The 71185-nt window shown below is 49.5% G+C and overlaps 1 protein-coding gene across 2 annotated transcripts; it reads left to right on the forward strand.

Moving 5' to 3' along the window:
- The first annotated feature begins 14520 nt into the window (after positions 1 to 14520).
- SLC25A48 (solute carrier family 25 member 48) lies at positions 14521 to 57878 on the forward strand. 2 transcript variants are annotated; one of them, XM_082650093.1, is made up of 8 exons: positions 14521 to 14737; positions 19161 to 19204; positions 22647 to 22718; positions 24702 to 24960; positions 40451 to 40708; positions 43240 to 43373; positions 53404 to 53533; positions 56700 to 57878. In XM_082650093.1, the coding sequence occupies exons 1-7, from the start codon at positions 14692 to 14694 to the stop codon at positions 53524 to 53526; spliced, it is 936 nt and encodes a 311-aa protein (XP_082506219.1). In that variant the 5' UTR covers positions 14521 to 14691; the 3' UTR covers positions 53527 to 53533; positions 56700 to 57878. The 2 variants fall into 2 exon arrangements, with proteins under 2 accessions (XP_082506219.1, XP_082506220.1); XM_082650094.1 differs by lacking the exon at positions 53404 to 53533.
- Positions 57879 to 71185: the final 13307 nt, after the last annotated feature.

Raw genomic sequence — 71185 nt, forward strand, 5'->3', positions numbered from 1 at the left:
CTCAGGGCTCAGAGGGAGCACCTGCTCCTTGCCTCTCTCCTGGCTTCTGGTGGCTGCTGGCTCTCCTTGGCATTTCTTGGCTTGTGGCAACATCTCTTCAGTCTCTGCCTCCATTGTCACGTGACATTCTCCCTGTGTCTGTGTCCAAATTTCCCTCCTCTTATAAGGACACCAGTCATTGGATTTAGGGTCCACTCTAATCCAGGATGACCTCATCTTAACTGGGTTCCATCTGCAAAGAGCCTATTTCCAAATAAGGTCTCATTCACAGGTACCAGGGGTTAGGACCTCATTTCCTGTGGGGGACACGGTTCAACCCACGATACCGTGTAAGTCACAGTGAGAAGACCACAGGCTTCAGAGCAGGGCAGACTCGGGCTCAAACCCCAGCACTGCTGCTAGTCTCTCCTGTCTCTTTGGCACAACCGAGCTGGAAAGGCAAGTCTCTCCTCACAGGCCTCTTTAGGATTCCCGGAGAGAGAGGACTGCACAGCGCAGTGCCCATGGGGTGTCTGGGGAGTGGTAGAAACTCAGCAAAGGTGGCGTGAGCGAGACACGTGGAACTCAGAAGAGGGCCTGGTACCCACTCTCCAGGAAGTTGCAGTCAGCAGGACAGCAGGCATTTAGCAAGGGTTAAGACTTACGATGGGGACCGTGGGCTCAAGCTGCCCACAGGAGCGTGTGCCACCACGTGGCCTGTGGCGAGGGAGGGGCACTCAGGCCCAGAGTCCCCATCAAGCATCAAGAAGGCCTCGGCCAGACCACAGTAGGTCCTTCCTATTGGGAGGGTCCTCCAATAGGGGCCCAGAGGCCACACATATACCCCATGGACCCCACCATGTACTCGTGGCCCTGACAGGCAAAGGTGGAGCATGGGCTGGCTTTTCACTGACAGGTGCTCTGGGTCCCTATGTTCCCTCAGGGCCTGGGAAGTAATTCCTCGTTCTCCACCCCACCCTCCCCACAAGAAATGGCTTCTCCCTCCTGTCGACATTGAGTCTGGCAAAGACTTTGTTCCTGGCCAAGCCCAGTTCAGTACTCTTTCTTTCTTCCTCTTTCCTTCCCTCCAACCTTCCTTTCATTTCTTCCAATATCTGGTATCTACTGTACGCCAGGGCTCTTCTAGGCTCCAGGGATATGGAAGACAGATGGGCTTTGCCTTGGTGGACTTTATAAATTGTAGGATGAAAGGCATTAATCAAGTAATCATGCAGACAAATGTTTCACAGCAGAGGACTGGGTGCCTTGAATGAGAGGAATCAGGATGGGGGGAGTCAATGGTAGAGTGATGCAACCAGACCAGGGGACTACAGGAAGAGACCTTAAGCCAAGAGCTGGAGAAGTTGTCAACTAGGAAGAAGGAGAGGGGAGAGATTCCAAGCAGGAGCATTAGCAAGTGCAAAGGCCCTGTGGCAAGAGGATGCTTGGCAAGTAAGAAGCACCTAGAGAAGGTCTATGTGGCTGAACTGGACAGAGGGAAGGGCATATGAGAGGCACTGAGAGCAGACTAGACTGATCATTTGTTGGAAAAGCATAGGCTGAGTGCCTACAATGAGCCAGGAACACCAGACAAAGACCACCGCACACACGGAGCAGGCAGACCACTGACTAAGAGAAATGCTTCAGTGCAGAAGTGAAGGGCGAAGTGATCCGGAGTCACGTGGGGGAGGCAGGGGCTGGGAAGGCTCCTCTGAGCTGAGAGTCTAAGAGAGTCTTTAGAGCACAGGCTCTAAAGCGGGACCTGCTTGGTGTGACTGACGAAGGGCAAGAAGGCTGGTGTGTCCCGCGGGCACCTTGCAGGTGAGGCTTGTGGGTAAGCCGACCCTGGATGGGAGCCACCCTGGGTTGTAACGAGGACAGCCACATTTGGAAAACCCCTCTGGCCTCCAATGTAGGCAGGAGCTGGGGTGGGAGCTGGAGAGGCTGGGGGAGTTGGGTGCAGTGACAGATGGAACTCCCTTCTCTTCCCAGACGTCCCAGAAGAGCTGCGAGGCTGAGCCCAGAGTCTTGCCCTCTCAGAGCCTCCTGCAGGAGGACGACCCAGAGCCCCCGTCCCAGCAACTGCAGGCCGCCGGTTCAAGGGGCAGTGAGCCCCGCAGCAACCTTGACCTCTCCCGTGGGCCCCTGGTGGCCTTGGAGTACCTGCCCTTCTTTCGCACCTACGGGCAGCTCCTGGCTGAGGAGGAGCTGGCCCCGCGGCCCGAGGTTTGCAGGGACCGAGGAGGAGACCAGAGTATCAGAGAGGAGGACTCAGAACCACCCAGTGGCTTCTTCCCTTACTACCGCTCCAAGGAGGAGCGTTTTCCCAGCCTGGCCCTTCCTGGCAGGTGGTGTGCAGGCTCCCGTGACCCGCCCGCCAGGAGGGAGCTGCAGGCTTGCTGCTGCTGCAGGACGACAGTCAGCAGCAGGTGTTCTGTGAGTTGGGGAGGCCACAGAGGGTGCAGGGTGCAGGGTGCACTGTCCCAGGGCCCCACACCCCAGGAGGCTTGACCAGGCCCCCGAGGTCGGCTGGGGCTCCTGGAGCAGCGTGTTGTTAGATAAGGGCACAGAGCCTGGAGGCAGGCTGCCTCAATCCCAGCTCGGCCACTTGCTCAGAGAATGTGTTTTAAGCCTCATGACCCTCAGTTTCCTTATAAAAGACAGAAAGTAATAGTAGCTACTATTTGTTTAGTCCTTAGGCTCCCAGACAAATGATTCGTGTGTGTCATTTCACTTTTCCTAGTAATAGTCCGATGAGGTAGGTCTTGTTATTTATTCCCATTTTATGGAATGAGCCCTGGAGAAGTTAAGCGACTTGGCCAAAGACACTGCTAGCAAGAGCAGTCCTGGGATTTGACCCAAAGCCCGTGCCCTCCAGAGTTCCTAAAGCCACTCCAGCCCCACAAAGCCGGCAACTTGCCCTGTGACTGCAGGATGGAGGAGGTGGGATGCGTGGGTTCTAATCCCAGCTGGGAGCCCTGGGAGGGCTGAGTGACGTCACATCGCCGAGTGCTTCCCTTCTGTAGAAGGTACGGCCCTGGCTTCTTCCCCTATGCTACTGTGGAGTGGAGGCAGAGGCCAGTCCTGGGAGCCTGGCTGACCATCTTGTCTCCTGCTGACCCAGGCTGGCCCGGCAGGCCCAGACCTCATCTCTGGGCTCTCTCGCTCACCGACTAGCTGCCCCACCCTGCTGGCCTCAGCAGGGCACTCCTGTGACAGCGGCTTGGATGCGCCTGTCTCCAGCGACGTCGCCTTCGGGGGCCAGGCCCTGTGTGCTCCAGGATTCGTGCCTTACTACAGAAGCCCTGAGGAGTGTCTGCGCACGAGCCCTGGGCCTCCCGCCTGTCCACTTTGGGGCCAGGAGTCCACAGGGAAGCTGCCCGGGCCTGGTGCAGCCTCACTGCGCCGGAACAGGTGCTGGGGGCGGCAGGGACGACCGAAGAACGGCCCCCAGCACCTGATGATTAGCACACAGGCTGTGAAATGGCTGGCGGTGAGGTTACCAGAGCTCAGTTCGCCCTGGACCTGGAGCTGGCCTGGGACTGCAGCCTTCAGGCCTTCATTTTCCCCCCGGCGGGAGGACTCCAAGCCCCGGCAGGCTCCCCTGTTGGGCTGGAAAGAAGACCCTGCACCCTGCTAGCCAGTGGCTCTACCCTGGGGTGTGACTCAGCAGAGGGGAGACCTCAGCCTGTACCCTACGTTCAGCCCCACCCCCGGGAAGTGACCCTCCCACCCCAGCTGCTTCCACTCAGCTATCCTAGCTGGGAAACCTGCCCAGTGGAGAGCAGCTGCCCCAAAAGTGCCTCCACTAAGCAGAAGGGGCAGGGCTGGCTGGACACCTGGGAGGCGCAGAGACCAGAGACGAGTTTGTAAATAAATCATTTGACTACAAGGGTTGGCGTTGGTGCACTAATTTGATGCTTTGAAGTAATACCTGTGGCTTCCGTGTATTGAGCATTTACTATGGACTAGGCACCTCACAGAGACCGTCTCCATAATCCTTAGGGGCATACGCTTGTGTCATCGCCATTCTACAGTTGAAAAAACAGGCTCAGAGAGGTTAAGTAACATGCCCGAGCTCACACAGCTCACCAACAGAGGAGCTGGGAGTCACACCCATGTCTGTCTGACCGGGGGTGGGGTGGGGGGGCTGAGTGCTTGAGCACTTCCCCACATGCCCCTCCTCCGTGAGTCTTTACACGGCAAGGACAGAGCCAGCTGCTGCCTGCCAGGCTCCCTTGGACCCACCCCCAGCTCTCCTTTCCTCACTGCCCCTCTGCCTTTCCTTCCCCAGCTTCCTCCTCTTTGGAGCAGCAGGCAGGACACAGCGACACAGCACACATCTACCGAGGCCCTGCCTTCTTGGACTTCGCGGATGTGCTGTCTGGTGCCCCAACTCCAGGTTCCCCCCACGCACCACAGCAGAGGGCCCTGAGGCTGAAGCAGATGGGATGAGGACACATGGGTGTGTCCGCCCACCCCACCCATTCCTGGGACTGAGCACACGGACGTCAGCTTCTGTTTGACGCTGTCCTTGAGTGCCCAGTCATACACGTCATGTCCCACCTTCACAGCCAGTCTGTCCCGCGGCGCTGATTCCATGACCCACACGCCCCTGATGGCTGATTCCTGTTCCTACACCAGGGCAATGCCTGCACCTCCTCCCCACTCTTCCTGAGGATGAGGAAGTTGAGGAGGAGGGGAAATAAATCAGTCGGTCACACTTCAGGTACGTGGAAGAATTTCTTCTAAAAAAATCCACTTTTTGATATTTCCTGCGACTTCCCTTTGGGCTGGGGGACTTGGGGTTGGGAGTATGATGGATGAAATCTAGGTGCCCTTGCTAGAAGACTCCTTGGCTTTGCTCTTGGAGTGGGGGAATTGGCCTGGTCCCTTGTGTGTTCCTCAGGGCCGAGTCTGGGCTGGGTCTGTGCTGGCTGGCATCCTTGAGCCCTCCCTGCCCTCAAACAGTTGGGAGGTGTCTGGGTGTGAGTTAGAAACCAGGGCGGGGAGCCACTCTTTCTTCGTGTTCTCCGAGCTGGGTCCCAGGTACAGCTCCCTCAGTCCGTGTGTGGGGCTGGTAGAGAGCACAGGTAGGGCTGGGAGCCCTGCAGCCAAGTGCCAGGGCTGAAGAGACCCTGGAGCTTTTCAAGACTGAGAGCTCTCTTGAGGGAGTGGTTTGCAGGAAGGATCTGGGGCAGAGAGGTCCTGGGTAAGCGGATGGGCTTCTCTGCAAGAGCAATTTGCTTCTCATCCACTCAGCTGGCACTGGCCAGGAGCTGCTCTGTGCCGACTCAGACATGAGCACACGTGAGGACGCAGAGGCCGGAACAATGGTGAGAGTTAACTTCTGTTGAGTGTTTACTGTGCACCAACCACAGTGCTGAGCACTGTACATGATTTAACGCACTGATTTTGACTTTGGTTAGGTACAGTTAGCAGCCCCATTTTACAGAGGAGGATGTCCAGGCACAGGGAGATTAAACGGCCAACCAAAGAATACAGAGATGGAAAGCTTTAGAGCTAGGATCTAAACACTATCTAGCTCTGGAGTCCATGCTCTTCACTGTTATGCTTGTATTAGATGTCTATTTCCTTGTAATAAATTATCTCAAAACTTGGGGGCTTAACATAACAATGAACACAATTTCTCACAGCATTAAGGTTCAGGAATCTGGGAGCAGCTTGGCTGGGTGATTGTGGCTTGAGATCGCTCGTGAAGCTGCAGTTAAGGTGTTGGCCAGGGCTGCACTCATCTGAAGGCTTGACTGGGCCTGGAGGATCTGCTTCCTCCCTCACATGGCTGGCAAATCGGTGCCGGTTCCTGGCAGGAGGCCTCAGCTCCTCACCTCGTGGGCCCCTCCACAAGGCTGCTTGAGCAGCCGCGCAACATGGTAACTGGCTTCCCCAGAGCAAGTGATCCCAGAGACCAAGACAGAAGCTGTAATGCCTATTAACAGCTGAGCCTCAGAAGTCACCTATTTCTACCTCTGTCGTATTCTGTTGGCCACACAGGTGAGCTCTAATTCAGTATAGAAAGAGACCCCACAAGGGCATGAATGGTGAGAAGCATTGGGGACCGTCCTGGAAGATGGGCTACCATATGCTCTAATATAAGGTATAGTGCCAAATTCTGGGGATTCGTGGGGAGAGAGGGCTCATTCACCAAAGCAGGCCCTGGAGTCGGGGTGCGGCATCAGAGGGAAGTGGCATTAACACTGTTCTTGGGAGGGATGTGCTAAGATAACAGGGCTGTATCCCCAGAACCCAGCATTAGGCCTAGTTCACGGGAGATACTCAAGCGTTCATGGTTGGATGAATGGATGAGGCATCAATAAGGGCAGAAAAGGGGGCACATTCTGGTTTTATGGGGCCTAAACTTAGGGGAGGAGTGGAGGAAGGGGGATGGAAGCCTCCTTGGTCATTCTGAGGCAACTTCGGAGGCTGCATGCAAGAGGAAAAAGGTGGAGCTCCTCAGGAGAAGGTGGAGAGGGGGCTGGAAGAAGTGACAGGCAGGGGCAGAGCCAGAGCTCGGCTGCTCTGCTGGGAGACCCGGCTGCAGCAGAACCGTGTAAGGCATGAGGCAGTGGGCAATCTCCCTTCTGCACGCCCCTCCCCAAGTGGACTGGTACCTCATTTAAGGCTGGTTCTCCTCAGCCTTCTCCCTGGCTACAGATTTGTCACTTAGGAAATCTCTACTTTGGAGAAAATTGAATCCACATGGTTTTGACATTTTGTTCTTTTAAGTTTTTGCTTTGTACTTGCATCAAAAATGAGATGTCCTTGGAGTCCTTTAAATCACCCCTCTCTTAAAAACAGGAAGTTCCTCTTTGCCATGTTCATACTGACCCTGGAGCAGAGAGCAGTGGTTTGGGGTGGGTTCCAAGCTGAGAGTTTTGTCACCCTGTCTCTTTCTTTGAGGTGTGGGGTCTTAAATCTGGCCTTTCTTTTAATAGATGGAGAAACTGAGGTCGGGAAGGAAGAGTGCATCCAGAGACACAGAGCAAGTGGGAGGACCTGTGCCATCTCTGCGGACGGAACGTGTTGCTGGTTCTCGTGCCCACGCCCCACCCTCACCCAGAGGCTGATGAGTGTGCTGTGCGTGTGCTGGGTGAGGGGAGCGAAGGGACACCACAGCCCTTCTGAGAGGCTGGACCAGCACAGGCCTCAGCCTCCCCAGGCAAGCCCGCCAGGTTCCCACAGAAAGCAAGGCTGTTGTGCAAGGAGCCCAGGCCTGCCTCGGGGTGGGCCAGGGAGGTCTGTCCAGGTGAGATGCAGCTAGCCCCCAGGTGGGTCCTCCGTCCACTCACAGGAGGACTGCGGACCGCCGATAGACAGCAGATGCCACCGCCCACAGAGGCACCTGGCCAGCCAGGGCCCTGGAGCTCAGACTCCAAGCCTTCAGCCTCCTCTCCCACAGCAGGCGAGCTCTTTTGGCTCCCCTGCTCTCTCCTGCCTGGGGTCACTCCGCTCTGCCCTCTGCCTGTGATGTGATGGATGCCCTCTCTACTGCCTCCGCAGGCCAAAATCCAGATCGTCTTTTTAGGACCAGCTCCTTCCTGAGACTTCAGAGTCTGGCTCCTTTTCTTTTTAGCTCAGGCATGAGAGGAGGTTTCCTGGTCTCCCTCAGAGTTCTGCCCCTGAAGTTTGAGCCGGCTGGTGGAGGAGACTCGCCACACAGCGGCAGAGATGGGGCCGCCATTCCCAACACAGACTCCTCTCTCACCATCCGAGTCACCAGCTCTCTGCACCCCAGGCAGTTCAGCACACAGCAGTGCTCAGCAGGGGCCGCCGGATGTGACCTCAAGAGCTGCAGTGGAGTCCCCCGGCCATCGCCCACCTCACGCCCCTCTTCTCCTGCGGAAATCCCTCAATCCCAGATTTCCTGGTCCCCGACTTGCCCGGCCTCCGCTTGTCCTCAGCACAAGCCCGCTTATGCCCATCAGCTGAGAAGGAAAGGGCAGGCTTGCCTTGTTCTCAGATGTGCACAGAGCCGTCTCAGCCCACAGGACCCTGGCAGGGAGGCAAGGACTGAGGGCAGCCCGGGGCGCTCCCCTTGATTCCTGAGACATCTGCTCCAGCAACTCTAAGAATGTGAGCGTAGTTGGCAAAGGTTAATACCATCTCCCTGATGGTGGAGAAGCTGAGTCAGAGAAGTTAGGACATTTATGCACAGGGGCCAGGGCAGGGAGGGGGCAGGGCTTTGGGGAAAGTCACCTCCACTTTCTGAGGCTTGACCAGGAGGCAGCACCTCGGTTATGCGCTGGGTCCTGGAGTCAAACAAAAGGTGTGAAGCCTTAATCCTCCACTCACGGAGGTTTTGTGTGGTTTTGGAGAAATTGCTTAACTAATCTGAACTTCATTCTTCTCACCTGCAAAGTGGGGAATTGCCTCACAGAATTTGATGAGCTAGTGTAGGAGGAACATATAGCACTGGCCCAGCTTGGAGCCCTGAGGTGGAAAAGAACCTGGTAAATCTGAGGCCTGGATGAGTCAAGGCAGGTGAAGAGATGGAGGTGTCACCTGTCCTTACTGGGGCCTCTCCCTCCAAGTACAGAGTCAGCTCCCAGGAAGCCTCAGATGGGTCCACATCAAGCCCCTCAGAGGTCCGCTCTGGCACCCTCAGACTCCTCCTGAGCCTCCCGTGTCAGCGCATCTTCCGTTGCCCAAGTGTATACTGGCTCTGACTCTGCCAGCCCAGTGCCAGGGAAACTGGGCCAGGAACCTCTCCCCCTACTGCAGCCAAGCCTGTCCTTTCCTCCTGGGAGTTCCAAGTGCTGTGCAGCAGCGCCCTCTGCTGACAGATCTTAAGAAGACGCCCACAGCCGGCATCTCCATGGCCCAGAATTTTAGACTTCTCTGGACACTGAGGAGGCCCGTCTCTACTCTACAAAAAGCAGAGGGGAAATTGAGCCCTGGACTTGCCCAAGGTGCCCAGTGAGCAGCAGCACCAGAAGCAGAGCCCAGGCAGCCCAGCCTCCCAGCCTCCCAGCAGCTGCTTTGCCCCCTCACTTCACAGCCACTCGCCTCTGTTACTTGACTTGGAGCATCAAATTGAAGGGGCACTGGACCAAATACAGAACATGCTCTGAACAGACTCTGTCAAAGAACTGTCAGTAAAAGAAGGAATCCTGCCCCAAATGAGAAACTCCAGTGGCACCTTCAAAATCACTCATCAGAGTCAGGGAAGCGACCCCAGAGCTCCCATTGTCTGAGGCCAGCACAGGAGTGATGCAGCAGGTACAAACACCCAAAGAAGAAAGACAAGACATGCATGTGTCCCACTTCATTCATTCATTCGCACTCAATCATTAGTCATTACCGTTCATCTGCTCTGCAGCAGAGGCTTAGAATGCAGCAGCAGTGGACAAGGCGGACAGCTCCTACCCTCCTGGGCCTCCCAGGCATTGCACAAAGACTGACCAACACGGTGAGGGCTGGAAGGAGAAGCAGGGAGCCTCGAGAGGGGCAATGAGAGAGCCCTCTCTGCAGAGGATGTTTCAGCTTAGTCCTGAGGGAGGTAGAGCTGGCCTTGAAGATGGCAAGAGGAGGGAGCTGCAAGCAGAGGGAGCGATTAGTGCAAAGGCCCTGAGCTGGAAAAGCATCTGGAACTTTTGAGGGCCTGCAAGGAGCCGGGCTTCTGTGACATGCCAAGAAAGACCCTGGTCTCTTCTGCTCTGCCTTGTATCTAGACTCCTTCTTTGACTGCCAGCAGTCAGCAGGCCCTTCAGACTTGGTCTCCATGGCCTCCCCTTTTAAGGCCCGCTGAGCAGTGATGTCCACCGGGCCTCTGCCAGGCTCTGCAGGTCCAGAGGAGAATAAGGCAGTGCCCTCTTCTCAGTGTGTCCACAGTCCTGACGGGAAGGCAGACTATAATCCGTAGAGCGTGACGGCAGTGCTATGCATATGCCTGGAATGTTCTGGAAATACAGTTGAAAGATAGCAGATCCAGCATGGAGTGGGCCGTGCTTCAAGGAAGGCCTATCAGGAGAAGCTGAGCTGAGTTTCAAAGGAGTAAGGTGTGAGGGTTAGCCAGAGAAGAAGTGGGGAAAAGGGCGTTCCCGGCAAGGGAACATGTGGGCGGGCACACATGTGAAAAGCATGTGGGGCGTGCAGCACATACTACGCAGCTGGGGCTTTGGCCCGAGGGGAGGGCTGGGGTGGTAGGAGGTGAGAAGTGGAAAGGCAGCCGGACCCAGGCCCACAGACCCTCACATGCCAAGCTAAGGAAGTGGAACTAGACTCAAGGCCGTGGGGAGTCATTGGAGGTCTGTCAGCCGGAGAGCAGGAACAGATTCAAGGTCTCAGAAGCTCACTGTGGCAGCTGCTGGAGGGACAGAGGATCGGGGCAGAGGGACCCAGGGGCTTCTGTCCACCATGATCCAGACAGGCAGAGGCACAGGGCTGGGCTGAGCCACACTGGGAGACGTCAGAGAGGGATGGATGTTGGGGCCAGGGAGGAGATGGACCCTGGACTTCACAGCTGATGGAATGAGGCCTTGGGGGAGAGAGCTGAATCGAGGGTGATGCCCAGCGTCTGGTTTGGGTGGCCAGCTGGGTGGGGCACTGGAGGGATAGTTAGAGAGTTAGTTAAACAGAGAGTCCATAAAAGGATGTGCTGAGTTAGAGATGACATGGGGCCATCTACTCCTCAAGTAGAGGAGTTGAGGAGAGGAGAGACAGGTAGGAGATGAGGTGTCGAGGTTGTGATCTGAGAGGTGATGGGTGTGGCTGGGAGAGGGTCCAGGTGAGGGCCCTGAGAGTCCCCAAACAGAACGAGGGGCAGGAAGTGAGTACTGCGGACAGAGAGAAGGAGGGAGAGCGCAGTAGTCAGGGAGAAAGGCCGCCCCACCGGGTGAGGGCAAGCTTCCAGAAGACAGAGGAGAGCAGGGAGCAGGGCCGGGTCTCTGCCGTGGGGTGTCAGTTGGGAGCACCTGGCCCAGGTGTAGCAGGTGGGGGACCTGGGCTTGGCCAAGGAGGTGGAGCCTTGGGGCTGGAGAGACTCAGGGTGCAGCCAGGAGGCTGCAGGCCGGGAGTCGGGGGCCGGGGGGAGTGGGGGGCCTTCCCTGACTGCTGACTGACACTTGACTCCCCTCAGTGCTCTCACAGCCGCCCCCATGTGGCATCTCAGGCAAACGGTCCCCTCTCTGCCAGAGCCCTTCCCAAGAGCAGAGACTGACACAGAGTAGGTGCTTGGGAAGCTGTTTACCTGAAAGGGCAAATGAGAAATGGGAAATGCGCCACTCATCATCAAAGACTGTCAGCATCGCCCATCTGCCGATCCCCACTGCGGTGGAAGATGCTCTGGGGGTTATCTTTGGGGAAGGAGCTGAAGGAGAAAGGAAATTGGGTTTCCTTCTGACCCTAGCAACCGAGGGAGTTGATCTCCTGTGCCTCAGTTGCTTTACCTGCTCTCTCCCAAGGGCGGAATACAAGTGTGCATGGCAGCACTACAAATGCTGCTCCAAAGCGGGGAAGCCAGGAACAAGTAGCGGCTCAGAGCCCTCCCCAGAGCCAGCGTTCTGCTGGGTCTAGGATCCTCTGGCCAGGCCGTTGGCTGCCACGAGACCAGACCTGGGTCCTCCCCCTACCTCCCTTGTAGGTGTGCCTGCTGGGCAGATCTGTGGCCCACATTTGGGAACGGAGCACAGAGGTGCCTTCTGGAAAGGAGCCCACACCCTCCGCTCTGCTGCAGCTCATTAGCAGTTCAAGCAGCCGCTTTCTGGGCCCGGGAGGCTGTCCCAGGGCTCCGGAGCCTCTGCCTGCCAACTCAAGGCTTTCTTACTTGGTGCCAACACAGGACTGAGGGAACGACAGTCCGCCTGGCACCCTCTAGGTGGTCCTCCAAAAGAGCAGGCAGGCCTTGATGAACTGGCAGACTCTCCACCTGTGGACTGGCTTCAAGGTGAGTTCACACAATGACCACTCTCTGGAGACCTTTCATTTCTCATAACTGTCCTGGCACACGTCCCAAGCATGGCAGGGCACAGCACGGTGAGGGGGGAGAGGTGCTGCTGGTAGCCCCACTCCTCTCAGCCCTTTTCGGATCAAGCCTCAGTGGCAAACTTTGTCTTGCTTTGGAAGAAGGAGCCCTGGGCAGCTTCCACACCATGATGGTCTTGATGATGTGACATAAATGTGCCAGTGGGAGAGGCCCTTTCCTTCAGACATTACCCCTCACCATTTTTTGCAATCCCAGGTGCTAAGGCTGGGCCTCTGCTGGAAACTAGCAGGACACTGAGGTACACCAGTCCTCCTCCTTCTTGGAGGGAGGCCAGGGAGCTCTCACTGGACCAAAAGCACCTCCACGTAGCCAGGTCACATTTCCCAGCAAGCATGGACCTCCAGCTGGGACCTGGCTGGGTGCAGGGCTGCCTACAGAGAGGAAGTCTGAGAGGGAGGTGACCGCCCCTCTGCCTTCCTTCCAGGCTGGCTCAGGCTGAGCCTGGGCCTGGAGGGAGCTGGGCCCCTGCAGAGTCAGACCCTGGCCTTCCAGGTCTTGCCTGCTCTGGGGCCAGGGCCTAGGATGTGGCTGGAATGTCAATAAGCAACACTGCCTGGGGGTGAGACAGGGAAGAGAGAGCCCGTGGCTGTTGGGGGTCAGCACAGGCTCAGGGAGACATGGGCACACCGTGAAGCACCATTTCAGGACAAGGGGCGGGATAGGAAAGTGGAGGGCGGGCTGAGAAGTGTGTGGAGAGAGGTCCAGAGCAAGGCTGTCCCTAGAATTCCTCCACCAGCTCACAGCTGGGGGGCATGAGACCCCCTGACTGGTTAGGGTTTCATGAAACCTCCCTGAGTCTCCTACGAGCCGCCTCGTCTCTATTTTACAGGTGTACACAGTTAGGGTTCTACCAGAGAAACAGAAGCAGAGGGAGATTCTATGTTACATAATTGTAGGGTCCGGCTGGGCAAGTGTGACATCTGGAGGGCAGGCTGGCAGGCTGGAAATGCTCATCCCACAGGTGGCATTTCTTTCTCAGGGAAACGTCCATTTTGCTCTAAAGGCTTTCGGCTGACTGGACGAAGCTGACCCAGATTATCAAGGATGAGCTCCCACACTTAAAATCAGTTGGTCGTCACCTCCACAGAATCCCCTCCCGGCAAGACCTGGATGAGCGTTTGATCAAATCACTGGGTAGTGTCACGCAGCCAAGTTGACACATAAAAGTGACCATCGCCAGGATGACCCCCAGTGCCTGCTCACAGCTGCTGTGAGGGGGAGTGAGGAAGTAAGACTTGGCACAGACTCTGGCTTGAAAACATCCTCAGGGCAAGGCAGCTCTGGCTCCCTGTGCTTGTCTGGGGCGTGCGGGGAGTGCGTTTGCAGGCTGGTCGGAAGTGTTCGAGCCAAGGAGGCTGAGCTGGGTTTGGGTCTGCTTGTCTGCAGGGGGTGGGGACTGGCTCAGAGAGCCCTGGGGGCTTTGTGGGTGGGGCATCAGCGGCTTCGGGGAGCTTCAAGGCAGGCACTTCCAGAGGCACAGCGTGCTGCCTGGCCACCCAGACCTCACGCCCAGGCAGCTCTCAGAGGAAATTTCCAGGCTAGCCTCATCCCTCCTGAAAGCCTGGCCAGGGGCAGGCTGAGAGTTTTCAGGGCTCTGGAAATTCCCACCTGGCCCGGGGTGCTCTCAGCAGGGGGCTGGGTGCCCTCAGCCGGGGGTGCTGCAGGACCTTCAAGTCTGGGTGGGGTCTCCCCTGGGCTCTCCACCGTGGCAGCTGGATCTCCTGGGAAAAAGCTCAAATCTGTCCTCACACAGCTAAGCCTACAACTCAGGTGCGACAAGTTTCGTCTCCTAATCTGGACCAGTTTTCTAAAAGATTAAAATCTATTGTCATACAATCATTTCCCTAGGAATGAGGATAATAATAACACCCATCTCACAGGGCTGCTGTGAGGGGTAAGCCCAGGTACAGTGAAGGGGGCCCGATGTCAGTGCCCAGGAAATGTGGCACATTATTAAGAGCGAGTACTTAGCGCTGATTTGGAGACTGCCCCTGGGCTAGGTGCTTTCCACACATTATTTCAGTAATTCAGGAATAGATAGGGTTTTGAAACCTGGGGGCTAGAGAAAGGTGTGGAGTGCAGGCGGAAGAAGAGCCCCTGACCACTAAAGTTGTTATGGAAGATTGTGTGTCCTTTGTATTTTATAGAGAAACTGTCCATGGCTTTCAATCAGCTCAAAGAATTAAGAACTTCTGGTTTAGTTGATAGTTGGACATTCAATTATAATTATTTCAGCTCTGTTTTCGCTAAAAAGAGGATGTGTCCACCCAGCTAAATAATCCTATCACAGAGAGACCTTGGTGTTTGTAATCAAATACTTCTGGACTTCGGATAAAGCCTTCCTCTGTACCTCTTGTCATGAACTTTGAGAAATGTCCCTGAAATCATTTCCAGTGTCTCGGAGGAGATGTGAAGAACTACCATAACTACCGGTGGACACTCCCTCGCCCGGCCCGCGCGCTGCGCCTTTAAGGTCTACTGGGGGCGTGATGTCAGCTGCCCGCGGGCACTTGGAGCGCGAGCCCGGCGGCCCGCGCGCTTCGGCGATTCCGAGCCATTCCGAACCCGTTGTGGAGAAGGACCTGCCTGCCGGTAGCTCCGTTTCCCTGACTTCGCCCGTCCGGCGCGCTCGCCCGTGGGCCATGACCAGCAGACCCTGAACGGGCACCGACCCGGCTCCGGGAACGCGAGGCTCCGCGGCCCCGGCCATGGGCAACTTCCAGCTGGAAGACTTTGTGGCGGGCTGGATCGGAGGTGAGCGCATCCCCGGATGGGAGGGACCCCCAGAGGTGAGTGCGCTGACGGGACAGCCCGGCCCGAGAGGAAGAGAGCGAGTCAGCCGGGAGTTGCGCAGGCGGAGTTTCCACGCCGTGCCGGGTCAGGGAGCTCCGCGCCCGGGCGCTGCCCACACGCGCCCTGGGTGCTCGCTGCCCACCGCCCGGCTGGTCTTGCCGCTCCTCGCCTGCTGCCGCGACCCCGGGGGAGATTCATCCCGAGCCTGCGATTTGCCTCAAAGTTTGGGTCCGCGGAACTTGATCCTGTAATGATTAAACCAATGGTCAAAGCGAACAGCCAATGGAACGTCCCGGCGCGTACACACCCTTCGGCGCCCTGGTGCGCACTTGAGTCTGGGGACTCTGGGCTCACAGGAACTCGTGTGTGAGGGTGGCGTTTGACCGCCGCCCGCCCCCGCGCGCGGGATGCGGAGCCCGGCCTGGCGCTCAGGCCGGCCCTTGTGGCGTCCGGCTGCGGGGAGCGGAGCGCAGAGCTGGGAGCCCAGCACCGGCTGCAGGTGTCCGCTGCCAGATAGGAGGAACCCTTCACGTTTTCAGCCACAGCCAACTGTCATGCCTCTCCTCGGGCACTGTTGGGTCCGCCGGTCCCTTCCTACCACTCCTGGAGACGCTCTCTGCTGAGCCTGGGGTGTGTTTGCTTGGGCAATAGTCGCATCCATTGCCTTGCTTCTCCATTATTCTCTTTCCAATAGGTCTGTCCCTCCTCTTTGCTCAGCTATTGGGGGGGGGAGGGGGTGAGGGACTTTGCTTATTGTCAGATATAGCCTTTCTTTTGGCTCCATCTAAGAGCTGTTGGCGAATGCAGTCCCTCCCCAATGTAAAATCCTGAGACGCTCGCTCAGGTAGAGGCTATGGCTAGCATGTTTGTGCCCCACTAAGTGTTCTAGGTATGGAGACCAGGAGATTTGTAGGAAAGGAAAAAAAAACAAAAAAAGCAACTAACCAGCTAGGATCCCGGGTGGTTCCCCTTCTGGTGGCACCCTCCCACCTCCTAGCAGGAGTCCATGTCTGTCCCCCACAGGTGACAGGTGGCTGCAGGGCCCCTGCTTCTCACCCTCCCAAGCAAAGGTGATTCCTCTCCCTGGGGGCAGTTCCGTTGCACAGGCTCCCTTGGGTAGGGCTGAGACCTGCCTCTCCTAACTTTGCCAGTCAGGGGACTGTGCCCAGGGACCTACCAGGCACATCCAGACCCTCTTCGGACAACCTTTCAGCCGTCCAGAGGGAGAGGCTTTCCCCGGCTGCCCTTTAAATAGTCAGACCAACTTCAGTAGGGCTGCCAGGGGCTTGGTTTGAGAAATGTCCTGGAGGGTAAGACTGTCAGAGCAGCTCAAAATCTCTGATGACACAGAGACCCTCCCCAACTCACACAGCAAGTAGTGGGTTGTCCTTTATTCTGAGATTGCCCTTACTTTGTTGATGTCAACATGGTTTTGTTTGTTTTTGTTTTCGCTTCCATGAAATGAACACGAATGTAGTAGCAGTGAATGCTTCATAAGTGTCAGGTGCTGTTTAAATGCTACATGGATACTTCTAAAGCAACTTTATTGAGGTTATTTTACATATCATAAAATCCACTCATTTCAAGTGTACAATTTAGGGATTTTTAGTAATTTTACCAAGTGTTGCAACCATTACCATAAACTAGTTTTAAAACATTTCATCCCCCAGTAAGATCCCTCATGCCCATTTACAATTAAACCCCATCCCCTCCCTCTCTCTCTGGGCAACCACTTTCAGGCTCTATAAATTAGTGTTTTCTGGACACTTTATATAAACAGAATCATACAATATGTGGTCTCATGTCTACGTATATTTCTTTATAGCTCTAATGAGGTAGCTACTGTCATTACATCCCCATTTGACAGATGAGGAAATGGATACTCAGAGAAATTCAATGACTTTCCCCAAACCATACATCTAGGATGAACACGAGGATTCCAACCCAGACAGTCTGGTACCAGGGCCATGTTAAGCCCTGCACTCATCTATAGCTGTTTTCTCTCTCAGTGACCTGTCATGATAAACTTTCACCATTACATCCTTCACATTTTGCTTGAAATTTTACTGGTCTGTAATATCCCAAGGTCTGGAAACCACTGACCTGATAATTCTGTTTCTTATCTTGTATCCCTGCTTTCAGATGGGTGGACTAATGAGTGTGCAGGGAGATAATGGCCCAAGGCTGGGTCTGGGGCTGCTGCCCTGGGCTGAGGGATACAGCCAGAGCCTGAGGACCAGAGCTCCTTCCTTCCCCTGCAGGAAGGGGTTCCTGTAGAGTGAATGGCCCGGCTTTCCGCCGCCCACCATCTTTCTGCCTCTGCCCCGTTCTGTGGGAAGGAGGGGTTGAGAGGGGCCTGGAGGTTCTAGACCAAGGGAACATTTGTTCCGGAATAGCTGGTTTCTCTACCCTGTAGATATCTAATGTTCCAGGACCCCTGATCTGCCCTACCTGGTGCAGTCACTCCTGCTGGCAGAGACACTGCTTCCTCATCAGCATGATGGGGAATGGGTCTCAGAAGGATGGCTCCTGCTTCAATCTCACAATCATTGCCTTCTGCGGTACGGCCTCAGGGCAATCTTGCTTGCCTCCAAAATCATTCTGGCCTTGTGAAGGTGTGTGTGGATGGGCATTTTTCATTGAAAAGATCCGGAGTATCCATCACCTTTCCAAAGAGGCCTTCTTAAAAAAAAAATCAATAGGGATGGCAGCCCCTCTGAGCATCCTGTAAGTGCCAAGCTCTGCTGGCCCTTTACCTTTTCTACTTCAGTTCATTCTTAAAATGGAACCGTGAGGTAGGTGCTAATGTTATTCCCACTACACATGCTAAAAGGGAGGCGTAGAAAAGCTAAATAACCTGCAGGTACCTGAAAAGTTTCTGGGTTTTCTCTTCATACCCTCCCTCTTTTTTTTTGAGGTGAGATTCACATAACAAAATGAATCATTTGAAAGTATACAATTCAGTGACATTTAGTACATTCACGGTGTTGTGCAACCATCTATCTAGTTCCAAAACATTTTTCTCACGCCCAAAGAAGTTTCTGGACCCATTAAGCAGGTACCCCCATTTCCCCTCCTCCAAACCCTGGCGATCACTAACCTGCTCTCTGTCTCTATGGAGTTACCTATCCTGGATAATTCCTATAAATGGAATCACACAGGATGTGACCTTTTGTGTCTGGCCTCTTTCACTTTGCACAATGTTTTCCACGTTCATCCACACTGCAGCACGTATCAGTACTTCATTCCTATTTATGTCTAGGAATATTCCATCGTATGGATACACCACATTTTATTTAGCCATTCATCCAGCAGTGGACATTGGGCTGTTTTTACCTTTTGGCTTTTTTGCATAGTGCTGCTATAAACATGTGTGAACACGTACTTGTTTGAGTGCCTGTTTTCAGTTCTTTTAGGTATATTTCTAACAGTGGAATCCCTAGGTTATAGGGTAATCCTATGTTTAACTTTGTAATAAGCCAAACCGTTTTCTACGGCAGCTGCACCATTTTACATTTCCACCAGCAATATATACGAGTTCCAATTTCTCTATATCATCACGAATACTTGTTATTTTCCTTTCCTTTTCTTTTTTTTTTTTATTATAGCCATCCTAGTGGGTGTGAAGCAGAATCTCACTGTGCTTTTGACTTGCATTTCCCTAATGACCAATAATGTTGAGCATCTTCTCATGTACTTGGCCATTTGTATATCTTCTTTGGAAAAATGTCTATTCAAGTCCTTTGCCCTTAAAAAAGTTTTTTTTTTTCTTTTTAGTTGTTAGAGTTCTTTACATATTCTGGATATTTGACCCTTATCAAATGTTCGATTTGCAAATATTCCCCCCCCTGTAGGTTTCTTTACCTTCCTGAGAGTGTTCTTTTATGCACAAACGTTTTTAATTTTTATGACATCCAGTTTATCCAATTTTTCTTATGTTGCTTGTACTTTTGTTGTCATATGTAAGAATCTGTTGCAAATCTCCATTCGTGGAGATTTCCCCCTATATTTTAGCGTATGATTTCTGTAGTTGCAGTGCTTCCATTCAGGTCTTTGGTTTCTTTTAACTTTTGTATATAGTATGAGGTAGAGGTCTATTTATTCTTTTGCATGTGGGTACCCAGTTATCCCAGCACCTTTACCTCCCTTTTATTAGGGTACTTGTTTCCTGAGGCAGGGCCCAGGTTTTACTCCATTTTCTTGCCTTCCTCCATGCGTGAGCCTGTGCCTAACACACTGGGTGGGGGTTGTCCCCTCTGGTGACTGGGCATTGACTGAATAAGTGAATGTAAGTGTCTGAGTCCTCTGTTCTGTCCTAAGAACCAGCCAGTACAAGCGAGGAGTCCAGGGACTGAGTAACCAGGACATCCTCTTTGATCCACAGGTGCAGCGAGCGTCATCGTCGGCCACCCTCTGGACACAGTCAAGGTACGGTAGCCATGTTGCCATTACCTTTTGGAAAGGGGCCTGGAGTGAGTCTGACTCCGGGAATGTGCCTGCTGTTTCTGACCCCCAGAAAGCCACCAGCGCAGGGCAGGCTCTCTGTGCCAGTCCACGGGGGCGGAGCGCTAGGAGGCCCAGTTGGAATGCTCCCCCGTCCTTGCTGGGCAGTGATTTTGTTTTTGTGAAGCTCCATTTCTGCCTCCAGGCTCTCATGAGCTGCAGGGGAGGGATGGGGCACTGTGAGTGCTCTCCTGCAAGCCTCTATGGAGCGAAGGAACCAGAATCTGGGCCCATAATCTAAGGTTGGGCCATTGGAAAAGATACTCCAGGCACAGAGAACGGCACAGGCAAAGACAGTGAGGTGGGGACACCACCGGGGGGGCCATGCTTTGGAAGGGCCAACACGGCCACTTCTGCTGATGCATCAGGTTTCTGAAAGCAGCTACGGATCAGAATCCAGGACTGGTAGGTCGGCACTCAGTCCTTGGAGGCCTTGACCTTCAGGTTAGGACTCTAGACTTAGGTTGGGAATGGGAAGCCGTTATAACTTGACGGAGCCAGCAAAGCCACCTGGCATTGGGGTCATCCACGCTTCTTGTTCTACACGTGTGGAAACTGGCCCAGAAAGGGGAAGGGTGTCACCTCAGGTCATACAACAAATCGAAGCATTGAGGAGTGAGATGTTACAAAGGGACATTCTTTGGGTCCACCCCTACCCCTGCCACCTGTCCCCATGGTGACCAGCACTCACAGCTGTACCCTGAGAACGTGGCTGCAAATGGCGCCTCCTCACCCTGACTTCCACATTTGTATCTAACGCTGTGCCAGGATCGTGCGCAAAGAGGACCTGCCAGGCCCTTCTCCAGTGGTCACTGTGGTCCCCTTTCTCCCCATCTTCCTCCCTGCGTGGCCGTGGGCCCCTCCTCAGTCAGAGCCCAGGCCTGCTCTCTTCCTGATGGGGAGGTCAGCCTATGTGTCTAAATAGTTAAAGGTACTTCCCGGCCCCTCACACAGGCCCAGCCTTCTGCTCATACCTCAGATGCATCTTGGATGCTTTCTCTGTGCAGGCACTGTGGGGCTGGCAGGGCAGCAGTGGTGGACAAAGCAAGTCCAGTCCTTCCCCGGCAGGCCTAACAGCCACATTTCTGACCCAGGCAACCAGTGTCTCTCCCTGGTAGAGCATCCTTCCCTCACCTGCAGCTTGGTTAGGGGAGGGTAGAGCTTGTTGGAACCCCCATCCTCATCCCCTGCCCCTGGCACAGGAAAGCCTGGCCACCCTTTGCCCGGCCACATGTCACCTGTAAAGACCAGGACTCTCCTTCTTTTCTCCACTCTGCCCCCTGAGCCTCTGCAGGGAACCTTTCCTGATACATAAAATCTTGTCTCTGTTCAGCCTGAGAACCTCTCTGCTGAGGGTCCCAGCCTAAAGATGCTGGCTTACATGGCTGGCCTGTGGGTCCAGCCCGGGGCTGTGGCCTGGGGCCCTTGTTTCTCTCCAGAACATCCTCCTTCATTCTGGCTGGCATTTTCTCTAGAGTTCCTGTTCACTGAGAAAGGTCTGGGCAATAGCCTCAGAGTCAGAATAACCTGGAGTACAGCTCCAGCCTCCCGCATACTCTCCTGTGCCTAGGGCAGAGCTCTTAACCTCCCCAAGCCTCGGTTTCCTCGTCTGTAAAATGGGCAAAGAGCACCCCCCTGGTGGGGCTGTCATGAGGATTGTCAAGTGGCAGTGAGGATAGAGCAGTGAGCGATCCCCTCCTGTCCTGAAGAATACACACATTAGAGTGTGGGGAGGCAGATGAGTGACTTGTTCCTGGTTCCCAGGCTCGCCCCTGGGAGAGCCAATCTAGAAGGATCTGGGCTGCTGACCTGGGTCAAAGACTCATTCCCTGCCTGCAGCTGCCTCACCACAGGTGGGAGAGCCAGCACTGGCTACTTGGTGGCAGTAGAGCTGGGGTCAGGATTCACTGCTGGCTCCAGGCACAGCTGGTGCATTTAAAGTTTATGTTTGATGCAATGTGACCAGGGTTTTCTACTCAGGGCTCAGCTCTCTATAGCCCAGCTAGAGCACTATAAGAGAATACATTTGCATTGTTTTAAGCCACTGAATTTATCATAATTTGTTACAGCAGCAATCGGAAACATATACAGGGAATCAGCTTTCTTCATCTGTGAAGTGGGGATAGTATCCATGCCTCAGAGCATTTGTGGGATTCTGTGAGAAAAGTTCCATAAGATTTCCAGTGTTTGCCCAAGTATGCAGTTGGTGCATACGAAATGCTAGCTCCTGTTGCAATTGGAGTCCTTAGAGGCTTGAGCTGTGCTGCTGGCCTCGGTGGCAGCTTCCTCAAGAGCTGACAGACTTTTGCTCTGGTCTAGACCCAGAGTGAGGTGTGCCCTGGGCTCTTCTGTGGCTTTTCTCAGACCCTCTGCCTGTCTATGGATGCCCCCAGTCACCAGAGCCAGCCTCCATTAGAGGATGCCACAGTTTCACCTTCCGGCCCCTCGGTTAGCCAGTGCAAAGGGCCGAGTGCCACAGCCACGCTCGGCTCCGGGGACGAGAGGGAAATACAAGACGGCCCTGCCCCAGAGGGGGAACCCAAATAAACCCTAAGTAAACAGGCAAACAGATCACATCATTGCAGCATGTAAGCTCAGACCCAAGAGATGAGCAGAAGCTGGAGAAAGAGCCTTCCAGGGGAGGAAAGCAGGTGGAACGTTCTGGAAGTGAGAAGCAACGGATGCTCCAGGGTCCAGGAACGTGCCGTGTGGCAGACCCAACGGGTGCGGAGGAAATGACATGCGGGTGGTGAAAGCCACGCTTCTGGGTGCTGGTTAAGGGTGGAATTTATTCTGAGTTTGGTGGGAGGCCACTGGAGAGCTTGAAACAGCAGTGACAAACATTCATCGTTGTTTGGAAAAGATTAGTCTGACTGTTGTGTAGACACAGGCAGAGGAGTTGGGGTGGGGGAAGCAGGAGGCCAGCGAGGGGCCCAGCCCATCATCAGGGTGAGAGATGCAGGGGTTCTGGAGATGAGAAGAGCAGGTTGCTCCTGGGAGTATTTAGGAGGGCAGACTGACGGACAGCAGGTGGGCCAGAGCCACGGGTTAGCTTTTTGTACTCAAGATGCAGCAGCATCATGTGTCCCCACACAAGCATTGTTTTTGCACACCAAACTGGCCTTTGTTCTTCTCTCAGACCGAGGGGACTCCTGCTGCATTCAGCAAGGTGAGAACGGGACTTGGTGCAGGGAGAGGATGCAAGGCCAGCCAGGCCGGGACTGAAGTCCAGGCCTCCTTCCTGACGGGGTCACTGGGGCAGGGCCTTCCCTTCTCTGGGCTTCAGTGCTGGGAGCCCAGCGCCGTGAGGGAGGTGGGGATGTAACCTGTCTCCGGCTGGCCCTCACGCCCTTGCCTTTCTCCGCAGGCTCGCCTGCAGGCCGGCACTGGCTACGGGAGCACCCTTAGCTGCATCCGCACTGTGTACAGGAGGGAGAGTGTAAGTGCTCCCGGGGTGGGGTCTCCTCCTGGGGACCGAGGTCACAGCCCCTCACACCGGCACGCCCAGCAGGAGGCCTGTTTATTCCGCTCATCACCTTCGGCTCAATTTTCTCTCTTCATCTCACACCATCCTCAAATATTATGTGTTACCTAAACTTAACCCTGCCCCCAAGTGGGATGTTATTGAGGAAAAAAACTGGTTTGGCGTCACCTCTCTGGAGAAATTCGGAGGCATTTAGAACCACAATGTGGAAAATTCCTACAAAAACAGGAGGACCTGCCAGGTTTTCAAAACCTAATGTGTGGCGGTAAACCATGTGTTCACAGGCTCCCTTTATCCCAACATGGGGCGGCGGGTGCGGGGAGCAGTCTCTTCTGATCCCAGACACCCCGAACGGGCTTGCACCCCAGGTCGCTCCAGACCATGGACCCAGGGGTTTTCTCTGCGAAGGGGAAATTCTGAATAGCATTTTGTAGAAGCAGCATCAGGTGACCTTCTTGAGAATGAGTATGTGCTTTTGGAAGACTCCAAGGCTCCTCCTTGGGGGATTTAAAATAAATTTTAAAATTTAGAATGAAATGACCTGTTGGTTTAAAGAAATAGTCGGGTGTAAGCCCTGTGGCAGCCCTGGGCTTCTCCTTGAGTCACTGGAAATGTGGCCCCGTTATTGACTGCTGTCCCTGCCCAGGCTCCATCCTAGGAAGTGCCCTGGAGCTCGGGAGCCTCCTGCCTGCACCTGGAGGTTCTTCTCTTCAGTCAGAATATGTCTTGTGTCCTGGTGTTTTTCTGACTCTCTTGATCGTCTGCTTTAAAATCAGGGGGAGCACTGTAAACCCAGCACTCGTTGCTCCGGGGTAATGTTGTCCGATTCCTGTGTCCCCTGAACGGCAGCTGTTGAGCCTCCTTTTTGGCACATGTTCTCCGCAGTGTCTGCCAGCCTGCATCTCCGCTCTGGGGTTTCTGTGGGGACTGTGGGTGTTCCTCTGACACACAGCAGCTCAGAGCTAAGTGATGTCTCAAGTTATCTGAGGGACCTTGTTGTAGAGGAAGAGGCTGGAGCATGGTGCGTGCGTGCATATGTGTTTGCATGCACATGCGTGTGTGGACGCCTGTGTGAGGAGGTGTCCTGCCCCTTGCAAACAGGGGGCATGCGTTCAGGTCGGGATTAGTGGGTTTGAGCACAGTCTGGAGTTTTTACAATGGCTTCTTGGTGCTTCTTCATCTTTGGTGCCATGTGTGCTGCACTGACTCCTCAAAGAGCCTGTGGAATTTTCCAGGTTCAGTGGAGCATCTGTGGTGTTTGCTGAGAACGCAGTGTGTATGGACAGAAGCCACATCGTGCTGTTCATCCGGGGACTCCCCCTCTGGCTTTTTTCCAATAGACTCCCATGCTCGGGGCACCCAGCTACATGCTGGCCCAGGTGCCCCTGGGATGCTGGGGGACCCTTCTTACCCCATCACTACAGGCTTAGCACATTATATTTTAATTGCCTGTCAGTTTGTCTGGGTCCCCCCTCCCCTGCCCCCAGACTGTGAGCTCAGTGAGAGCAGAGAGTGTGTCTTTCTTGTTGTCCTCCAGGGCCTGGCACGTGCCCAGAGAATGCTTTTGTTGGAGTGACACATGAGGAAAGAGTGTGTGGTGCTTGGTAAGCCCACTACCCACTGGGGCTCCATGGGCTGCCCTCAGCCACAGCCCAAGAACACTGCCACTCCAGTGACAAATGCAGGTTCCAGGCCCAGCACATCACGGCTCAGGAACCAAAGCTTCATGCAGAAGCCGGTTCCTCCTCGGGTTAAGGATGCTCTCGCCCTCCCCTGTCTCTCCCCTCACATCAGCATCCTCTTTTATTCTTTCCACCAACGTACTGGTTTGCTTCTCCTATGGTGTCTCCCCTGCCAGCCCGCAGGCTCCAGGAGGGCAAGGTCTCTGCCAAGGGCAGCATAGGCCCTCATGCTTCCTCCCCCTGGGTCTCCCCACAGGTGTTTGGCTTCTTCAAGGGCATGGCCTTCCCCCTCACCAGCATCGCTGTCTACAACTCAGTGGTGTTTGGGGTCTTCAGCAACACACAGAGGTTCCTCAGCCACCACCGGTGCCAGGAGCCCGAGGCCGGCTCACCCCGCGTGCTGTCTGACCTGCTCCTGGCCAGCATGGTGGCTGGCGTGGTCTCTGTGGGGCTGGGTGCGCCCGTGGACCTCATCAAGATCCGGCTGCAGATGCAAACACAGCCATTTCGGGAAGGTAAGCGGCCAGGGGAAGTGGGCTGGTGTCTGGGGACCTGTGACCCTTTCCTGGTTTCCCAGGTCTGGGATTTGATTAATAATCTTTTTATGGAGCAGGGCATCTATGTTGAATCATTTTATCTGTAGTGGTAACTCTCACTGGTTAAGGATTTTCTACGCGCCCGGTGCCTGCAAAGAGCCCCGCATGGGTTCTCTTAATTCGTCTTCAGCACAATTCTCTGAGGCAGGTGCTGTGATTTTTTCCATTTTACAGATGAGAAAACTGAAGTTCCCAGAGGTTAAGATGCTTATTCAAGGACACACAGTTAATGACTGGGCAGTCAGGACCAGCTACATAACTTGCAGCCCCCCAGGGTGAAATGAAAATGCGATCTTTTGATCACAAATTAGTAAGAATTTTAAAAGGGCGACAGCAGAGCATTGAGGGGCCCTGTGTGACTGCCCAGGTCTCAGACCCACACCTGCCCCCCCCACACCAGGGAGTGCAGCCAGGGAGGCCTCAAGCTGAACTGGCTGCAGGGCCATGAAGCGGGCCGCCCCTCCCTCACCCTTGGTGTTCCATTAGAGCTTCATTTCTTTTTTTCTTTTTTTTTTTTTTTTGCGGTACGCGGGGCTCTCACTGTTGTGGCCTCTCCCGTTGCGGAGCATAGGCTCCAGACGTGCAGGCTCAGCGGCCATGGCTCACGGGCCCAGCCGCTCCGCGGCATGTGGGATCTTCCCGGACCGGGACATGAACCCGTGTCCCCTGCATCGGCAGGCAGACTCTCAACCACTGCGCCACCAGGGAAGCCCAGAGCTTCATTTCTTATGTGCTGCGTAGCTACTCCTGCGCCGCGAGCTGGAGCTCTCATCTCCTCCCTGCTGGGAAAGAGGTTTCTGACTCCTCCTGGAGCAGTTTTGATAAAGGAGGATGGAAAGAGTGGGAAGGTACTTGCTGTGCAGAGTAGATAGCGCCAGCTCCAGAGGAGGGATGAGCTGGGGGTCTTGGACAAATTTCAGTACCTTGGGGTTTGGTCCTTGGCTCTCATTTTACTCTGTCTCCTCAGGGAAGATATTATCCCTTCCTGGGCCTCAGTCTCTTTTCTGTATAATGGAAGGATTGCATCCCAGGTCCCTCCTTCACCTCAGATATATACCTGACAGATCTCATGGGTAAGACCCCTCTCCTCGGCAGCCTCCTGAACGGCCTCCGTGTGAACCCTCTACCCACAGAGGCGGGGGGGTCGGCTCTGCCCCATGGCTGAAGCCCCAAAAGCTCGCTCAGGAGCATCCCAGGCCAGTGCCTCTCCTGCCCCCAACCCAGGTTCCTCGATTCAGCCTGCACTCCCTGCTCAGCCGGGGAGGGGTCTAGGGCAGGTCTGCACACACTCTGAGCACAATGCTAATACTCCTCACAGGGGTCCCTGCTACCCCGAGAACATGAGTCACACCTGCTGGGTGCTCAGGGCCCCTGTCAGCATGAGGGGAGATGCAGGGCGACAAGCGGGTTGGCTCACCCAGAGGGTCACAGAGCATACTCCCATGGGGGCCGCCCAGGGAGACACGGGGCAGGCAGGTCCTTACCTCCATCCATCTGACATACTGAATCGTGTCTTGGTACAGCTCAGTTTGACCAAAGAGGTCACACCTCTGAGAAGAGTTTGGAGCTCGCTGATCTGGTCCTATCCCAGAGGCAAAAGCAAAGATGTAGAGAAATGAAGGACGTCGTGGACAGGCCTAGAACCCAGGAGTCCTGGTCCCCAGGCTGGTTTTTTGCGCTATCCTGTCTACTTCCAAAAAGCTGTGTTAGTCTAGGGTGCAGAGGAAATCTCTCCATAAGCCTTAAAGCTCTTTGGGGTCCAGATGTTGCAAGAGTCTCGGTGATGAGGCTCCTGGGGGCAGCCCCACCTCCTTCACAACCAGGGCACCTTGTCCATGGAAGGGGAAGAGAGAGGAGTAGGCATGCTTTGTACGTGTGAGGGGGCCCTCAGCCAGCCTAGACACCAAGGAAGGTGTTTCTCAATAAATGCCGGGACGTTTGGAGGCAAGTTAATGGGTAAACTTTCTTCACCGTGTTTGCTTCCATTCTCTGTTCTGTCCTCGCCCACCTACACTTTTCCTGCAGAGGGTTCTAGAATGGTGGCTGACTTGGCAGGCTAAGGCCTGAGCTGCAGGGGTCCTGAGGCCAGGCTAGAAGCCTCCGGAGACTGGAGGAAGGATAGGAGCAGAACAGCCAGGGCAGGAGCCTCACTTTTAGGGAGCTGAGCAGCCTCCATGAGCAGCTGCCTAAGTGTTCATCGTGTCCTGACACTGTGTTAAGCGCTGTGTGTGCATCATCTCATTTAATATCCACCCGACAGTGGGAGGTCAGCATGACTGTTAGCCCTGTTCATCTACCCAACGCACAATAGTTATGTACCTGCTGTGTGCCAGGCTCAGGGCTAGGTGCTGGGGACACAGCGATGAACAGAAGGCTCCGTGCCTCTTGTAGTGCTCTGTCCAGCAGACGGGCAGACAGGAATTGGGCCACTCCAAATAGGGTGGGTGGCAGGGAGTGGGTTGGGCTCTCAGCCAGGCTGGGGGTCAGGAAGGGCTCCGGGGCAGGTGGTGGGAGGGGTGGAAGGAGAGCGTAGAGGTCAGGACGGTACACCTGGTTAGGGCAGCACCGAGGGCCACCCATGCCTGCTCTCCTGGGCCATGGGAGTCTGAGGCACAGCCCACCTGGGCTGGGACTCTCTAGAACTGCCCGTCCAGGAAGTCGGGACACTTCTGGAGCCTTGTTTCCTGGAGAAGCCCGCTGAGCAGGGAGAACATGGGGATGGTGTGCCCCCCCCCCCTCCTCCAGCATCTGGGCGGGAGGTGGTTCCGTGACCCTACTCCTGTCCAGACGGGACCATGGCCTCAGGCTGTAAGTTCATCCGCGTGGCGCAAGAAGGAAACCGGTTCTTAAGTAAACCGCTTGAGGCAGCGACAGAAAACGAAAATGTGTTTGTTCTGTCTTCCCCAGTGTGTGCCAGGAAGCTGATCTTTGGGGAGCTCAGGGAAGGCTCTTAATAAGAGACCAAGGGAGGTCCTGCACACAGATTTTTCTCAGCCCTGCAAAGCTCCAAGTCATTAGCGCCTGATCCCAGGGGCTTAGCTGGCAGTGCGGACACAAAACGGTTGACCTGAGTGGGCGGAGGGAAGGTAGAAACCGAGACTGGAGGGTCCGCCTCAGCTGTACCCCTAGAGCCTCTGATCTGGACTAACCCAGAAGAGTCACAGCCATGGGGGCCGAGCAGCCAGTATTTACTTAGCCCTCACCACATGCCAGGCACTGTGCGAAGAACTTGGTGTGTGTTTAATCTTCACGACAACCCAATTCCTAGACATTTACAAAGGGGAGACTGAGGCACAGAGAGATTCCATCACCCGCCTGAGGTCACTGCCCTAGTGGAAGGTGGAGCTGGGATACAGACCCAGGCAACTGACTCAGAGCCCACTGAAGCTGTTTCTGCTTCTGCCCCAGGGTTCTGTAGAAGCTGAGGCTACAAGAACTTTGGTAATATCTGGGCCTTTGCACAAAATCATCATGTACAAAACCAGTTGCAAACTTTGCGGGAGGAAAGGGGACTTGGAGGATGTCTCCAAAATGACAGTGTTCAAGTAGTGGACATAGCTTGTGGGCTTCGAGGGATGGGTCTGAATTCTGTGGCTTTGGGCAGCTCCGCTCTGCGTGGCCCACTCTTCCTTACCTTCCCCTGTCCCCCAGATGCATGGGGAAAGGGCTTTGGTGACTACAGGTGCTGGTCAGGATCAACTATTGGGGATAAAGCATGGGAGGCAGGCAGTGGGTCATCAGGCAGTACTTTCTGCCAGGAATCTCTCCAGAAGATGACGAAGGGTGTAGTTATCTTTCACTTGTTCCTCGGGAACCCTCTTGGCCAGAGATAGAAAACTCAAAGACTCGCTGGGACCAGGGAGGTAACATAAGTAAGCACAGGTACCTGGAAAATGTACCCTTTTCCATTTTTTGGACACCTACAGCCCTCCTAACCTGTGTTTCGTTTTTCCTCTTTTTATTGAAACACAGAACATACTTCACTTTCCATATCACTCTGCTGTTAGAAACACAGCAGTTCAAGCACATGTGTCAGCCTTGGTTCTGGGAAGGCAGTCGGGAGTGGTGCGCACAGTTGCAAGCTGCCCAGATCCTGTGGGAGGGGTGGCTGCAACCCGGCTCTGGCTGACTGTTGCCATGTGGCCTGGATCTTCTTTTTAAGAGAAGGCAGAAAGCTAGATTTTCCCAGGATCTTCCAACTGGAAATTGTCAGATAATTCAAGTAAAAACAAAACCAAACACAAACCAATGTAACACCATGCAGCCGAAAGCATTGTGTGGGCTGGACAGTGTGGGGCTGTGGTTGGCTGCGAGCTTGTGGTCTCTGCTCTGACTCAGGCCCGCTCTCCCTGATAACTGGGCTGAGATGGGTAATTGCAGGCTACCCTGTGCAGGGCTTGTGGGATTGCTCATGGCTTGTGGCTTTACCCCAGAATTGCCAGTCCACTTCCCCGGGTGGTGACAACGGGCTATGAGAGACTACGCCACGTTGGAGACGTGCAAATATAAAGCCATTGAGTTCATCCTCACTGTCTGAATGTGGAGGGAGAAAGCGCCCACCCACCCAAATACAGTCACCGTTAACACATTAATATGTTTCCTTTTTCTGTTCTATATGCATGGATTAAATGTTTTAAGAGGTTGTACTAATGTTATATAGACAGTTTCACATCCTGTTCTTAATTCAACGTAAAACAGAAGCATCTTCCATGTTACTAAAATAGAATTATAAAATTAAAATAGATGGATAATATTTAAAATAGATGTACAATATTCCATCAAATAAACACACGCACACACGCACACACACACTTTGAGAGGGATGATACAGTGTAGTGAGAATTCAGTTTCTGGAGTTAGGCCACCTGTTTCTAATCTTACCCCCACCTGTTGTCGCCAAGCCTCAGTTTACTCATATGCATAAAAGGCGTAACAGGAGTAGCTCCTTCATAACTGGGATGGGATGGGATAACGTGTAACACAGGAAGATCTTAGCACAATGTCTGGTACGTTGAAAACACGAAATAAATGTTAGCTATGCAACTAAACTTATTAGTTAGAAGTCTTCCTACTAGTGAACATTTAGGTTGTTTACAGATTTTCCTCTTCTAAAAATAGTGATGTGATCAGCAAATTTGTCCATAAAGAGTTGCCTTCATTTACAGTCATTTCCCCAAATGTGTGGGCTCTTTGATTCGTGACTGGGCCAAAGAGTACAGTCATTTTTAAGATTCTTGGTACATATTGTGAAATTTGTTATACAGAGGGGTTTTACCAAATTACATAGGCAGTTGCTAAAGTTTAAAGGGAGTGTCCGTTGGGCACTGCCTACCAGTACATGCTAGACGGCAGTTATCCTCGTGAAAACTCTTCCAACTTCATGGAGGTTTTCTCCTGGGGCCTCTGTCATTTGGCCTGAACTAATTCAGGTCTGGCCTTGACAGTAAGGTGCCTGTAAAGGTGCCGTTTTCAAGTTATCATTACCCTTCGCCCAGGCATGAGCCTCACTAGGCACCCTGCTGGGCCCGAGCTGGAATTCAGGGGTGAGGTCCCTCTGCTGCCTGGGCCAAGTCACATCCTGGAGCCCGGTGGCCAATGACATTCACTCCTCCCCCATCTGGGAGCTTTCAGGTCTGTGTTTTCATTAAGAGCCTAATTAATGTGCAGATCACAAAGCCCCCAACACCACAGGAGGCCAGAGTTTGCGGAATCAGAGGGCTCAGCATTAACTCTGTGCTGACCATCATAGTAATTTCACCAGGCCCAGCTGGAGGCAAAGGGCTGAGGGTTACACTTGATTGAATTCACTCTTTGATTCATTCATTCACTAGCGTTTCCCGAGGCCCTGCTCTGAGCCAAGCAGAGTAGGTAAACCAGGTATCAGACACGCACAGCCCCTGCCTTCATAGAGCACTCAGTCTGGTGGGGAATCAGCTGTGCACCAGAATGAGAAGGGCCCCAGGAAGGCTCTGGAACCTCAGAATCTGGCTCTGCAGACCGGGAAGGCTCCAGAGAGGAAGTGGCTATTCATTGGGTGTTTGAATACTGGCTAGGATTTGGAGGTGGGGATGTAGGGAGGGAGAGCTGTTTCAGACTGAGAAACGATGTAAGGAAAGAGTCAGTGGCAAGGGACTTCCCTGGTGGTCCAGTGGTTAAGACTTCACCTTCCAGTGCAGGGGGTGCGGGTTCGATCCCTGGTCAGGGAGCTAAGATCCCACATGTCTTGCAACCAAAAAGCCAAAACATAAAACAGAAGCAATATTGTAACAAATTCAATAAAGGCTTTAAAACTGGTCCACATTTGAAGTGAGAGAGTGGCATGGACTTATATATACTACTAAATGTAAAATAGACAGCTAGTGGGAAGCAGCCATATAGCACAGGGAGATCAGCTTGGTGCTTTGCGACCACCTAGAGGGGCAGGATAGGGAGGGTGGGAGGGAGATGCAAGAGGGAGGAGAGATGGGGATATATGTGTATGTATGGCTGATTCACTTTGTTATAAAGCAGAAACTAACACACCATTGTAAAGCAATTATACTGCAATAAAGATGCTAAAAAAAAATGGTCCACATTAAAAAAAAAATCTTAAAAAAAAAAGAGTCAGTGGCAGGAAAGGCAAGCATGTGGCAGGATGAGGGGGGAGGGGTGGAAGATGCAGGGTCAGTTGTGAAGAGCTTGGATTTTTAGCCGAGTATGGGTTTCCTTTCTGTTCTGCAGGCAGTGGAGCGTCTTGGACAGCAGCATGACCTGAGCACAGCTGTGTGGTAGGAAGTGAACCTGGCCTTCAGGAGGGATGCGAGGGGGTGGGAATAGTAGAGGTGAGGAGTCTGATTTGGAGGCTGCTCCACAGACCAGGCGAGAGGCTGGGAACGCCAGACCCGGGGCCGTGGGCTTTGGGAGTAGAGGGGAGCGGCAGATGGAAAAGGCATTGATGACGTAGAACCAACAGGCCCAGCAGGAGAGAGGAAAGTGTCGAAAATGACCCAGGATTTCAAAGTTGGGTGGCGATGAGGGAGGTGGTACCTCCCACGCAGGGAATTCACCAGCAGATGAAGCATGCAAGACAGAGCTTGGCGTGGAGTGGAGCACACATACTCATCGTTGCTGCTGCTGGTTTGGACCCTGGCTGGAGGGGTAGGCTCGAGTGAGAACTGTGGGGACTTGACCTTGGTTCCTGTCGAGGGAGGGACTGCAAATGGAATGTCAGGGCTGGAGGTCTAGACAGGGGTGCGACAGACATAGAAGTGACAGCTGAAGTCATGGCGTTAGATGCAAATGCCAAGGTGAGCTGCAATAAGACCTGGGTAGACGTCAGTGAGAAAACGCTGTAAAGGAGTTCGGGAGGGAACTATACTGATGCTAATAGCTGTAGTTAACAAGTATTGCGCCCCAGCCATGTGCTCTGTGCTAACACAAATCCCGTGATTCAGTCACCACAGCAACTCTATGAAATCCGCACATTCTCCATTTGACAGGTGGGGAAACTGAAGCTGGGCTTAAGTGACTTGTCCATGCTCCCTGGGCTCTTCCGCCCCGGGCCATGCAGCTCCACACCCTGGGAACACAGTCCTGAGAGACTCGTGTCACCAACGTGGGGAAAGAGAGGGTAGAAGGGAGAGTTGCTGAAGTCAGGGTGACAGTGGGGACGGAGACCAATGGGCAAAGAAGGAAAAAGACTTTCTTTTCCAAGTTGGGAGGGGAGAAGGCAAGAGACGATTGCGAGAGAATTTTGAGGCAAGAGGAAGGAAGTTGAGGAAGCCTGACTCTACCATACTTAAGATAATCTGATGGAATGAAAGGGACAGAGTGTGGCCAGGATTCGAGGAGGAGAAGGTCCTAATATCTGGACATGCCGAGAGGAGACAAGCTGGACTGGATGGTCACAGTGGGAGTGCCAGCTGAGGGGTGATCTGGGCAAGTAAGATCGTCAGCCACACACCTGAACACAAAGCCCGTTTGAGCTCAAGAATCTGCATGATGACAGAATGGGGCAAAACCATTTCTCCCTGGATCTTCTGAAATGTCTGGCTGAGAAGGTCAACAGCTGTGCCTCAGAGGCCCTGACTACATCAGTTTGTCTCTTTGGCAACACAGTTTTATTGCTCCCATAAAGATGTGTGGCTGCCAAGAAGGATACTTATCTCCAGGCAGGTTAGCCTTTTGATGCAGTGGACTTTCTAAGAATTTCCCAGTTCAGGGCAGGAATTATTGATGCTAAGCTCCGTAAAGAGATACACATTGATCCATTCAATTCCTAAAGAAGGAAGCCTCTGGGAAGGCAGGAACCCTTGGAATGTGATAAGGGGCACAAAAACCTGGAGACTAGCCAGGACCATACAGTCGGGGCCTTCTTCTCAAGTAGGCTGTGTGCCAGTAGGAAGTGAGGGCTGGAGCAATGGCAGCCCAAAAGTGGAGGGAGGAGGTCTGTGAAGAGGCCAGGCATATAGCCATGCAGTTCAAGAGGTGCCCTTGAGTTCTGGGCAGTGTGACTGAATATTTTTCAAACTGTGGTCCCACATAGCTTGCCAAGATTAATGAAGGTGTACACAACATAACACACCGTTGTATAAGTTACATACAGTGAGGACACATCCATTTGTTCTTTCAATCAATTGACAAGGGCAAATATTGTCCTGATTTCTAGACTTGACACTAGTGTTGGTAGTTCTCAGAGCTGGGTCGGTATCTACAATCTTTCCACAGTAGGCTTGGCAGGTCATGGCAGGTGACAGCAGGGCATGGCTGCCTGAGATTAGCAAGTCCAGCACTTCCGGAATCTGAAGTCACATCAGGGCAAGGTAATAAAGACAGGAATGATAACTATTTGCCTCAAGTAAAGTACATTTGCACAACACACATTTTAGTAAAGTACATTTGCCAACATTCTCAGTTAATTTTCACAAAAGCCAAATGATGTGGACAGGCCACTGATTCTTCCCCTTTTGTGTATGATGAGGAAACTGCAGCCCAGTGTGGTTGAGTCCTTTGTACCAGGTTGTACAGTAAATAGAAACTGAGAAACAGAGCAAATCCCAGCTGCTCCTAATCCAGGGCTCTTTCTACTAAACCATCTGCCTATCATGGACTCTTCAGATCATGAGAAAACTGCTGGACTCTTTAGAAACAGGAACTGGGCCAGAGCTTCCCAGTTGGTAATACCCTGGGGAAGTGAACTGAGGGGTCCCTCAGCTTGTTGAAACCCAAACCACAGAGGTTATACCCAACCTGTTTGTTGGAGGATGTCCATCCACATTACTGGATGCTTCCATAACATCTTCGACAAGTGTGGCAGCTTATGATTTGGAAGTTTCTTTTAGCATCTATAGTCTCTGGCACAAGGACCAGACAGGGCTGGGCTTGGAGGAATGCCGAACACAGGAGGTGAAGCTTTGGGAGGCCCCGGTGCTAGAGCTGCCGATCAGATGCTCAAGTGTTCACTGAACGGATGTTGAGGCACATACGGCCCACAGTGTCAGGCACAGGGCCACAGTGCCTGGGACAGGCCACAGTGTGTGATTCCTATCATCAGGAAACTCACTGAACTCACGGTTAAGGCAAAACAACGTGCTCAGGAAACAGCGGCAGCCAGGACAGACCACGGCAGGGGGCACAGCCTTGGCATGGACTAAGGGTCCCAGCTTTTTCTACGAGTACCTTTTACATATATACGATGGAGACCAACCCATAGAACGGCTGTTCACTTTGTGTCCACAGATTAAGAAAACACATATGACAAGAAGCTACCATGGATCATCAGTGTACTTAAGTAATTGTTATTGTGTTCCCACAATAGCACCTACACATATGAGAAAAATGGCCAGACATGTATGTGAGATATTTCAGGAATTCTGTCAATCTATAATGCTTGTGGATGGGTGGGTCCCTTGAAATAACCCCATGCTGCCCACTTCCATTTGAGAGCCTGCTGGCCCAGAGGCATTCGAGCACAGAACACTTGGTGAGCCTGCATGTCGTTAACTGGGGACCAGCAGGGCCTCATCAGTGGGTGGCGGACTTGTTAAGGATTTTCTGGAGAAAGTGACCTGTTGAGAAATGATGTTGTATTTCCACCCCACCCTAACATAGGCACACAGAGGAGGATTGGTGGCGCTCTCCCTTCCAGAGAGGCTCCTGAGGCCTGGGCCCTCCTTACCTCAGTGGATCAGTGACCAGTCACTGTGTTTCAGCTGACTTTCCAGTTTCCAAGGTCATGACCCACTGAAGAAATTGAACAGCATTGCCTGAAAAAGAAGTGAAACTTGTTCGTGTTTGTGTCTGGGAAGGGTACAGCGGGATGCAGTGACAGGACCCTGGGTTCTGAGAAGAGGGGCACTAGTGGCAGATCTGTGGGGACCTCAGCCTGCATCTGGGCCAGTGCAGCCTCTCTGAGGTAGGAGGACCCCCCAAGGAGTGGCTGCATGTGTACCTGTTAGATCTGACCAAACCTGGACACCCGTACTCTCTGCAGAGCTCCCTGCAGAGGCACCTGCCTACAGAGGGACCTCCCGGCCCAGGCAGGAGCCAGCAAGCAAGGCACCAGACACTGCTGCTGAGCGGTGGAGCCAGACAGCCACAGTGTGTGCTCCGAGGAGCGATGGCGGGGACTGAGCTGGACAAGGCAGGGGAGCCCAGAGGAGGGGTCTTTTTAGAACTGTGTAGGCCTTCCTAAGCTCCTAGGTGAAGGTTAGGAGCAGGGTGGAGGGCAATTTTATCAACTTTGAACATCCTGCTCGTCTCGGTGTAGGGCGCTTGAGTTGACCCTAAATGAATTTGGGAAAACAAAGAAAACCACAGGCATCCTGAGTGTAACTCTACCTATCATAGTAAAAGACTCTTGATTTAGCGAGTACAGCAAAAAATGGCCTTAATGACAAAGTGCTCATGATAAGAAATAATCAGAATTTGATTCATCATCTTATCCTCATTTTAGAACAAAAAATTCTCATTAGAGAAACTAAATACATTTCATTCTAGAAGGAAATATACCTAATGTGAACCCTTCCCTTGCATGTGTGCACCCCAAGCCAAAGCCCTGAAGGTTCTAGAACAACAGGCTGAGGGGCAATGGTTCAGTGTGAGCAGGGTGCCTACTTCCTTCCTTGGGTTCCTTGCACAAAGACAAATCCACATGTAGCAGATGTGCATATTTCCAAGAGCTGCTTGCCAGCAACCTCCCAAGTCAGTTCTTAAGGGTCACCAAAATTTGTTTTACACAAACTAAATTTGGTCCACTGCTAGAGTTACCAGAAGCTCTGATTCGGTGCTTTTCTAAGTCTAGCTGCCAAGGCTCCTGGGCAACTCCTTCCCCAGCTGAGCCACAGAGCATCTTGTGGTCTGAGCAACTGATCAGAATCCCAGCGGTCTTCTGCCTTGTGGTCCCTTATGAATTGTCCATACCACTATTGCTAAAGTAGGTGGGCCCATAACAGAGATTTGCTTCTCATTGAGTGACACGTCATTGATGTCACAGAATCCTTTTGCCTTGAAAAGCAGGAGAGGCTAGGTAGGCTTCTTTGCTCTGCCTGAGTAACCAAAACAGTTTATTTCAAGTCTAAGACGTCATTTTCTCAGTAGGATATGGTGTCTGGTGCATGCCATGGTCAAAACTCACCAACTGTGCACTTACAAGCTACACCTTTTATGGAATGTAAATGATACCTCAGTTAAAAAAACAAACTAATAACAACAGGCAGAGGAGGCCAGAGGAGAAGACAAGGGCTATTAAGAGTGATTGGTCTTCATGGGAAAAAAGGTGAGACTTAAGAACAGGGAAGAAGTCCAGCCAAGAATGCATCATCTCAGTGTAATAACAAGGACACATCAAACAAGCCTCAGATAAGGAAAGTTCTGTTAACAAGAAAGGGAGTGGTGTGGTCTTGAAAAGTGGCAGTGTCATAAAAAAAAAACCCAAGAAAGGCTGTGGAAATGCTCCAAATGAAAGGAAGCTAAAGAGACCTAACAACTAAATATAATACATGATAGACTGGATCCTGTCCTGGGGGTTGGGGAGGAACACTCTAAAGGTCAGCACGAGATCACAGGAAGGTATGAGCATAGACAGTACATTAGATACAAGTATTGTCCATGTAGATTATGAACCCGGCTGTTGTCCCACAGTATGTAGAATGGTATCCCGAGTCTTAGGAAACACAGACTGAAGTATTTAGGGGTAAAGGACCATTTTGTATGTAACTCACCCTGAAATGGGTCAGAGAATAAAATTATGTATGCATGTGTGTGCAAAAGAATTTCCTTATTGCTTATTTTGGGAGAAAAAAATGAAAGTACAGATTTGGTTCTGGTTTGGGTCTTGATGTCAAGGCCGGTTCTCGTTTGGCCAAGTGTTTTTCCAATTTTATCAGATTCTCTCCTTCTATCAGTAACTCCTGAAAGCCACATTGTACCCACAGCTGATTCGTGAAAACCCTGACTCCAAGTCAGATCACTGTTACCTGGAGATGAGCATGGCCCAGGCAAAGTTTAGGCACTGGGACAAAGGCATCTGTTCAGTTTAATTGCACACACGTGTTTGAGTGAAAAGTGAGGGGGCGGAGTGGGAGAAGAGGGGGAGGGAGGGAGAGAGCATACAAACCATAAAAAAAAATAAGGTAAAATGTTAACAATAGGTGAATCTGGGTAAAGGTGTTCTGTGTACAGTTTTCCTTTTTTGTACTTTTTTTTTTTTTTGCAAATTTGAAATTATTTCCAAATAAAAAGTTTCTTTAAATATATTGGGGTTGAGGGAGCTGGAAGGAGTTCCAAGGGCTTCACAGTATCAACTTGTGTCCAGAAGGCCTTGGCCACCAGTTCAGACTCATGTCAGTATTCCAGGTCACCATGACAATTCTTTTGCTGTAATAATTGTAAATGGATCATTTTCAAGCAATAAAAGCTAGATCACTTATGTTACAACCCTGGGAGAATGTGAGAGAATTTCCTTATTGATTATCCTGAAAAGAAAAGGAAAAAAGTACAGGTTTTTTGTTGACAAAGTCAGTTGGAGGTTAGACAAGTTTTTTTTTCAACATCTGTCCCCAACACAAGCAGAATGTTATCAGGACATTCTCTTTCAATCAGTAACTTCTGAAAGCTACATCATACCCACAGTTGATTCATGAAAACCTTGACTCCTGGGACAGATCACTGTTACTTCGACATGAGCATGGCCCAGGCAAAGTTTATATGTTGGGACAATTAACATCTATGTGGGCTAATGTCAGAATTTCCCAGGATGACCCTGGTGGTATCATAGTGGATTTGGGAGAGAAAGGGGTGTTCAGTGACCTCTCAGTGGATTCTCAAAGACCACAGTGTCTGATCTTGCTCTGAGCTCAGCGGGCCATGTGCCCCTAAAATTGGCCACCACTCCTGCTCACTCCCTGCTATAGACTATAGAATGAGACTCAGCCTCCTGCCCACGCTGTAGTTGGCCTAATGTACGTGACCAGGATGCCTCTGTTCCCCCAACATAGAAAGAAAATACGGGATTAGTTTATTCAAGCATACTTTCCAGGCAAATAGGAACCTCCCCCTGGACCTCGCCTCCTTCTGGGTTGAGTGAAAAGGACAGGTTGTACTTTACTCCTAAATCTCCGGTTTGGGCTGTGGCATCATGAAGCTGAGTATTTTTTCCTAATCTTCATTTGATAAAGATGGGGCTCTGTAGGGGGCTTGGATGTTCACCTATATAGCAAAAGTGATCTGTCTCTTAGCCAGCATGTGTAAAACCCCATTGAGAGGGTGATTACAGGGCATTAAACCCAGGTGGCAAAATACGCATGTGGTCACAGGCAAGCTTCATTCTGTTTCTGTCCTGGCCATGTCATGTTAGTTCTTCAAGAAGGGAAAGTTGAGAACATGAGTCCACTTTATCTGCACTGGGACTAGGAGGTTTCTCTGGCCATGAGTCAAAGCTGTGCCAAAAGGTCCGTAGCAGGGGCCTCCCTGGTGGCGCAATGGTTGAGATTCCGCCTGCCGATGCAGGGGACACGGGTTCGTGCCCTGGTCCGGGAGGATCCCACATGCCGCGGAGTGGCTGGGCCCGTGAACCATGGCCGCTGAGCCTGTGCGTCCGGAGCCTGTGCTCTGCAACGGGAGAGGCTGCAGCAGTGAGAGGCCTGCGTACCGCAATAAATAAATAAATAAATAAATAAATAAATAAATAAATAAATAAATAAAAGGTCCGTAGCAGAGCAGACAGGCATGAGGCAGGGAGATGGAAGAAGCCCGATGGAAGAATTAGAGGGACAGACAGAGTCACTACTTGCTGTTTACACATGTCCTATAAAGAAGCTACTGATATAACAACTGATGATCTGCCAGCAGAGACCCCAGAGGTCAGCTAAGGAGACAGCACCCTGTGCCCCTGGACTTTGAGGGCCAATGGCACCAGTACTGCCCTACAGCTGTTTCAGGGCACAGCCTGGCCAGGACTGGAGAGAGTCAGTGAGAACATGTCCAGCCCTCCAGCGAGTGCATCCTGCACCCAACTCACACCAGTCAACTTGGTCTCAGTAATAATCTGGTGATAACATTGCGCCCCTACAGTGTTCCTAGCGCCATGCTGAGCTCTTTATAGGTATTACCTTGTTGATACTCACAACAGCCTGTTCTCTTTTTTATTTAAAAAATACAATTTTCCAACTTTATTGAGACACAGTTGACATATAGCCTTGTGTAAGTTTAGGGTGCACAATGTGATGATTTGGTACACGTATGTATAGTGAAACGATTACCAAGATGAGGTCAGTTTACACATCCATCACCTCGCATAGTTACCATTTTGTGTGTGTATGTGGTGAGAATGTTTAAGACCTGCTCTCTTAGCAACTTTCAAGTATACAATACAGTATTGGCCTGTCGCCTTTTCAAAGGTAAGGAAACAAAGGCTAAACAGGTGCCTACCAAGGTCAGAAAGTTGGTAAGCAGGGCCAGGATTTGGAACCAGGACAGTCTGCGTCCAAATCTCATACACTTTTTACCACACTATGCATGAGTACACACACACACACACACACACACACACACACAGGGTGTTGGATTTTCCAGCCTCTGCTTCAAGAAGGAGCTTGGTATTCCTCAGCATATTTGATCCAAGGCATCGTGCAGTCACATTTACTTAAAAAGACATAGTGATGGTTGACCGAGAACCTCTGGGCATTCTAAGGCAACAGGTGCTTTATCACCTGGCTGGGATTTTGTCCAGTCTGGCTGAACATGCTAGCAGGAGCTCCCTGCTGGGACTTCAGAATACCCATTTGAGTTGCCAAGACGGTCAGAAGTTTTGGTAAAAATCAATTGGTGACGTGAGTGGGAACTGTCAATGGGCTGGGCTGACTCCAATGCCAGACAGTGGTCATTCTCTTGCCCCCAGGTCACTTGCTATCTTTTTGCACTGTCTTTGCAGCCAACCTTGGTTTGAAGCCCAGGGTGGCAGCTCTTGGGGAGCAGCCAGCCTACCAGGGGCCTGTGCATTGCATCATAACCATCGTGCGGACTGAAGGCCTGGCAGGGCTGTACCGGGGCGCCAGTGCCATGCTGCTGCGGGACGTCCCGGGCTACTGCCTCTACTTCATCCCTTATCTGTTCCTGAGTGACTGGATCACGCCCGAGGCCCACACAGGCCCCAGCCCCTGTGCTGTGTGGCTGGCGGGAGGCATGGCAGGTAAGGGCGGCATGGCTGATCCCTGCCCCCGTGCTGACCATGGCAGCAAGACAGCTGGGGAGCCTACCATACCCTTCTCAGCCCTGGGGAAGGGCAGGGTTCATCCAGACACTCATCCAACAATTCTTTGTTAAGTACCTGCTATGGCCAGACCTAGCCAGGCAGACAAAGGGCTAGGAATGGGGAATGGTCCCCCCTCTTTCTCCCATCCCCTTCTCTCTGAGTCCCTATTTGGACTCTTACAGCTTTCAGCTGGAAGGTATATTTTGAGCACTTACTTTGTGTCAGGTATCACTGAGCTTTGAAAAGAAACTCTGTTATCATGGCTCACCTTTTTTGAATACTGGCACCCTGCAAACCTTTCCAATGTGAGATTTTCATTGGCCCCAGAAGGTAGGAATAAGTCTCCCTATTTTTCAGGTGAGAAAACAGGTTCAGCGTGACCAACTCAAGGTCACACAGCTAATGCAGACAGTATAGTAGGGACTCTGCAGTCAGAAAGATCCAAGTTCAAATCCACACTTAGTCATTTTGTGACCATGGACTGGTTACTTAACCTCCTTACTCAGAACCCACGCTGCATGCCCATTTCACCTTGGGTAAAAGTCAATGACCTTGCAATGGTTTCAAGACCATCAGCATTCCAGCTGCCTGTTACCCTTCCGCACTCATTTTTTTTTGCTACCGTCCCCTTACTTTGCTCTGCTCCAGCCACGCTGGTCTCTTTCCTGAAACTTGACTGTGCCTGGCTCTCTCCCCACCACAGGGCCTTTGCATTTGCTATTCCCACTGCTTGGACTTAGCAATGCAGTAGGTCACCAGGGACTTTGACAAGACCCATTTTGATGAAGAGAAGGGTGTGAAAACCTGATTGAAGTGGGATCAAGAGAGAATGGGATGAAAGAAACTGGAGAACCCAAGGACAAAAAAACACTTCTGAGAGATTTGAATGTGCTGTATCGGGAGAGAGAGAAACACAGCTGTAGTCAGAGAGGGGTATGGAAGTCAAGAGAGGATTGCTTCTCAAGAAGGCGGATAACTGATGAGAACGTACTGTATAGCACAGGGAACTCTATCTGATGCACGGTGGTGATCTAAATGTGAGGGAAGTCCAAAAGGGAGGGGATGTCTGTATGTGTATGGCTGATTCCTTTTGTTCTGCAGTGGAGGCTAACACAACCTTGTAAAGCAACCAAACTCCAATAAAAAAAAAAAAGACAGATAACATGGTATGTTTGATGCTGATGGGAAGGATCCACTGGACAGAAGAAAATTGTCATCCCTCCTCCTCATTACCTAATCAGCTGTGCTTGAAACTTAGGAAACACATAACAGAGCCCACATCTTAGCCACCAGACCCCAGTGTTCCCATTCCCCGCCTTGTGCCTGAGGCCTGGCCTGTGCCAGCTCCCAGTAAGTGCTCAGTAAGTAATTCTTGACTGAGAACGCAGACAGGCCCCGGCTGCTCTCATTTCTGGTGAGAGCAGATGCGTGTAGCCTGGCAGTCAAACCTGGTTTTGTAATACCCTCGCCCATGGGCTGAGAACAGGGGAGTGTGCCAGGGCAGCACCTGGGCTGACTCCAGGGGAAAAGCGGCCCCATTTATCCTGGAAGAAGGCAGGAGGGACGAGAGGTCCAGAGGGCTCCCAGAGGACCAAGGGCAGGAGGCTGGGATGGGCAGGGGGCTGGGGACAGGCTAAGGCCTCTTTTGGGAGCCGCTGGGCCGCAGTTACAAAACCTTGCAAACCAGCTGCCTTGGACTTTGGCATCGGTTTGTTTTTCTCTCCCCATCAAAGAATGTGCCAATTTCTCTGTTTATACAATAACCTGGCGTTGTTTTCTTAGAGTCCGTTAAAGTCACAAAGTACTCAAACCAGGACACCTGAACTTATCCAATGAAGATGACCCAGCGGCACATGGTCCTAAGGCTTCTATTCCACATCACTGGAAAAGATAAGAGCTTTTTAAAGACCTGACCCTGCTCTTCTCTGCAATCCCTAAGCTGACCCTTCCTTGGCAAGCAGGCTATGGGAAAGTGTTTGTTTAGCGTCTTCTTCATGTTCAGAGTAAATCCTGCCTCTGGGGAGCTGCCAGCCTTCAGCCTCAGGCCTCACCCTGGTCTCCCTCCCCTGTGCCCGGAAAGTACTATGGGGCCTGTTCCTGTTCCTCCAATAAAAGCTGCTGATAAATCCTTCTGCTTAGGAAGCACTAGCGATGGACCTGGCCCTGTGCTACATGCTTCACATGCCTCAGGTTATTGTCCTCATAGGAGCCCCACGAAGATAGGTGCTGCTGGCCCATGTTACAGAAGACAAACTCAAGGCCTAGAGGTGGCAGGAGACTTCTGCAAAGTCCCACAGCCAGTGGCGAGGGAGGATCAAGAACCCCCTTCATAGGTCCTGACCTTGAGCTGTTTCCACGTCCCCCAGCAGCATATGAAGCCTCTGAATGGTGGAAATCTGCAGGGAGCCGGGTCCCCTCCAGACCCCAACCAGCCAGCCCCTGATACCTATTTGTCTCTCTCTTAACAGGAGCGATTTCTTGGGGGACAGCAACTCCTATGGATGTCGTGAAGAGTCGACTGCAAGCTGACGGGGTTTATATAAACAAATACAAAGGTGTCCTGGACTGTATCTCCCAGAGTTACCAGAAGGAAGGTCTTAAAGTAAGCCCCACAGCAGTCATGCAGGGTCAGTGTCAGTCCCTGGAAGGTAGGGTCAGAGATTTTGGAAGATGTGAGACTACAGAGAAGAGAATCAGGAAACCGAGGTGCTGGCTTTTAAATTATGAAGCACTTGTTTCATCCAGTCCTTGCCCCGGCCTGGAGGAAGAAGTGGGTGTGCACCCAGCTGATGGGTTCAGAGAGGACCGGTAACCTACCTGAGGTCACACAGCTGGTATGTGGCAGAGCCGGGGTCTGGACCCACATCTGTGTTACCAAAGCTGGCCTCCTCATCCAGAAAGGCTAGGAGCTCCTTCCTCACGCCCTGCTTAGCACCTCAGCCTCACCCCTCCTGTAAGTGGGAATTCCCAGAACCACCTCAATCATCACATCTTGCAGGTTCCAATTCCCTGATCTGTCTTCTGCTTTCCACCCCACACAAGTCCAGACCCCATCACCTCTGGTCTCGGCTACTGAGGCAGCCTCCAGCCTGGCCTTGTCTTCCTTCTCCTGAACCTAAAGGGCTTATCCTAAACCCAAGCCTCTACTTGCCTCTAAACTATCTCAGAATGAAGATCAGTTTTCCACATCTAGTGTCCAAAGTTATAAACATCCCCATCTTTCTTGCCTCCCACTATACCCCCTAGTACCCTCATGCTTGCTCTTCCTTGAATGGGCCCCTGGCTTTCTTGGCATGCCTCTTAGTCAGCAGACTTAAGTGCAAAGCCAGGTCTGGCTACTTGTGAACTGAGGGAATCCAGGCAAGCTTCCCCTCTCTGGGCCTCAATTTCTCCAATGACAATCACCCCTACCATGAGCAGCAGAGATATTTGTAGGTTAAATTAAATTAGGCATATAAAAAGTGCTCAGTTTAATGTATAACACATAGAGAACATTTAGAAAGAGTCATCTGTTTATCATTAGCATTAGTATTAGTAGTTTTATTAGTGTTAATGTTACTATTGACCTATGAGGCCTTGCCTCATCCCAAGCCCTCCAATCCTTACTAACTGCCACTCCAGTGTGTCCAAACTTCTGCTTTTTTGCTCCAATGGAGTGCCAGAGCTTGTCCTCTGGAAAACTGGACTTCCACAAAGGCTCTCTCATCTGTGTGTGACCTCCCAAGTCAGTGTTCTCCAGCTGCTCCTGGACTACAGCCAAGAGTGGCTGGAGCCAATTCACAGGCTACTGCAGGTTTCACTGCCAGTACTGAGGTCTGTCTGACTATTAGCTGATGCACAGGTGGGAAAGACTCCTCTTGGGTCCCTTGGTGTATGGTACTGGATCCCACAACTCCCACAGAGGCACTTTTGTTCATGGATGGATGCTGAATTTTTGTTGTTGAACTGAGGACAAAATAAGGGACATTTGGGGCTGCCATGATGCTAGTGTCACTCTCCCCATGTATTTACCTTTTGTGAGATTTTTACAATATCTCTTCATACAGCTGCAAGTTAACTGTCTAGTGATTTTATTTCAGCCTGCAGGGCTCTCTTGAGAATTTCTTACCAGGTAGATCTAGTGGTAATGAACTCCTTCAGCTTTTGTTTATCTGGGAATGTCTTGATTTCTCTCTCACCCTTGAAGGATAGTTTTTCTGGATATAGAATCCTTTCTTGACAGTTTTGTTCTTTTTCTTTCAGCACTTTGGATATATTCGCCCATTGCCTTCTGGCTGCTAAAGTTTCTGATGAGTAATCTGCTGAAAGTCTTACAGAGGATACTTTTTATCTGCTTTCAAGATTCTCTCTTTGTCTTTCAAAAGTTTATTATAATGTGTCTTCTTGTAGGTCTCTTTGAATTCATCTTGCTTGGAGTTCATTGAGCTTCTTTGATGTTTATATTCATGTCTTTCATCATATTTGGGAAGTTTTTGGCCCTATTACTTCATATATTCTCTCTCTCTCTCTCTCTCTCTCTCTCTCTCTCTCTCTCTCTCTCTTCTCCTTGGACTCCTACAATGAATATGTTGCTCTGTTTGATAGTTTCCCACAAGTCCCTTAGGCTCTGTTTACTTTTCTTCAGTGTTATTTCTTTCTGTCACTCAGACCCAATAATTTCTCTTATCCTATCTTTAAGTTTGCTGATTCTTTCCTCTGCCTGTTCAAATAAACCTTTGAATCATTCTAGTAAATTTTTCATTTCAGTTATTCATTCATTCATTCAGTGCTTTTCAGCTCCAGAATTTGTTTGCTTTCTCTCTGGGTTTTCTATTTCTTTATTGATATTTCTATTTTGTTCACATATCATTTTCTTGACTCTCTTCACATCTTTCTTTAGTTCTTCAAGCATCTTCAAGAAGGATATTTTAAAGTCTTTGTCAAGTAGATATGCTATCAGGTCTTTTTCAGGGACATTTTATTTTGATTTTTTTTCTTTGAGTGGACCACACTTTCCTGTTTCTTATATGCCTTGTGATTTTTTATTGAAAACTAGACATTTGAATCTAATAATGTGGTAACTCTAGAAGTCCAATTCTCCCTCTTCCCCAGGGTGTGGTGGGTTTTGTTATTATTTTTGATTGCTGTAGACTATCTCTGTGCCAATGATCAATCTGAGGTGTAAACTTAAGGTTTTCTCAGTGTTTTTCTGAGCCTGTGCCTTTCCCTGGGCATACGCAGTCACTTTCTAATTTTCCTCATACATGCAGTCGCTTTTGAATGTCCTAGTCTGGCTCCCAAAAGAGGAAAAAGAGAGAAATGAAGGGAAGGGAAAGGGGCACCATCCCTTTAAACTCCCTGGAAGTCACTTCAGCCAGTGAACAAGGGGGTTGCAAGATGGAGGGGGAGGTTAAACAAGAATGACTGCCCTCCTCTTTGCACCTCATGATCAGAAACAGCAATCAGTGACCAGAACACAGATGTCCAGTATTTGGAGGACAAGGTTCTCATTGCCCACCCTGGTTCCCACAAGCTGTGTGCAGGTTACTCCAGGAACATGTGCATAGATGCCTGCCAAAGGGCTTGGGATGGGGGATGGGTAGCTGCTACTGTGCTAAATGCTGACATTGACTGAAATTAACCACTGCCCAAACCCTCTCCTGGAAGTTGGAAGCCTTCGGTAAACTCCAGAGTTCTAAAGTAGTTACATCAGACAAATTCTGTCTGTGTAATAGTTATCTAGGTGAGGAGACAGAGTCCTGGTATTTTCTACTCTGCCATGTTCCTAGAATTCTCACCTCAGTTGTTTTTTTTTCTTTTCCAGTTTTATTGAGATATAATGGACATATAGCACTGTAGATGTTTAAGGTGTACAGCATAATGATTTGACTTACATATATCATGAAATGATGACCACAATAAATTTAGCGAACATCTATCACCTCATATAGATACAACTTAAAGAAATAGAAAAATACTTTTTTCCTTGTGATGAGAACTCAGGATCTACTCTCTTAACCACTTTCATACATAATGTACAGCAGTGTTCATCATATTTATCATGTTGTACATTACATGTTGTATATCCCCTCCCACCACCCCTCACTTCTGGTAACCACAAATCTGATCTCTTTTTCTCTATTTGTTTGTTTTAGAAGTATAATTGACCTACAACACTTTGTTAGTTCCTGGTACACAACATAGTGATTTGATGTTCCTATGCATTTCAAAATGATCACCATGATAAGTCTAATTACCGTCTGTCACCATACAAAGATATTACATAATTATTGACTATATTCCTCACACAGTACATTTCATACCGATTACTCATTTAGTTTGTAACTGCAAGTTTGTACCTGTTAATTTCCCTCACCTATTTCTCTCCTCCTCAACATCCTTCCCCTTTGGCAACAACCTGTTTGTTCTCTGTATCTATGACTCTGTTTCTGGTTAGTTATGTTTGTTCATTTGTTTTGTTTTTTAGACTCCACATATAAGTGAAATCATACAGTATTTGTCTTTCTCTGACTTATTTCACTTAGCATAATACCTTCTAGGTCCATCCATGTTTTCACAAATGTCAATATTTAATTCAGTCTTGGCTATTGTAAATAATGCTGCAATGAACATAGGAGTGCATGTATCTTTTCTAATTAGCGTTTTTATTTTCTTTAGGTAAATACCCAGGAGTGGAATTGCTGGATTGTATGGTAGTTCTATTTTTAATTTTTTTTGAGGAACCTCCATACTATTTTCCATAGTGCTGCACCAATTTACATTCCCACCAACAGTGTGCAAGGGTTCCCTTTTCTCCACATCCTCACCAACACATGTTATTTCTTGTCTTTTTGATAATAGCCATTCTGACTGGGGTGAGGTGCTATCTCATTGTGGTTTTGATTTGCATTTCCCTGATGATTAGTGATTTTCAGCATCTTTTCATATGTATGTTGGCCATCTGTGTGTCTTCTTTGGAAAAATGTCTTTGCAGGTCCTCTGCCCAGTTTTTAATTGGGTTGTTTGGTTTTTTGATGTTGAGTTATATGAGTTCTTTGTATATTTTGGATATTAACCCCTTATCAGATATATCATTTGCAAATATCTTCTGTCATTCAGTAGGCAGCGTTTTCATTTTGCTGGTAGTTTCCTTCACTGTGAAAAACCTTTTTAGTTTGATATAGTCCCATTTGTTTATTTTTGTTTTTGTTTCCCTTACCTGAGGAGACTGATCTCAAAAAATATTGCTAAGATTGATGTCAAAGAATGTATAGCCTATGTTTTCTTCTAGAAGTTTTATGGTTTCAGGTCTTAGTTTAAGTCTTTAATCCACTTTGCATTTATATAGGGTGTGAGAAAGTAGTCCAGTTTTTCCAACACCATTATTGAAGTGGCTTTATTTTCCCCATTTTATATTCTTGCCTCCTTTGTCATAGATCAATTGCCCATATAAGCATGGGTTCATCTCTGGGTCGTCCATTCTATTCCATTGATCTATGTGTCTGTTTTTGTGCCAGTATCATACTGTTTTGATTACTGTAGCTTTGTAGTATAGTTTGAAATCAGGGAGCATGGTACCTCTAGCTTTGTTCTTTGTTCTTAAGATTGTTTTGGCTATTCAAGGTCTTTTGTTTTTCCATCCAAATTTTAGAATTATTTGTTCTAGTTCCATGAAAAATGCCATTGATATTTTGATAGGGGTTGCATTTCATCTGTAGATTGCCTTGGGGAGTATGGTCTTTTTAATAATATTAATTCTTCCAATCCATGAGCATGGTATATCTTTCCAACTGTTTGTGTCATCTTCAGTGTCTTTCATTGATGTCTTATAGTTTACCAAGTACCTTTTACCTCCTTAGTTAGATTTATTCCTAGGTATTTTTTATGCAGTTGTAAATGGGACTGTTTTCTTAATTTCTCTTTCTGATAGTTCATTGTTAGCAACAAATTTCTGTGTATTAATTTTGTATCCTGAAACTTTACTAAATTCATTGAAGAGTTCTGGTAGTTTTTTGGGGGCATCTTTAGGATTTTCTATGTATAGTATCATGTCATCTGCAAACAGTGACAGTTTTACATCTTCTTTTCTAATTCAGATTCCTTTTATTTCTTTTTCTTCTCTGATTGCTGTGGCTAGGGCTCCCAATACTATGCTAAATAAAAGTGGCAAGAGTGGATCTTCTTAGAGGAAATGCTTTCTGATCTTAGAGGAAATGCTTTCAGCCTTTCACCATTGATTAAGAAGTTAGCTGTGGGCTTGTCATATATGGCCTTTATTATTTTTATCATAAATACATGTTGAATCAATTGTCTTTTGTATTTTTTTAGCAGAAGCACAGTTTGTGATTCAACCAACAAATACAGAGTGACACATAACAGAGATTCAAAAGAGATGCTCAGTTTTTATTTGAGATTTTTTTTCTATTTCCCCAAATATTAATGTATCATTTTTCCAAAAAGTCCTGTAGAAGCAAAATATATTGCTGATATTATTTCCTCCAAAAATTTACTGTGTTCTGTTAAAAGCAAAGTCCTAGAAAACAACTGAGGTCAGATGATTGATTTCTTAACCTCAAAAGTGTCTGACCCAAAGTTTATAGTCAGAGACAGGTTTTAAGCAGAGATAGCAATATTCAACTTGATTAACCACATCATTGACTGAAATTATTTTTTATTAGTTGCTTAAAAAATGTGTAGTATGTAGGGCTTCCCTGGTGCCGCAGTGGTTGAGAGTCCGCCTGCCGATGCAGGGGACACGGGTTTGTGCCCTGGTCCGGGAAGATCCCACATGCCGCGGAGCGGCTGGGCCCGTGAGCCATGGCCGCTGAGCCTGCGCGTCTGGAGCCTGTGCTCCGCAACGGGAGAGGCCACAACAGTGAGAGGCCCGCGTACCGCAAAAAAAAAAATGGTAGTATGTGAACATAGGAAGCTTCAAAAGGTATAAGAGGATATACTGTCTAAATGTCCCTCCTGTGACCCCCTGCCAGTCTTCTCTCAAAGGCAATCACTGTTATAAGTTTCTTGTGATATATTTTCAAAATATTCACAGCCTATGCAAGCATATATGTGTGTATGTGTATTTATGTATGTTTGTATATGTGCTTGCATATAAACATACATAGTGACATGATTAAAAAGATAATCTTATACAGCCCTGGAAAGTTGGGTGGTCTCACAGTCAGATCCCCAGCTGCGGCAGGTGGAGCATCTTTTCCCAAGGCCGAGGGGTGGCTCCAATCCTACTGAGCTTGAGTGCTGGCTTTGTGGAGTGTGCATTCCCAAACAGTTTTACTGCAGCTCACTGAGGCTGCAACCTATTCTCACTGCCCTATGGAAGAAGAACTCAGTGATAGTAAAGAACTGGAAAGGAGTGAAATAATGGCAATGGTACCCAATCTTAGTAGCCCCTTGTAACTCAGTGATTACCAGTAAAGCAGTCTTTATGGTAGGGGAACTAGTAAGTCCATGGACTTCTGGGGCATTCCCAAGTCAGAACGGAAGAAAGGTGGGGTAGTTTTGGATCCATTCTCTGCCTGCTGCGAGGATCGTCCTAAACCACATGAGCATGGCTCACACTTGGAGAGCTGTCATCTGCAATAAGGAGGCTGGAGGAGTGACTTGATGTCCTCTAGCTCCACAGAGGTGACTGTTGTGCGGGGGTTTGTGACAGTGGGATGAGACTGGATGACTCTGAGGAGAGATGGAGGGGACCATTTGTAAGTAGGCACCAGCGTTGGTTACTCTTTGGTTCTGCCACTTGGGGGATCTGAAGGCCTCCCTCTACTCCAGGAATCCCCCACTACCACCAGGATGCTTTCAGCCCAGAGACCATTTTTTTTTTCACATCAAGGAGTTTGTTCGTTCGTTCATTCATTCATTCATTCATTCATTCACTCCTTCATTCATCTGCCTGTCCATCCATCCATTGATTCATTTAATAAGATTTATAGAGGATCCTCTAGTCCAAGCACCGTGCAGATGCTGGGGATTCAGATGTGAGCCACACACACAGCCCTGTTGTCACTACTCTGACTGGGACTTTTTTTTTTTTTTTTTTTTTGCGGTACGCGGGCCTCTCACTGTTGTGGCCTCTCCCATTGCGGAGCACAGGCTCCGGACGCGCAGGCTCATCGGCCATGGCTCACGGGCCCAGCCGCTCCACGAACCTGCATCCCCTGCATCGGCAGGCGGACTCTCAACCACTGCGCCACCAGGGAAGTTCTGACTGGGACTATTAATGAAGGGATAGACAAGTCATAGGTGATTGGAGGATGGTGTGAGAAGTGCTGTGATGGCAGAGATACTGAGGGCACAGAAGACAGCGGGCCATAATCCTACTTGGGGTGGCCATGGCAGGGCTACCAGAGGCTATAGCCGAGTCTGGGGAGGATTCCAGCAGAGGGGACCAGAAGAGGCTCAGTGGTGAGAGAGAGCTGGCCTGTTAGGAGGAATGAATGGCAGGCCAATATACTGCCCACAGTGTCAAGTGTAAGAGGCAGCTCAGAGCAGTGCAAGGAGAGAGCATGTGGGTCCTGGCAGGCCAGGGAAGGGTATGGACTTGACCTTGGGAAGTGGGGAGCCATTGAGGATTCATGAGGAAAGACTCTGTCTACTGTTTTTGTGTTCCAAAAGCCAAGGTGATAGCCAGTAGCTCTGCACTATTTTTGCCATCTTTGGGCCTCACAGCAGAGCAGGCCATAGCTAGGGGTAAGTAGGCACCAGTGTTGGTTACTCTTTTGTTCTGCCACTCGGGGGATCTGAAGGCCTCCCTCCACTCCGGAAATCCCCCACTACCACAACCACCACCAGGATGCTTTCAGCCCCAGAGACCATTCTTTTTTCACATCAAGGAGTTCGTTCGTTCATGCATTCATGAACTCTGGCTGCCTGAAGTGGCCCACGGCTCCTGCACGGCCCAGTGCTATGGGAGAGGAGGGTCACATTCCAAGCTGCGTCCTGCCTGGCTTGCCTCGCCTTGCAGAGCCAAACCCCGGTGCACACGGGAGCCTCTCTGTGCACCCGGCATGGAATTTTCCTCTCAGAGGCTGACCCAGTTCCTTGCTGCTATTCAGTCACTCTGGCTGAGTCTGTGGAATTCCATAAAGGTTAGACATTAGAGAGGAGTCCTAATGTTACAAGGAGCCTTCCTGCCCCCTACCTGAATTGCTCCAGGGTTAGGCTGGGCCACTTGCTCACCTCTGGGGATCTTAAGCTCCCTTCCCTGGGGCCAAGGCTCCCTCACCCCCCAAGGTACACTGAGGGCCTTCTCTCTCCTTCCTGACAAAGCTGCATGTCCCAGGCTGCCACGAGTGCCATGGTGCAGGCTCCTCTCCTGAAGGATGTCTGTCACCTGATGTCCTGGCCCATGACAGTGGCCTGCACCTACCCTGACATCACAGTGTCCAACAACTAAGAAAACTGGGGACATGTAAGGGATTTCTACCTTCTGAAAATTATAGTACCAGGTCTAGTCCGTAAACAGTAAATTATACAGGCATCAATAAACAAGTTTATATCTTACACCTGACAGTTCTCAGGTCATTCACACTTGGGTAGTGATTTGCCTTCAGACACGTGATCTCTTCCCAAAGAAGACATTTAATGACAGCTCCTCCCCATTCCACCCCTCACCAAGGCCTTTATTTATTCTCATCATGTTCTAGGTTATGCTGTAGTTACTCCTGAATGGGGCTTATCTTCCCTAGTAGGTTATCAACTTCCCAAGGGCTGCAACCACACCACAGAGATCAGTGTCTACCCAGCACCAGGCAGGAAGATTCAGGGTGGAAGGAAAGCATCTTACCATATTCCCTAGGGGTGAAGACAAATACAGTCTTCATGTACTAAAGGCCGGGTTTAGGCCACTGGTACTAACACACCTCAGCACTAATGAGCGAAGTGGAGTGCTTACTCTGTATGAAGTGGTGACTGCTGATAATAAGGATGGTGGTGTGATTGTCAACAGTTAAGGAGTGCTTTACTGCTGGACAGGCACTGTGAAAATGCCTTTAAAAGCAACGTCTCATCTATTCCCTCAAAAATTGTAGGAGGTCAATGGTATTATCACCCCCATCTGACAGTTGGGAAAATTGACTTCTAGAGACTTTGCTATTTTCCCAAGTAACACAGCTACTAACTGGCAAACTGTATCTGGACTCCAGGTGTGTCACCTTGAGCAGGGCCTGAGTTCCCCCTACCCTGCCCCTTTGGGGACATCCTGTGAAGCACCTGTCACAGATGTTGGTCATGGCCGGGTGCTCTACCACTGCAAAGCGTGTGGAGCTCTGACTTGCAGAGTCCCGAGAACCGAGCATGTGTGCGCATGCTCACGAGAGAGCGCAACAATTAAGCGGAGCGTATGTGGTGTTCGCGGGACTCACCTGTGGGCGCATAGTATGTAGCGCATGCGTACCGGGCCTGCGAAGGAACGCGCCTTCAGGAGTGACGTGGCTGAGGGCGGGGGCGTGGCTGGGGTGTGTGTGTGCTGAGCGGGGAGGGTCTTCACCTTCCCCGTCCTTTGGGCTCTGTAGGGTCCAGCCTGGGACAGGGGGCTGCGTGGGTGGGCAGCAGCGCCGGCCCTGGCTCTGCCCTCGGTGGCAGCCCTGCGGAAGGTGCAGGTCAGTGCCCTGTGATAACGCCGCCTCCTGCCAAAGGTGTTTTTCAGAGGCATCACGGTCAATGCCGTGCGGGGCTTCCCCATGAGCGCGGCCATGTTCCTTGGGTACGAGCTCTCGCTGCAGGCGATCCGCGGGGACCACGTGGCGACCAGCCCCTGAGCGCAAGGTCAGTGCACCTCTTTCCCAGCCGCTTGTGCCCTCCTGGAGCTTAAAACTTTGTTCTTTGAGGTGAAAATGGTGTGGCCTTCTGAAACATCCCTCTGTCATTTGTTTCCTGTTTAATCTGTGTTAATTCTGGGCTAGAATTGCCACCCTTCTTGTCATCAAAAAGCCCTTCTGAAATGCCCACCTGTGGCTGATGGTGAGCTGGACGCTCAGTAACTGAGGTCGACACAGAACTTACCTGTTTATAGTGAGCTCACCTATCTTGTTTCCCATTCAGTAGCTTCAACAGCCCTTGAAGAGACGCGTGTTTAGCTTCACTGTACAATTTAAATAACCCAGGCTCAAGACTGAGGACTTGAACCAGGGTACCCACAGCCTGTTACACAGGCAGCATCTCCCCACCTCCCTGCTGAACTCAGTCTAGGTCTGAGGACAGGCTCCCAGAGCTCTAGAGGACAGCCTCTGCTATACCATCCCTGCCTCCCTCACCCTCTCCTTTTCCTGTTCTCATTGTAGAAAGATCACTGCAGCCAAAGGGATCTAAAAACAGAAATCTGAACAAGTGACTCCCTTGCTCCAGTGTCCTCAGTGGCTTCCCATTGCCCTCTAGGTTATGTTTCAGTCCTTAACAGCCTCGTTCTCACCAGCATCTTAAACATACCATCCTCACTCTCGCCTCTGGGTCTTTGTGCATGCCACCCTTGCCTGACACCGTCTTCTCAGGCCTTCCTCTTGTTTTTGGCCTCACCAACTCCTCTTTGTTGTCCAAGCCTTGGTGTAGAGGTCTCCTCCTCCAGGAAGCCTGCCCTGATGTCTCAGCCAGGAGGATGTGCGCCTGCTATAGGCTCTGCTGTGTCCCTACCACATGCCCTCGCATTATAACTGCCTGCCAACTTTCCTCACTCCCCAGCCAGCACGAAGGTCCCAGGAGAGCTGTAACTATGTTTTCACCTCTGTATCACTAGTGGTTCTCACGAAGGCTGGCACACAAATGGCCACTCAGAAACACCGTTGAGTAGACGGATGATCAACTTCCAATATCCCCTCAATTCCTCCCCTTCTTTTCCTCCCCTGTTTCTCCTTCTCTAGCCCCAAACTAGTTGTGTGCAGAGCTCAGAAGACAAAGTGGGATTAGTCACTGAATTTTCTAGAAAACAAGAGACCATTTTGCTTCAGTCGTGGTGACTGCAAATTCTCTCAGAAAGGATTGTCTTCATTAGGAAGGTCTAGCCAGCCTCCCTGTTGACTGCCCTGGGGCATCAGAGTCTGGCTAGGATGCATGGATGGGGCCAGACCCTAGAGCCAAGGGAAGGATGGATGAGAATGAGCCCAGGCCCAGCCCTGGACGCTGGCTTTAAATCCCAAGCTTGAGCTTTTCACTAAAGCACCTATATCCGCAGCTTTTGCTGGCGTTTTGCCCTCTCCTACTAAAGGAAAAGGGCAGCAACACATTTTGCATAATTAAATATCCTGGGTAAAGAGTCACTGAACTTGGGTTATGTCCAAGGCAGGGAAGAGAAGTCTGGTTCTTAAAGCTGTGCTCAGATACTGGCCACATCCCCCTTTTAACAGATGAAAGTGACTTTAAAACAATCCTATCATAAAATCAATGCATTTTTATTGTAGGAAAAAATAGAAAATACAAATAAACAGAAAGAACAAAATAAAAATACCTGTAATCTCATGACCTTGTTAATATTCTTCCAACTTTTTTATCCCCCAAATGGGATCCAACTTTACTCAGTATTTTATAACTCACTCCTCCCATTTACTAGTTCAGGACCATTTTTCCATGTCATTAAATCTTCAGCTGCAAAGCGGGTTTAATGCCAAGCCTTCACAGATCCCAGAGTCACTGGACGCTTGCCTGAGCCGTGGCACCCTGCCACTTGTGGCCACCCTGGTGATTGGCTGCTTCAGGAGGGAAGAAGGCGTTGCTAGCAAGCCCCATCCTGATTGTCCTGGATTTGACCTTTCAGAGCAGTGCCCCAACTGGAAGCTTTTCCTTCTGAAAGCGCTCTGATAGGACAAGGGGCACAGCTGTCTGTGTGCCTTTTCTTTGCTGGGGTGGCAAGGGGGCTGGTGCCTCTCAGGTGGAGGAGGGCGTTCCCAGTGACTCTTCCGGAGCCTCGTCTTGAGCAAGCCTCACCCAAGGAGTTCAACTTCCTCCTCTAATCCAAGAACACCAAAGCCCTTTAATGAGTCCTGGATCTGAATTTATCAAGTCGTGCTGAGGTCTCGGGCAGGTCATGCCCCAGGCAGCAGTAAAACCCACTCTTTGAAGACAAGGCAGCCAGTGCCCGCCTTGTAACCTAGACTGAGGACAGAGTGGGATGAGGTAGTTAGAGAATTAGGGAGCCTAAAAAGTGGTGGGACGCTGTCTATCGCGATTCCTGGGCACAGGTGGTGGGAACGGCGTGGAATTGTTTCCAGGTGCCTGCAGGGAATAGAGTCCAGCCCCAAACAGCTCCAGCCCCCTTCCAACCACTGGATACAGAGCCCTCCCCCGCCCCCCCCCACCCCGCTCCCACGAAGTCCTGGGAAGGAAGAGCACTTCCCTCTCACTCATCCACTCAGTTATCTCGCTCCCAGATCACACATATGAGTGACCCAAGGATCATTTGAAGCCCAGTAAATACCGCACAAGGTGGTGGTTTTGTGATGTGGTTAGTTTTGTCTGTTCACATGGAGAAACCAGGATCAGACTGTACGAGGAAGATGACCTTTGGTGGTAGAAGTGGGGTCCCAGCCACTGCTCAGTGGTCAGCGCTTGTGAATCCAAGCACTGACCTGAATTCTCAGGTCCGAGGCCTGTGAATCCAACTGCACCATCCCTACCGGCCCGCCAGCATCCCCTGCCCCCAGAAATTTCCTGGAATGATGCTGGCCCGCCCTCTGCTGTGATATTCAAACTTCATTGGCCCACTTTCAACTTCAGGAAAATTCATGTTTCAAGGCAGGAAGATACATGTTTTCCTACAATATCTTTTATCGAACTTGTACAGATAACCCCGGACAACCTCATAGCCTTTCCCCAGTCTGTTCTCATGGCGATACTTTGCCCAGTGTTGCTTCACTAAAACAGTTTTCAGATGGATTGACTCCTGGATCTCGCTGACTGATAATCCCAGTTAGATGAAAGTCTTACCTTTCCTCTTTCTTCCCAGAGCCAGCATCACCTGACCAGGGCCTCATTCTGCTACAGCTGATACTGATGGCGGCATCTCTAGAACCTGCGGTAGCGAATTTACTGAAGAGAAAGAACGCCTCCCCGCCGACCCTCAGCCAACCGGTCTCACCTCCGGAATCCCTGCTTTCCCAGTTGCAAGCACTCTTCCTCACCTCTGGGCTGGGGCCGCTGAGCTGCTGCCTTGGAAGGACCTTTGATTCATGACCATCCATTGCAGATCCTCACTGGCACCTGATATCAAGCAGGATCAAATGGACCCTGCCCCCAAGACTGCTGTAAACTCACTGGGAATTCACAGAGGAGCTGGAGTTGTCTCGAAGCTCCCAAATAAAAACATTTCTGTATCAGATGCTTCCGCCTGGCTTCCAAGAGACTGACCACCCTCATTCTTCCCTCTGCTTAGACCCCTGTGGATGTCACCGGCCCAGAGAGGAGCCCGCTCGACACAGGTGAGGAGAGGAACTCAGATGGCGAGCTCGCTTCTTTTTCCCCAGCTGCCTCAGGTGGGCAGGGCGGCGGGGAAGCCTTGTAGCAGGTTTCTCTTCCCCGGACAGTGACATGCGCGGCTGCAACATCTCCGGGATGGCGGCGTTGAGCGCAGGTCGGGTGGGCGTTCTCTGGGCCTTATGTTCACATGGAGGACAAAACAGAACAAAATGAACTCTTTGTCTACAGTCTGATTTCCATTATGATGTCACTAATCTAAATTTTACTTCTCCCTGGGACCACGTGGGGAGGCCACTGCTCTTTTGCTGTTATGTGTCCATGATGTCACTGCCACTTCCACGCCCCCAAGAGCGTCCCTAATCAGTCATACAGCCCCTTCCTCGTGAGCTGAATGCAGCTCCCGAATCCTTCTCAACACGGGGCCCTGGGAAGCCGCCTCCAGCCAGCGTGATGCATCTATTCCTGGCTTAAATCCTGGTGGGGAAAATATCCTTAGATTCCCCCCCCACCACCCCTTTTTTCCCCCTTGAAAGGGTCTTCCTTGCTTTTTCCACTGTCTCCCATCCCCCTTGAGTGATTTGGAGAATGTCTCTGAAAGTCCCCTCCCCCAGCAGACCCAGCACCAACACAAAGCATGGCTCTGGCACCGAGTTGAAAGTGTTCAGTCTCCTCAGCTTATGCTGTTACTGTAGCAAAGGGTTCCCTGCTTGAAATAAAACCCTCAGTGTGGTCTCCTTGATTTTTCTCCTTTACTATCCCTGGCACTGCGGGGTCCCCGGGCAGCTCTGTAGGCTGTGGTCTGAACTCTTCACCCCGCTAGCAGCAGGATGTTTGCTCATTCCTTCGGTCATCAAACATTTTTGAGCATTTACGACATGCAGACGCTGTCCTTGATGTTGGGGACAGCCATGAAGGGCCCCTGTGGTACTTCCATTCTGGCGTGTTAGAGACGGTTCTGTTTACATGAGAGATGGGTCTGCATGCATCGCTGGGCCCGGCGGGCACTATGGATGCTGGTGAAGAGAGGCTGACTAGCATCTGGTTCATTCCCGGGGGAACCTGAGATGTTTTGTATAGCACAACCCAGAACATGTTTCTTAAGTCCTCCTCAGCTAGACCATTTCCTGGCGCTGCTGCTGGTTGCCAGTTTGTTCAGAAGAGTGTTGTATTCACGAGGCCAGGTGGGGTCTTCTGCTGGGTGCTCCTGATGAGCTGAGATCCACAACAACCTTCTGCAGGTGTCAGAACCTGTCCCAGTTTCTTTTGATCATCTTGGCTCCTCTGCGTGATTTAAGGAGGTAAGTTAACATGGAAATATGATGCTGGCCGTATATTAAGTGCAAAAATGAAGTGGAAGGGTAAAATGTGTGCTGTTACTCCTTTAAAAATATACATGTTGGGGCTTCCCTGGTGGCGCAGTGGTTAAGAATCCGCCTGCCAATGCAGGGGACACGGGTTCGAGCCCTGGCCCGGGAAGACCCCACATGCCGCGGAGCAACTAAACCTGTGCGCCACAACTACTGAGCCTGCATGCCACAACTACTGAGCCCGTGAGCCACAACTACTGAAGCCCGCATGCCTAGAGCCCATGCTCTGCAACAAGAGAAGGCACCGTGAAGCCCACACACTGCAACGAAGTGTAGCCCCCTCTCGCCACAACTAAAGAAAGCCCGTGCACAGCAATACAACACAGCCAAAAATAAAAATAAATTAATTTTTAAAATATATATATGTTATATAAATATATTCTAATTATGCATAATTATATAGATATTGAAAAGAATCTGGAAGGATACACACCAAACTTAATAGTGGCTATTTTGGGAATATGGAATTGGGGGAAGGCTTTCAATTTCTACTTTGATGATGATGGTGATTTCTCTGTGCACCACTATAGTGTTTCAATCTTTTATAGTGAGCATATATTGATTTTATAATTTTTAAAAATAAAGCCACATCTATTTGCAGAGCTGGGTTCCATGCTGGGCACTTATTTCTCGGGCTCCCGCTGGCTCAGCTGCACAGGCCAACTTCAGGCTCTAAGTAACAGCCCTTCCTCTGCCTGCCCTGCCCACCCCCGTGCCAGTTACACACAGCCTGCAGCACACTTTCTGCACACACACACACACACACACACACACACAGGAACACCTGGACAGCAAAAGGATGGGCCTCAACCTTAATGAAGGCACTCGACCCCAACCCAGACAAACCTCATGTGTAGCCAGTACTGGGAGGGGTCAACCAGCAATGGCCCCTCTTCCTGTTAGATTCTCCTGGAGGAGATAATCTTGTGGAATAATTGGGACCAACAGTTTGGGGGTTTTCCTTAGTCCACACGTCATACACTCAACCCAAAAGATGTGTGTTGAATCTGACTCTGTATCAGGTGCTTGTGCTAGGCATGCTGGGTGACCACGGGAACCTTAGTACAGGCTGATCTGTGTCATCATCAGGAATACGTTTACAGATGGAATTCCATTTGTTTTTCTTTTTTTTTTTGGCTGAGCCTTGCGGCAGGTGGGATCTTAGTTCCCCGACTAGGGATCAAACTGTGCCCCCTGCATTGGGACTGCAGAGTCTTAACCACTGGACTGCCAGGGAAGTCCCAGAATTCCATTTTTCAGAGCGGCTGAAGACAGAACAGAATTTCACGCTAAGCACCAGGTTTGGTGCCTGTATCCTGGTCTTGGAGAACTTCAGACTTGCCCTTTTGCCTTTCTGGGGACGGCAAAAAGAATACCAATAACCATTATTCTCCAGCAGAGGCTCTCCACAGCAGTCCTTTCACTCTGTAAAATTACGGAGGGCCGCGAGGAATTTTTGTTTATGTAGATTATAACATTTACAGAAATTAAAACAGAAGTTTTACAATGTTGTGTTAGTTTCAGGTGTACAGCAAAGTGAATCAGTTATATGAATACATATATCCACTCTTTTAGATTCTTTTTCCATATGGGTCATTACAGAGTATTGAGTTCCCTGTGCTATACAATAGGTCCTTATTAGTTATCAATTTTATATATAGTAGTGTGTAGATGTCAATCCCTATCTCCCAATTTATTCCTCGCCCCCTTCCCCCCGGTAACCATAAGTTTGTTTTCTACATCTGTAACTCTATTTCTCTTTTGTAAATAAGTTCATTTGTACTATTTTTTTAGATTCCACATATAAGTGATATCATATGATATTTGTCTTTCTCTGTCTGACTTATCAGTACTTCACTCAGTATGACAATCTCTAGGTCCATCCATGTTGCTGCAGATGGCATTATTTCGTTCTTTTTTGTGGCTGAGTAATACTCCAGTGTATGTATGTACCACATCTTCTTTATGCACTCCTCTGTCAATGGACATTTACATTGCTTCCATGTCTTGGCTATTGTAAACAGCACTGCAGTTGGGATGCATGTATCCTTTTGAACTATGTTTTTTTCCCAGATATATTCCCAGAAATGGGATTACCGGATCATATGGTAGCTCTATTTTTAGTTTTTTAAGGAACCTCCTTGCTGTTCTCCATAGTGGTTGTACCAATTTACATTCCCACCAACGATGCAGGAGGGTCCCCTTTTCTCCACACCCTCTCCAGCAGTTATTGTTTGTAGACTTTTTGAAGATGACCATTCTGACTGGTGTGAGGTGATACCTCATTGTAGTTTTGATTTGCATTTCTCTGATAATTAGTGATGTTAAGCATCTTTTAGCCATCTAAAAACTGAGAATTTTTAAAGTATTTGTTTAAAGTATAATAAGCCCACTACATTTTAGCACACATATTTTAATGAAAACAGTTATTCTTTCCAAACAAAAATAAATAATGAGAAAAGTTGCACTGCTTTACAGTTTTGCAAATCTCCTAATGTCTGGCTTAAACAGAGGACAGTTGGATTCCCATATTTGCTTCTGCTTTCGGTCGGCTGCGATATCCCTTGCCATGTAGTTTTCTGAAAACTCCATTGTTAGCTTGTGATAATGTGAGGATAAAAAAGGCAGATAATCTCGGTGTCATATGAAAATAGTTTTGAGCACGGGTCTCCCTTTGAGAACTCCTGCTCTACAAAACAAAATCAGTCACCCAAAAGCGCTCTCGGCTGATGAACTGTAGAATAGCCACTAGGTGGCAGCAGAGGTCAACTAAATGCACCGCAGGTCGGGGCTTCTGTTACCTAGTGACATTGGTTTCAGTGGTTAGAGCATCTGGGCCCCATGACACTTCTCTTCCTGTTTTTTTGGGTCTCATCATCTTCGTTGTTGTCATTGTTCTTTTACTTCTCTGTGGTGGAACTAACTTCAGACCAGGGAAACCTTGCCTTGGGTTCCAGCTCCGGGTCTGTAATCAGCTACCTGCATGAACTTGGCAAGATTTGGCCCTCCTGGACCTCAGTTTCCTCATCTGTAAAGTGGCCACACTGGGTGGACCTCCCTTACCTATCTTCCAGGGATTCAGTAAGACTCTATTGCTAAAGTGGTTTTCTAAACTGTGAAGTGCTAAACATAGGTGTCAGAGGAACGTGGTGGAGGTTGGGTACTCTGTGATTTTTCCTGTTTCAGTTTCAGGCTGTCTTCCTCTCTCTGAGTCTGGGTTGTTGACGTTTTTCATGGGGTGACACAGAGTGGCTGCATCACCGGTCCCTGAGCCTTGTCTCTGCCTCTAAAACTCTGACTTCTACAGATGCTTGGCTCCTAGGCCTCTGGACTCCCAAGTAGACCTCCGATATGCATGCTTGGGGGGTGGTGGATGCAGATGCTGATGTGACCTTTCTGATGCCCAGGATATCTGTCGAGTCATTGATTCAAGTCCTCCAGGGTTCTGACTCCCAGTGCCTCTCTCTGACAGGCTGATATCAATGAAGTTTCCAGGAAACATTTGGTCAAGCAGAGGAGTCCAACCTGTGAGCACCTGGGAGCGAGAAAAACCATCCAGAGAATGTCTGCTTTTTCCAGCTGCTGGTGGAGAGTGGGGAGAGGCCAGCGTGCTCTGGGCCCAGTCACCCTCACCAGTCACAGGACCCACCCCTAACTGCCTTGTGCCAGGTGTCACTCTCCTCCACACCTGTAGATTATGAAGACACCACTGTGTCTTACTCACCGCTGTGCCAAGCCCAGCACCTGGCACTCCTTGCGTGCTTTACTGGTGTTTGTTGATTGACTCGGCCACATCCTCAGGTGTACAAAAAATAAAAGAAGCTTGCTTTTTTTTTTTTTAATTTAGTTTTTTTCAAGCTTCCATTCTACCTGGTGGCAGAAAAAGTAATTTTGCCATTTCAGATGTAAAACTCAGAAATTCCAAGTTAAATACAGCCAGTTTAGGATTTTCTCCTTCTTCGCCCTCTCCTGGGGTGACTTTAGATTCTCAGGGTTTGGGGTATAGGGAGAGGCTTCTTCCTCTTGGGAGATGCTCCATCCTGTGCTAGCATTCTTCCTGTCTAGTCCTGGGGCATGGCCTTCCCTCCATGGTGGCTTCTGTGGAAGCATCTTCATTCCCATCTGGTCCTGGCCATATGGTTCCTGTCTGCCATATCTGCCAACCCCGAGGCCCCTCTGGCCTTACCGTGCTCCATGACACATCCATGCCCCTCTCTGTCCTATGGGAAAAGCCTTGCCTTCCACACTGGAACTACTCAAGGGCCTGCATCAGGCCCACCTTCCTGGGGCTCCCTATGCCACACCATGTAATGGGAGACAGGAGACAATTTCTTTTCCGATTGTCATCTCCCAGGGTACACAGGACATGTGGCTCAGGAGCCCTCCCTTCTCAGGTCCTCAAGCCTCCCTGGAGTTCTGCCACCACCACTCCAAGCTCAGCTGGGGGAGAAGCACTCACCAGTGTCTGCTATCATCTTCTCTAACTTCTCTTCCATGGTCCATACGATATTACTTCCTCCCCCTAGAGCTAGGAGCTCTACCTTTGGAAATTCAAAAGCCAAGAATTAACATCTATATTAATAAGTAAAGGACAGTCACCTCAGTCGATGCAGAAAAAGCATCTGACAAACTCCAGTACTTGTTCATGATAAAAACACTCAATGAACTGAGAACAGAAGAGAGCTTCCTCAACCTGATACAGGGCATCTACAAAAAGTCCACAGCCAACATCAAACTTACAGTGAAAGGATAGGTGCTTTCCTACTAAGATCAGGAACAAGACTCTGACCACTTCTATCCAACATTGCACTGGATGTTGTAGCCAAGGTAATTAGGCAAGAAAATGAAATATAAGGCATCCACATTGGAAAGGAGAGCTAAGCTACTTCTATTTACAGATGATATGATCTGGTATATAGAAAATCCTAAGGAATACACTAAAACCTATTAGAACAAATAAACAGGTTCAGCAAGGTTTCAGGATATAAGATCAACCTGCAAAAATCAATTGTATTTCTATATCTTAGCAATGAACATACCAGAAATGAAATTAAGAAAATAATTCTGTTTACAATAGTATTTGAATAATGAAATATTTAGGCACATTTTAATAAAAGTACAGGATTTTTACACTAAAAACTACAAAACCTTACCGAAAGAAATTTTAAAAGATCTAAATAAATAGAAAGATACTCTATGTCATGGATTAGAAGACTAAATATTGTTAAGATAGCAGTACTTCCCAAACTGACATACAGATTTAATGAAATCTCTCTCAAAAGCCCAGATAGCTTTAAAAAACAAACAAACAAAACTGAAACGCTAATCTTAAAACTCATATGGAAATGCAAAGGACCCAGAGTAGCCAAAGCAATCTTGATATGGAAGAGTCAACTTGGAGGACTCACTCTTGCCTATGACAAGGTTACAGTGATCAAGATAGCGTGGTGCTGGCATAAGGATAGACTCGTAGAGCAACGGGATAAAATTGAGAGTCCAGAAATAAACCCTTATATTCATGGTCAATTGGTTTTTGATGTGGGTGCCAAGATAATTCAATGGAGAAAGAATAGTCTTTTCAACAAATGGTGTTGGGACAACTGAGTATCCACATGCCAGAAGAGTGAAGTTGGAACCTTATCTCACACCATATATGAAAATTAACCCAAGATGGATCATAGACCTAGATGTAAGAGGTAAAACTATGAAACTCATAGAAGAAAACAAACAAATAAATCTTGTGACCTTGAGTTAGGCAAAGATTTCTTAGAATACCAAAAGTGTGACAAAATAGAAAATAGACAAATTGGATGATAACTTAAAACTTTTGTGCTACCAATACCATGAAGAAAAGGAAAAAGACAACCCACAAAATGGGAGAAAATATTTACAAATCTTATATCAAATAAGGGACTTTTATCCAGAAGTACAAAGAACTCTTACAACTCAACTAAAAAAGACAAATAACTGAATTTAAAAATGGGCAAAGGCAGGACAGACAGCAGAAGCAAGAAGAACTACAATCCTGCAGCCTGTTGAACAAAAACCACATTCACAGAAAGAGAGACAAGATGAAAAGGCAGAGGGCTATGTACGAGATGAAGGAACAAGATAAAACCCCAGAAAAACAACTAAATGAAGTGGAGATAGGCAACCTTCCAGAAAAAGAATTCAGAATAATGATAGTGAAGATGATCCAGGACCTGGGAAAAAGAATGGAGGCAAAGATCGAGAAGATGCAAGAAATGTTTAACAAAGACCTAGAAGAATTAAAGAACAAACAAACAGGACTTCCCTGGTGGCACAGTGGTTGGGAGACCACCTGCCGACGCGGGGGACGTGGGTCCATGCCCCGGTCCGGGAGGATCCCGCATGCCACGGAGTGGCTGGGCCCGTGAGCCATGGCAGCTGAGCCTGCGCGTCTGGAGCCTGTGCTCCGCGGTGGGAGAGGCCACAGCGGTGAGAGGCCCGCGTAACACAAAAAAAAAAATAAAATAAAAAGAACAGAGACTTCCGGGAAGATGGCGGAAGAGTAAGACGCGGAGATCACGTTCCTCCCCACAGATACACCAGAAATACATCTACGCGTGGAACAACTCCTACAGAGCATCTACTGAACGCTGGCAGAAGACCTCAGACCTCCCAAAAGGCAAGAAACCCCCACGTACCTGGGTAGGGCAAAAGAAAAAACTAAACAGAGACAAAAGGATAGGGACGGGTCCTGCACCAGCGGGAGAGAGCTGTGAAGGAGGAAAAGTGTCCACACACTAGGAAGCCCCTTCGCGGGTGGAGGCTTCGGGAGGCGGAGTGGGGGAGCTTGGGAGCCGCGGAGGAGAGCACAGCAACAGGGGTGCGGAGGGCAAAGCGGACAGATTCCAGCGCAGAGGATCGGGCCGACCGGCACTCACCAGCCGAGAGGCTTGTCTGCTCGCCCGCCGGGGCGGGCGGGACTGGGAGCTGAGGCTCCGGCTTTTGTCGGAGCGCCGGGAGAGGACTGAGGTTGGCGGCGTGAACACAGCCTGCAGGGCGTTAGTGCACCGCGGCTGGCCGGGAGAGAGTCCGGGGAGAAGTCTGGAACTGCCGAAGAGGCAAGAGACTTTTGCGTCCCTCTTTGTTTCCTGGTGCACGAGGAGAGGGGATTAAGAACGCTGCTTGAGAGAACTCCAGGGACGGGCGCGAGCCGCGGCTAAAAGTGCGGAGCCCAGAGACAGACATGAGATGCTAGGGCCGCTGCTGCCGCCACCGGGAGGCCTGTGTGCGAACACAGGTCACTAGCCACACGCCCTTCCGGGGAGCCTGTGCAGCCCGCCACTGCCAGGGTCCCGGGATCCAGGGACAACTCCCCCGGGAGAACGCACAGGCGCGCCTCAGGCTGCAACGTCTCGCAGGCCCGCCCCACACTCCGTGCCCCTCCCTACCCCCGGGCCTGAGTGAGCCAGAGCCTCCGAATCAGCGGCTCCTTTAACCCCGTCCTGTCTGAGCAAAGAACAGACGCCCTCCGGCGACCTACACGCACAGGCGGGGCTAAATCCAAAGCTGAGCCCCTGGGAGCTGTGAGAACAAAGAAGAGAAAGGGAAATCTCTCCCAGCAGCCTCAGAAGCAGCGGATTAAAGCTCCACAATCAACTTGATATACCCTGCATCTGTGGAATACCTGAATAGACAACCAATCATCCCAAATTAAGGAGCCCTGTGGATGAAAGGCTCTTGGTGCTGCAGCCAGGAGTCAGTGCTGTGCCTCTGAGGTGGGAGAGCCAACTTCAGGACACTGATCCACAAGAGACCTCCCAGCTGCACATAATATCAAACAGCAAAAATTTCCGAGAGATCTCCATCTCAACGCCAGCACCCAGCTTCACTCAATGACCAGCAAGCTACAGTGCTGGACATCCTATGCCAAACAACTAGCAAGACAGGAACACAACCCCACCCATTAGCAGAGAGGCGGCCCAAAATCATAATAAGTCTACAGACACCCCAAAACACACCACCAGACGTGGACCTGCCCACCAGAAAGACAAGATCTAGCCTCATCCACCAGAACACAGGCACTAGTACCCTCCACCAGGAAGCCTACACAACCCACTGAACCAACCTTAGCCACTGGGGACAGACACAAAAAACAACAGGAACTACGAACCTTCAGCCTGCAAAAAAGGAGACCCCAACACAGTAAGATAAGCAAAATGAAAAGACAGAAAAACACACCGCAGATGAAGGAGCAAGATAAAAACCCATCAGACCTAACAAATGAAGAGGAAATAGGCAGTCTACCTGAAAAAGAATTCAGAATAATGATAGTAAGGTTGATCCGAAATCTTGGAGATAGAATGGACAATAGAATGGACAAAATGCAAGAATCAGTTAACAAGGACCTAGAAGAACTAAAGATGAAACAAGCAACGATGAACAACACAATAAATGAAAATAAAAGTACTCTAGATGGGATCAATAGCAGAATAACTGAGGCAGAAGAACGGATAAGTGACCTGGAAGATAAAATAGTGGAAATAACTACTGCAGAGCAGAATAAAGAAAAAAGAATGAAAAGAACTGAGGACAGTCTCAGAGACCTCTGGGACAACATTAAACGTACCAACATTCGAATTATAAGGGTTCCAGAAGAAGAAGAGAAAAAGAAAGGGACTGAGAAAATATTTGAAGAGATTATAGTTGAAAACTTCCCTAATATGGGAAAGGAAATAGTTAATCAAGTCCAGGAAGCACAGAGAGTCCCATACAGGATAAATCCAAGGAGAAATACGCCAAGACACATATTAATCAAACTGTCAAAAATTAAATACAAAGAAAACATATTAAAAGCAGCAAGGGAAAAACAACAAATAACACACAAGGGAATCCCCATAAGGTTAACAGCTGATCTTTCAGCAGAAACTCTGCAAGCCAGAAGGGAGTGGCAGGACATATTGAAAGTGTTGAAGGAGAAAAACCTGCAACCAAGATTACTCTACCCAGCAAGGATCTCATTCAGATTTGATGGAGAAATTAAAACCTTTAGAGACAAGCAAAAGCTGAGAGAGTTCAGCACCACCAAACCAGCTCTACAACAACTGCTAAAGGAACTTCTCTAGGCAAGAAACACAAAAGAAGGAAAAGACCTACAATAACAAACCCAAAACAATTAAGAAAATGGGAATGGGAACACACATATCGATAATTACCTTAAATGTAAATGGACTAAATGCTCCCACCAAAAGACACAGATTGGCTGAATGGATACAAAAACAAGACCCATATATTTGCTGTCTACAAGAGACCCACTTCAGACCTAGAGACACATACAGACTGAAAGTAAGGGGATGGAAAAAGGTATTTCATGCAAATGGAAACCAAAAGAAAGCTGGAGTAGCAATTCTCATATCAGACAAAATAGACTCTAAAACAAAGACTATTAGAAGAGACAAAGAAGGACACTACATAATGATCAAGGGATCGATCCAAGAGGAAGATATAACAATTGTAAATATTTATGCACCCAACATAGGTGCACCTCAATACATAAGGCAAATACTGACAACCATAAAAGGGGAAATCGATAGTAACACATTCATAGTAGGGGACTTTAACACCCCACTTTCACCAATGGACAGATCATCCAAAATGAAAATAAATAAGGAAACACAAGCTTTAAATGATACATTAAATGAGATGGAGTTAATTGATATTTATAGGACATTCCATCCAAAAACAACAGAATACACATTTTTCTCAAGTGCTCATGGAACATTCTCCAGGATAGATCATATCTTGGGTCACAAATCAAGCCTTGGTAAATTTAAGAAAATTGAAATTGTATCAAGTATCTTTTCCGACCACAACGCTATGAGACTCGATATCAATCACAGGAGAAGATCTGTAAAAAATACAAACACATGAAGGCTAAACAATACACTACTTAATAACGAAGTGATCACTGAAGAAATCAAAGGGGAAATCAAAAAATACCTAGAAACAAATGACAATGGAGACACGACGACTCAAAATCTATGGGATGCAGCAAAAGCAGTTCTAAGAGGGAAGTTTATAGCAATACAATCTTACCTTAAGAAACAGGAAACATCTCGAATAAACAACCTAACCTTGCACCTAAAGCAATTAGAGAAAGAAGAACAAAAAAACCCCAAAGTTAGCAGGAGGAAAGAAATCATAAAAATCAGATCAGAAATAAATGAAAAAGAAATGAAGGAAACGATAGCAAAGATCAATAAAACTAAAAGCTGGTTCTTTGAAAGGATAAACAAAATTGATAAACCATTAGCCAGACTCATCAAGAAAAAAAGGGAGAAGACTCAAATCAATAGAATTAGAAATGAAAAAGGAGAAGTAACGACTGACACTGCAGAAATACAAAGGATCATGAGAGATTACTACAAGCAACTCTATGCCAATAAAATGGACAACCTGGAAGAAATGGACAAATTCTTAGAAAGGCACAACCTGCCAAGACTGAATCAGGAAGAAATAGAAAATATGAACAGACCAATCACAAGCACTGAAATTGAAACTGTGATTAAAAATCTTCCAACAAGCAAAAGCCCAGGACCAGATGGCTTCACAGGCGAATTCTATCAAACATTTAGAGAAGAGCTATCACCTATCCTTCTCAGACTCTTCCAAAATATAGCAGAGGGAGGAACACTCCCCAACTCATTCTACGAGGCCACCATCACCCTGATACCAAAACCAGACAAGGATGTCACAAAGAAAGAAAACTACAGGCCAATATCACTGATGAACATAGATGCAAAGATCCTCAACAAAATACTAGCAAACAGAATCCAACAGCACATTAAACGGATCATACACCATGATCAAGTGGGGTTTATTCCAGGAATGCAAGGATTCTTCAATATAGGCAAATCAATCAACGTGATACACCATATTAACAAATTGAAGGAGAAAAACCATATGATCATCTCAATAGATGCAGAGAAAGCTTTTGACAAAATTCAACACCCATTTATGATAAAAACCCTGCAGAAAGTAGGCATAGAGGGAACTTTCCTCAACATAATAAAGGCCATATATGACAAACCCACAGCCAACATTGTCCTCAATGGTGAAAAACTGAAAGCATTTCCACTAAGATCAGGAACAAGACAAGGTTGCCCACTCTCACCACTCTTATTCAACATAGTTTTGGAAGTTTTAGCCACAGCAATCAGAGAAGAAAAGGAAATAAAAGGAATCCAAATCGGAAAAGAAGAAGTAAAGCTGTCACTGTTTGCAGATGACATGATACTGTACATACAGAACCCTAAAGATGCTACCAGAAAACTACTAGAGCTAATCAATGAATTTGGTAAAGTAGCAGGATACAAAATTAATGCACAGAAATCTCTGGCATTCCTATACACTAAGGATGAAAAATCTGAAAGTGAAATCAAGAAAACACTCCCATTTACCATTGCAACAAAAAGAATAAAATACCTAGGAATAAACCTACCTAAGGAGACAAAAGACCTGTATGCAGAAAATTATAAGACACTGATGAAAGAAATTAAAAATGATACAAATAGATGGAGAGATATACCATGTTCTTGGATTGGAAGAATCAACATTGTGAAAATGACTCTACTACCCAAAGCAATCTACAGATTCAATGCAATCCCTATGAAACTACCACTGGCATTTTTCACAGAACTAGAACAAAAAATCTCACAATTTGTATGGAAACACAAAAGACCCCGAATAGCCAAAGCAATTTTGAGAACGAAAAATGGAGCTGGAGGAATCAGGCTTCCTGACTTCAGACTATACTACAAAGCTACAGTAATCAAGACAGTATGGTACTGGCACAAAAACAAATATAGATCAATGGAACAGGATAGAAAGCCCAGAGATAAACCCACGCACATATGGTCACCTTATCTTTGACAAAGGAGGCAGAAATGTACAGTGGAGAAAGGACAGCCTATTCAATAAGTGGTGCTGGGAAAACTGGACAGCTACATGTAAAAGTATGAGATTAGATCACTCCCTAACACCTTACACAAAAATAAGCTCAAAATGGATTAAAGACCTAAATGTAAGGCCAGAAACTATCAAACTCTTAGAGGAAAACATAGGCAGAACACTCTATGACATAAATCACAGCAAGATCCTTTTTGACCCACCTCCTAGAGAAATGGAAATAAAAACAAAAGTAAACAAATGGGACCTAATGAAACTTAAAAGCTTTTGCGCAGCAAAGGAAACCATAAAGAAGACCAAAAGACAACCCTCAGAATGGGAGAAAATATTTGCAAATGAAGCAACTGACAAAGGATTAATCTCCAAAATTTATAAGCAGCTCATGCAGCTTAATAACAAAAGAACAAACAACCCAATCCAAAAATGGGCAGAAGACCTAAATAGACATTTCTCCAAAGAAGATATACAGAGTGCCAACAAACACATGAAAGAATGCTCAACATCACTAATCATTAGAGAAATGCAAATCAAAACTACAATGAGATATCATCTCACACCAGTCAGAATGGCCATCATCAAAAAATCTAGAAACAATAAATGCTGGAGAGGGTGTGGAGAAAAGGGAACCCTCTTACACTGTTGGTGGGAATGTAAATTGATACAGCCACTGTGGAGAACAGTATGGAGGTTCCTTAAAAAGCTACAAATAGAACTA

The sequence above is a fragment of the Grampus griseus genome (assembly GCF_964374135.1).
Source record: "Grampus griseus genome assembly, chromosome: 3".
NCBI classification, from domain to species: domain Eukaryota; kingdom Metazoa; phylum Chordata; class Mammalia; order Artiodactyla; family Delphinidae; genus Grampus; species Grampus griseus.

What these genes read in the sequence shown, in the direction of transcription:
- SLC25A48 (XM_082650093.1), top strand. Translation starts at nt 14,692, where the DNA reads ATGGGCAACTTCCAGCTGGAAGACTTTGTGGCGGGCTGGATCGGAG. An exon ending in TGTGGCGGGCTGGATCGGAG is followed by an intron (nt 14,738 to 19,160) that starts GTGAGCGCATCC and finishes TTTGATCCACAG; the next exon opens with GTGCAGCGAGCGTCATCGTC. An exon ending in CTGTGTACAGGAGGGAGAGT is followed by an intron (nt 22,719 to 24,701) that starts GTAAGTGCTCCC and finishes GTCTCCCCACAG; the next exon opens with GTGTTTGGCTTCTTCAAGGG.